General features: G+C 43.0%; 1 protein-coding gene across 1 annotated transcript; it reads right to left on the bottom strand.

Annotated features, from left to right (window-relative positions):
• Positions 1-27,626: 27,626 nt before the first annotated feature.
• On the bottom strand, positions 27,627-60,458 carry LOC311241572 (uncharacterized protein). The gene is made up of 9 exons (XM_084330431.1): positions 60,383-60,458; positions 58,358-58,560; positions 57,480-57,584; positions 57,237-57,332; positions 57,026-57,136; positions 50,190-50,310; positions 49,952-50,056; positions 36,300-36,533; positions 27,627-28,825 (listed from the first exon to the last, which is right to left on the bottom strand). The coding sequence occupies exons 1-9, from the start codon at positions 60,390-60,392 to the stop codon at positions 27,960-27,962; spliced, it is 1,851 nt and encodes a 616-aa protein (XP_084186557.1). The 5' UTR covers positions 60,393-60,458; the 3' UTR covers positions 27,627-27,959.
• Between the last annotated feature and the right edge of the window lie 11,631 nt (positions 60,459-72,089).

Raw genomic sequence — 72,089 nt, forward strand, 5'->3', positions numbered from 1 at the left:
AGGTTATCTTTGATGTACCAAACCCAAGTCACAGATGATTGAGAGATTGGATATAGCAAGGCTATGGAAAGAGATATAGTAGGAACTGATTAATGAATGTGGGGGGAGAGAGAGAGAGAGAGAAATTAGTATCACTCTTTCTATTCCTGGCCAGTGCACATTGGTGTCTGTTGGACGTGTTCCCCGACTCCTAAGCCCAGTGTGCAGCAGCTGAACGCCAAACAGAACAGTGTTTTTTGACCAGTAGTAAAACAAAATGATCAACAATCCATCAGGATAAGTGGAAGGTGGAGATTTGGAAAAAACCTAAACTTAGAAAATATATTGCAATTAAAAATGAGTATTTTACAGAACCTTATGTAATGTTAAACTTAAAGAGAATACGGAGGTCTCTGTGTGCCCAGTTGAGGTCTGGCACTCTGCCATTGGCTGTGGAAGTGGGTAGATTCCAAGGTAAACCTGAGGAGGAGCGGTTGTGTGTTCTATGTGATCTGGGAGTGGTGGAGGATGAATATCATTTTGTTTTTTATTGCCCTTTGTACACCGCTTTGAGGAGGGCTTTATTTGAGAAAATTAAAATAGTAAATCCGGATTTGTTTTGGCAGTCTGAGTGTTGAGTTGTTTTTTTGTGGAGGACATCTTCAGTTTTGCAGGATTTTTGGAGAAAGCATGGCACTTGAGACAAAACACACTATATCCTATATAATTGTATTTGAATTCCTCTTGTTTCTTTGTTTATTTACATTGTATTTTCTTATTCTTGTGGCCATCTTGGTCTATATGTCATTTGTCAAGTAATTAGTCAAGTATATTATTATATACTTATTGTTATGTGTCTTGTAAGCCAATATGGGCTGGGCATACACCTGTATGTAAGACACAAAAAAAAAACATCAAACATCAAAACATCAGTAACAGCATCTCCTGTGTCTATGTGATCGTGGGGGTCGCGGCCAATCAGAGGAACCCGGAAACCGAACTCTGTTGCGGAAAGTATACGCGCGACCCGGACCCAGCAGCACACAGCTGACAGCAGGGCAGGTGACACTAGAATGAGACTCAGAGAGATGCTCTGCCCGTCATGCAGCATGTCCACCTGGACACCTAGCCTCCCTACTGAAATAACACGGCCTGTTAAGACCTCTACAGATGACCACCACCACCAGCAGCATCTCTTTGCTCTGGCCGCAAGAGAGGTCCTCTGTATTTAAGCATTACATCACGCGCAGGAGTGGTTTGTGAAAAATAAACCATGCCTAGGGGTGGTCGTTAGACCCCCCTAGGCATGGTTTATTTTTCACAAATCATGACTGCAAGTGGTGTAATGCTTTTATACAACTGCCACATTCATCAAACCTTATTGCTATACAATAAACACACATTAATCGAAGATTTATTGAAAAAAACATCCGCCACAAAAAGTAGTTCCCACAACAACAAAAAAGAGAAGTTGCCTCCATGTGGAAGCAGCTCGGAAGTGCATCCAACCAACTAACACATCCAACTGTCTTTCAACTAAGACATCCAACCAACTAACACATCCAACTGTCTTTCAACTAAGACATCCAACCAACTAACACATCCAACTGTCTTTCAACTAAGACATCCAACCAACTAACACATCCAACTGTCTTGCAACTAAGACATCCAACCAACTAACACATCCAACTGTCTTTCAACTAAGACATCCAACCAACTAACACATCCAACTTTTCTTTAGTTTTTAATTATGAAGTTAGCGGTTGTTATTGGAATGATTGATTGATTGATTGAAAATTGTATTACCAGATGCAGAATGGGTACAATACAGTACGGCTCAATACACACAATTGTTAAGGGGATGCAGACCTACTTTCTATAGAACTTCATTCTTAGATGCTTCTATAGAAAGTAGGTAAAACAAATTAAAAAGTTTTCTTTGCCCTATAGGGAAAAAAAGTTTTCTTCGCCCTATTTTTTTATTTATTTTTTTAAACCTACTTTAGAGGGCCTAAACTTAACCAGTTGGAAACCAGGCATACAGTAATAAAATTAGCAATCAATCAGTCAATCAATTCAATAGGCCATGCTCACTTAAAACAGCGCAGCACCCAGCTGCTTCTATGTCTCTCAGTCTGACTCTCCTCCGCCGTTGCAGACAGGAGTGTGTGTGTGTGTGCAAATTTAAATTGCAAATAATCAATCAATCAATCCGCGATTTTTCTTTTGTTCCACAATGACTCATGACCGATAGATTACACAATCCAACATTGTGTAAGAGACTAAGACATTCGCCGTGACAGAATCGGTTTTTATTTAGTCGTTATGACGCTATCAACATATCCATTTGTAAAGATTATTGTCCGCCATCTTGTTTTTTTTTTAAACTCGCACGCGGAGTGATAGTGATTCGGTTGTGGGCGGGTCCTGGGACCGGGAGCGTGGAATTGTGAAGAATACATACGTGTAAATTGACTGTTTCAGCCAATCAGAATCGAGAAATTTGCATGCCGTTGTATAATCCTGTTTAAACACTTGATAATAAACGTACCCATTACATGGGCCTTGATGGACATCCGACCCTTAATGATTAGTTTAGTTTAGTTACGTTTATTTAGGATCCCCATTAGTTGTTACCACAGTAACAACTACTCTATCTGGGGTCCTCTCAAAATAACATAACACATTCAAACATAAAATCATTGTGCAATCAGAATAAAACAACACTTCCATGCACATTGTACAAGCAACAACACCAAAACAAAGAATAATAATGACAGTAAAGATAGTAATTTGTCTGTCTACATGAATGAAGCTCCACAGAAGTGGAGAGGTCACAGAGGTCCCAACTCTCCCCTACCACCACACAAATGCCATAATTTGGATAAAAAAAATATAAAGAAAATTATAACATAAAATGATTTCTTTCTGTAAAATCGCTGTTCTCAATTTCTTTTTCAAATTTGTCTTACTGGTAATATGTGTTAGATGTAATGGCAGTTTGTTCCAGTTTGACATAGCATTACAGTTTTCTTTAAGGAATTCGTTTTGGGTAGTGGAAGCGTGAATCTTTCCATAGCTGCATGTCTGGTATTATAAACATGTTGATCTTTTGTATATCATCTGTCATAAACATAGGCACTCTCAAGGTACAGATATTTCTACCAAAGAGGATGATGCTACACCCTCAACCATGACAGCCTGGCATGCAATGATGACGAGAAACACGTCGTTCATTTTGAAAGATGTACATATAGGTTCCGCGATGTCACAGTGTTAGTGGAAAGCTGCATACCTGTTTTGATCCTGTGATAATCCGCAGGCAAAGCAGAGGATAGACTCACAGCCCTGGCAGCTCTTGGGGCCACCAGCTAAAAATAAACAGCAAACACACAGAATGAACAAGCATAAAAGTCTACGCTTACACCCAGGGGGTGGGTTCACTTCTAGAACTACCATCCAGCTGAGAGGACGGACAGGGCAGTCAGAGCTGCTCCGGTCTGGGGTTGACTTCATTGTTTCGTCTTATCAGGTCGGGGCCCACATGTGGGCCCTCTTGAGGACGATTTGCCCACCGGCACTTTGGCGACCTCTAGTGGCTCGGTTGTGCATATTCTTTTAATACAATATCGAATTAAAGCCCCATTTGTTGCCTGTCGATAGCCCTTTCAGGTGACAAAAGCCGTCCATCGGTTCTTGAGTTACATGCCAATATGTGAGTCGTCAAACAGCAACCTCCAGGCAAAAGAGCCCCCACTTGGTTAGGGGCCAAGTGGCAGGGTATGTAGCATCGGCATTGTCAATACCCGAGGTCACATCAAAGGGGTTGAAGTTGGCCATGCTGTTTGGGGGCCATTAAGGGCCACGTAATACATTCATAGTGTGTAATTCCATAGTAAGTACTGTATGTATAGGCATGTTAGACTTTCTTTTGGCAACGGGAGTGGGTTTCTTCATTGAGCGCTTATCCTTATTATTAGAGCACAAGTACCTTGTGTTTTATTATACAATTACAGTGTTTGTTTTGGTCTGATGTGTGGGAGTTTAGTAACTTATTAAACTGTGAATTTCTCCAGACCTCTCTTGGCAGAGCCGAAGGCCAGCAGTAGCAACCCCTCCCCATATACCCACTCAACTCCAAACCACACATCAGACCAAAACAAAACATGTAAACAATGTGTAATATCAAGCAGGGCTCTTTTGCCTGCAGGCCACTGTTTGACGACATTACAGATTGTACCTTTAAAGTAGATGGCAGGTTTCATATTCTATCCCGTCTCTGGCATGGATTGGATATAGGAGAGAGGATGATGATAATCCCCTCCTCTCAGCTGTCTCTCCATTCATCCTTCTCTTCCTCCATCTGTTTACTGCAGGTGATGAAAGATACACACACACACATTTAAATGATTTAATAAAGTCCACATAAATACAAGTAATAAACACTAATAATAGTTAGTCTAGCCTGACTAACCACATTGTTGCATACAAACAAGATACTCACACACAAACACACAGAGACAAAGAAACACAGGCAGGTGGACACAGACTTGTTTAGTATACTTGTGGGGACATTGTATTGAATTACACAAATCCCCTTCTAGCCCCTTACCCTGACCTTGACCATACATGCTAATGTATTCCCAAAGCAAATCATTACCATGATGACCATAACCATACATGCTATATGCCCAAAGCTAATCCTTCCCCTGAAATTACATCACTCTCTCCTAAAGCTAGAGATCAGAGAGAGAACCCTCCAACATGGTGATGGGTTATAAGATATGAGGCTGCTCGATAGACAATGAATGGGGCTCTGGCTTTATGAGGTCCAAAGTTATGGAAAAAATAGTCTACGAACAGGTCGAAAAGTACCTTGTGGAAAAAAAGCGAATCTACGAATTCCAATCTGGCTTCAGAACATCCCACTCCACTGACACATGCCTTCTCTATTTGAACGACCACATCAAACAAGAGGTGGATGCAGGCAAATACTGCGGCATGGTCATGCTGGACCTCCAAAAGGCTTTTGACACTGTCAATCACTCCATTCTGATTGACAAGCTAAAAGCAATTGGTTTTGATAGTTCATCAGTGATGCAATCCTACCTGGAGGGGAGAGAACAGATGGTGGAGGTAAACGGTACACTGTCCCCCCCCCTCCGAGTGAGCTGTGGTGTTCCACAAGGAAGCATACTAGGACCGTTACTGTTCCTAATTTATGCAAATGACATGTCATCAGCTTGTGACTGCAACTTGTTCCTGTTCGCGGACGACTCAGCCCTGCTGGTCTCTGATAGTGACATGTTGCAGGTTGAAAAAGCCCTCAGCTCTGAACTCGGCAGAATCTGCACCTGGCTCGCTGATAACAAACTATCATTACACCTGGGTAAAACAGAGTCCATTTTCTTTGGATCAAATAACAAACTCAGCAAGGCCAACGGGTTCTCTGTTACAGTGGGTGACAATATTGTCACAAGGAAAGATGAAATTACCTACCTGGGTTCCATCCTAGAGGCAAATCTTTCCTGTGACAAAATGGCAACCAATGTAATCAAAAAAGTCAACCAACTAACAAGATTCTTGTACCGGATCTCCTCTCTGGTAAACAAGAATACCCTGAAGACTCTAACAGGAGCACTCATACAAGGGTACTACAACCAGGGCTGGACTGGGACCAAAAATCGGCCCTGGCATTTTTGGCCCAGACGGGTCCACCATAATTGGTTGGACACCACCCGACAGTACACCATCCTTGCGGTCCCCTTAAATATGTGTTCCTACTGTACTATTCCCCCAAACCACTACAAAGCTGGGTAGTATTAAGTGCCATGGACAAGTGGACCAGTGCAAGTGGACCAGTGTACACACTCCCTCTTGGCTGAATCTTGTTTTGGGTGGTGATGTAAAAACACCTGCATCATAGCAGGCTCAGGATGGGCAAAGTAGTCTATAACCTGTTCCTCCCTGTCTCTCTCCTCCACAACCTGGCTTGACTAGACATAAGGAGAGAGAGATGATTACAATTAACTGGTACATTCAGTTCCAGAGTTGTTGGAATTCCCTGACAAAGATGTGCAAAAAGCTGTACAATTTAAACAATACCATACTGGTAATGAGCAAATAGTTGTTTATGAATGAATGCATGGAGCTGTTCCATCTTATTTCTATGATACTAGTAACTACTCAGTTCATACAGATTTCAAGTATTCAAATATCAATGATGAATATTGCATAAGGTTTACACAGTTAATAGATCACCTTCTTGTTTTATATTCATGTTCAGAGAGGAGTAATAGTTAGATCTTTGTATGTGATTTATATGGCAATTAAATCAATGGTGTGCTTGTTTGTTTGGGGAGTTTGACCTACAGTTAATGTGCCTACCACGTGAAGGTGTGTAACGGAGGTACCGCAGTCTAGCCACAGTCACGTGGTACAAGTAGTTCGGTGGCTGTGGATGTTAAGCGGTACTGCAAGTAAACTCACTCCCCAGAGGCATCCAAACTGAGCGCTTAGGGGGGATATCCTTTCTTGGCGCAGCGGCTTGTGATGTCGGCCCCGGTGCGGGAGACCGGGGTTCAACTCCCACTCAGGGCAATCCCTTAACAGGGGTCGAATCGGAATTTGAAACACAACGCAGAGCAATACGAGACCGGTTACAGTGGTGCCTATAGACCCGGATGCCCTGGGTGGAGTGAGTTTAGGGGGGTGAGTGTAACGGAGGTACCGCAGTCTATCCACAGTCACGTGGTACAAGTAGTTCGGTGGCTGTGGATGTTAAGCGGTACTGCAAGTAAACTCACTCCCCAGAGGCATCCAAACTGAGCGCTTAGGGGGGGATATCCTTTCTTGGTGCAGCGGTTTGTGATGTCGGCCCCGGTGCGGGAGACCGGGGTTCAACTCCCACTCAGGGCAATCCCTTAACAGGGGTCGAATCGGAATTTGAAACACAACGCAGAGCAATACGAGACCGGTTACAGGTGCATGATCAATGGACAGCACAAAAACAATTTGTGTAGGTGGAGACTAGAGCTACCACAGATAGTAATAAGTTATGAGTAAGTAATCCATACCATATATATCCTAATAGTTACCTTATTACCATACTTGGCTGAAAATAAACTTTGCTGCCTGTTGTGAATGGGTTTTTCCCTGTAGGCTAATACATAAGTAGGCATACATTTTTGCAGTTGAGTAGGCTATATGTGCTGTGTTTTTATGTCTTCCATCGAGGACCACCTTGGAAATAAGTGTTTTAATTAATGCTTTTAGGTGATATCCTCACGAATACAAATTGGTCAAGATAATTTGTTTTTATGATGTGTTTTCAATTTCCAAATACAAATCTAATCAAATCAAAAAAGCAGTTTTTGCAGTTGAGCTACAGGTGTTGTATATTATACAGCCTTTTCATGCATCTTTATCAAGGGAACCCTTATCCTAATGATTTTTTAAATAATATTATGATGATACGCTATGGACCTAGTAGTTGGGTCATCTATGGCACTTCGTTTCTCAATGGATTTGTCATCTAGGAGGGTTAATAAACAAATTTAGCCGGGGTGTATTTAAAAAAAAGGCAGGGGAAATTTGTGAGAGACCAAAATCCAAAATGGCTGCCGTGGAAATGAACTTTTTAATGGTTTGACCTACAATGATCCACAATACATGGTACCAGCCCCCTCTCAGTCATGTACCAGCCCCCTCTCAGGCTACGTTTAGACGGAGAGAGTCTGAACAGAAACCGCAAAAGTCGTCTTACGGTTTCACTTTTAATTTTGCGTTTAGATTATCGTTTTGGGATGGAATTCTCCGTGCAGACGAGGCTGTAACGACTCCAGACGACTGAGCCCCGCTGTCACACGATTGGCGCATATGTCACATGACGTGCTGTGAAGACCCGCCCTACTCTGCCTCTGATTCGCAGACTGTGGGTGGGGAATGTGATTGGACCAAAGCAGAGTCACTCACAGACAGTGGGTCCAGTCACACCGCGGGACCGATTCTTGTGTATTTAAAAGTACTGCCAATGTAGCCTTCAGGTGATTGCCATGGATAGAATCAGACATGCTTTGTTTACGCTTCTAGGCTACTGACGCATGCCTGTGATGTAAGCAGTACACGCGACGAGAGCCTTGACAACCCTTTCGTCATCGTTTTATGCGGTTTGACAGTTTAGATGAGAGCGCAAAGGTTTATCGTTTCTAGGAATTCCACCCTGGAAGGTAGTCTCACTTTTTTGCGGTTTCACCCCGTAAAAACGCTGTTTCCGTATAAACGAAAGGCACATCCGAATTTTTTTTTGTGCGGATTCACCTGCTAGCGTTTCCGTCTAAACGGGGCCTCAGTCATGTACCAACCAGCCGCCTCTCAGTCATGTACCAGCCAGCCCCATCTCAGTCATGTACCAGCCCCCTCTCAGTCATGTACCATCAGCCAGCCCCCTCTCAGTCATGTACCAGCCCCCTCTCAGTCATGTATACCAGCCCCCTCTCAGTCCTGTATACCAGCCCCCTCTCAGTCATGTACCAGCCCCCTCTCAGTCCTGTATACCAGCCCCATCTCAGTCATGTATACCAGCCCCCTCTCAGTCATGTACCAGCCAGTCCCCTCTCAGTCATGTACCAGCCAGCCCCCTCTCAGTCATGTACCAGCCAGCCCCCTCTCAGTCATGTACCAGCCTCCTCTCAGTCATGTATACCAGCCCCCTCTCAGTCATGTATACCAGCCCCCTCTCAGTCATGTACCAGCCTCCTCTCAGTCATCTACCAGCCCCCTCTCAGTCATGTACCACAGCCCCCTCTCAGTCATGTACCTTAGTAAGAGATGTGATTGGGCCAGCCCAGTGTCAGTCAGTACCAATGGGGCGCTGTCCCAGCCTAGTAGTGGGCCGGTCGTTGACCAAACTTTAAAAAAAAAGTCATGTACCAGCCCCCTCAGTCATGTACCAGCCAGCCGCCTCTCAGTCATGTACCAGCCAGCCCCCTCTCAGTCATGTACCACCAGCCAGCCCCCTCTCAGTCATGTACCAGCCCCCTCTCAGTCATGTATACCAGCCCCCTCTCAGTCCTGTATACCAGCCCCCTCTCAGTCCTGTATACCAGCCCCCTCTCAGTCATGTACCAGCCCCCTCTCAGTCCTGTATACCAGCCCCCTCTCAGTCATGTACCAGCCCCATCTCAGTCATGTATACCAGCCCCCTCTCAGTCATGTACCAGCCCCCTCTCAGTCATGTACCAGCCAGCCCCCTCTCAGTCATGTACCAGCCAGCCCGCTCTCAGTAATGTACCAGCCAGCCCCCTCTCAGTCATGTACCAGCCCCCTCTCAGTCATGTACCAGCCAGCCCCCTCTCAGTCATGTACCAGCCTCCTCTCAATCATGTATACCAGCCCCCTCTCAGTCATGTACCAGCCAGCCCCCTCTCAGTCATGTACCACAGCCCCCTCTCAGTCATGTGAGTCATTCCACCAATCCAGTCCGATTTGGACGTTGGGATTTTTTTTTTACCAAGAGGTATTACTTTTCTGAACACCCCTCAAGATGAATGACATATTTAACTTCCAGACAAATATATTTTCCCATCTCAGGCATGAAATCTCTATTATTTTTGGTCATTATTGTATGATATGGACACCATTATTCTTCAACCCCGTTATGGACACTCTGGAAGCTCTCTGAATAAGATTAAAACATGTATTTCAAGTCAAGTCAAGTCAAGAGTTTTAATTGTCACGGCATACAGGTATACAATGAAATGCGGGTGGTCTTGCCCGCGACGATGTGCAATACAGTGGTACAACATATAATAGAATCCAATAAAAATACAGTGGTACAACATATAATAGAATCCAATAAAAACAACAGTGCAATAACAGGTAACATGGTGTGACATCTCGGTATCTGTACATAGTATTTACAGAGCATATAGGACATGCTAGGTAGCTTTAGTAGTGCAATACACTGTTCCTGTTGTTATACTAATTTAAAGTGGCCTTTCCTCTTGGCCATAAGTGTGCATGTGTGCGGCATGAGTGTTAAAGTGGCTGCTAGTGTGTGAGCGTGCTCAGCGTGCGTGTCGTGTGTGTGCTTGTGTGTGCTTGTGTGTGGATAGTTCAGTTTCTGTGGCTCTCAATGTTCATTGTTCAAGGCTCTGATGGCCTGGGGGAAGAAGCTGAGCCTAAGCCTCTCCGTCCTAGTAGCTGGGGTTCGCAGGCGTCTGCCTGACCTCAGCAGCTGGAACAGGCTGTTATTGGGGTGGTGGGGGTCTTTCATTATTCTGCAGGCTCTGGATTTGCACCTCTTGTTGTATAGAACCTGCAGGGTAGGTAGCGCAATACCCGTGGTACGCTCGGCTGAGCGCACCACTCTCTGTAGGGCCTTCTTGTCCTGTGCCGTGCTGTTTCCATACCAGGCAGTGATGTTTCCGGTCAAGATGCTCTCTACAGCTCCTGAGTAGAAGGACTGGAGTATCTTCCCCGATACTCTGAACTTCCTTAACTGTCTCAGGTGGTAGAGGCGCTGCTTCGCTTTCTTTACTACTGTGTCTATGTGTGTTGACCATGTCAGATCCTCTGAGATGTGGACCCCCAGGTACTTGAAGCTGCTCACCCTGTCCACGGTAGCCCCGTTAATCATCAGTGGTGTGTGTGTCTCCTGCTGTCCTCTCCTATAATCCACGATCAGCTATTTGTGCTAAAGTCAACATTTCTTTAATAATTAGATGTCCTTCACACCATTTCTATAATTGCTCGTCTAAAAATTACGTAAAATCCTACACTTTTGCTATTCTGAACCCTGAAATTTGCCTTTTTTTGACAGCGGCTGCAAGCTTTTTCATCAGAAATGTGATTTGACCTCAGATTTTGAACTAAAATCGATATTCTTATGTTTGCTCTAAACGTTTCAGACAAAATTATTCAAAAGTTGAATTTGTTTTTCATAAACTTAAAGAAATAATTAATAAACATGTAGCTGTAACAGGGTTGAGTCTAGGGTAACATGTGAGCACACACACACAGCAACATGCACATTACAATTAATATGTATGTGGCATAAGCATGTTGAAAAAGCTCAATAATTAATTTAACTATTATTGTATAACTTCAAAATCAGTGTTAAAATCACAACCCTGTTACAATCTCACAACCCTGTTACATTCAAACATTACATTCAAACGTAACAGGGTTGAGTGTAACAGGGTTGTGATTTTTTGCACAAAATGGTTGCTACTCCACAGAGCACATGGCATGCATGATATTAAGAAAGCATCTAAAAATGTTTTATAACCAAGATCATATTCACAAGTAATAGTTTGCTATATTTTTTTCAAGTAACGGTGTTGAGTAATTATGCTTGACTACCATAATATTACATGATAAATTACTGAAAACATAGTACAATGAGGTAGCTACCTGCCTGTTTCTGGTGTTGTGTTCTCCAAAAGACTTCAAAGTTGTCACTTCCTGTTTCACATGCTTCTATGGATTGAACCATTATTTTTGTGGGAGGGAGAATGCTCAGTGTAACTGGGTTGAGGGTTACTGAGGGACAGACTGATATTTTAATAAATAATTATTCATTTATTTTGAAATAAATCATTACCAGCATTAACAGCACAGATGGATGTGTATGGAAAAAAGTATGGACTTTTTACAAATTTTCTTGGTCATATCCCAAATACATTTTCATGAAATGCCACAAGGGACATGTCAAAATACATGGTGTCAACTGAAATAACAACATAATGCATAATAAAAAAAATTACATTCATGCAATGTTTTTACACTTTATTAAAGAGGACATCTCAACTGAAATAAATAGCATTTTAAATCACATTTTGGTAACTGATTAGATAAAAGACACTTAAAAACATCAGAGGGACTCAAATCGGACCGGATTGGTGGAATGACTCATGTACCACAGCCCCATCTCAGTCATGTACCAGCCCCCCTCTCATTCATGTACCTGCACGACTGGCAGGGGGGTGCTTAGTAAGAGATGTGATTGGGCCAGCCCAGTGTCAGTCAGTACCAATGGGCCGCTGTCCCAGCCTAGTAGTGGGCCGGTCGTTGACCAAACTTTAAAAAAAAAAGTTTAAATATATATATATTTTTTTATATATATATATTTTTTTATCAAATCATAACGGCCCAAAGATGCGTCGGCCCACCGGGCAAATGCCCGGTATGCCAGATGGCCAGTCCAGGCCTGACTACAACTATGCTTGCACCTCATGTCATGTATGTCATAAATGTCTTGATTAATTGAAAATGGGGGACACTGATGTAAACAAGACGAAAGTATTTTTCTGGTCTGCATCCCCTTAACCATTGTTTGTATTGAGCCGTACTGTATTGTACCCATTCTGCAATCTGTTAATAACGTTTTCAATCAATCAAGGTCATAACATGTTTGTGTGAGCTCTTACACCCACAATTTGATTTATATCATAGCATGGTGAGAAGGTCTGAACCTAAATTAAAACCTAATTTGGGTGTAAGAGCTCACACAAACATGTATGGCCTCATTCACAGTCAGAGCCATGTTCCTTCTCCATTATACATGGAGCAGACCCAGATTTTACATCTCAGTTTGGAGGGTTCAGAGGGTTCTCTCTCTGATCTCTAGCTTCAGCCAGACCTTCAACACGTTGCCAGAACATAAATTAGAACTAGGTACAAGTCGCTGAGAGAATAGCTAGCTCCTCTTTTCCCACTGTGACAGAATCTGGGGTGTTTGTTGAGCTGTCACCAGATTAGAATGAATAAAATACATACGACACAAAGTAGAAACAAGTTTAACAGCTGTTTTATTGCTGTTTAGGGCAGTAGTGTCATTTCAGTAAATGCCAAGGTATGGCAAGGGAGGGGAGGGGGTAGGGTAGGGTGAATCCCCTTGGTGGATATTTTTTTGTCAAATCAGTTGTGCAATAGTCAATTTTGGTGAGTTGTTTCTATACAATTCACTTATGACATTTAGGTAACATTAATGAACAAAGGAGACAACTACAGTATGTAAGTAGTAAACCTATATATTTTTTTATTCCAGTCGATCATAATGATTATGATCATATTACGGAGCGCTCACTGCATTCAAGAGAGAGGGACTCATTAACACTTTGATTGCCAGCGTGGCGTGCACTATTTATCGTTGGATGCCACCACCCACTTCAATGATAGCGCTCTAAACGCATAATCTCTGTTTTAAATTATGGCTATGTGTCTAATCTGCCCGTTGTTTATCAATGACTTGTTTGCAGTCAACATTGTCGAGACGGATTGTTTTTTAATCGGTTCATTTCCGTTTTATAGCATTTTGAAAAGCCCTCGTTTTTCAGGAAAATATATAGATTCCGTGATAATCGCCCTTTACTGGAATATTCTGGCATACACAATAAACGTAATTTTTCGGCCTATTTATGAATCGTTTTCAAATAAACGCTAGATTATCGATAGTATGTGTACTTATGCACGCTAGAGAAGCGATCTGAAAAATATATTCTCTCATTTCCTGATCAGCGCGCACACACAGACACACATAGGGCACACGTTGATATATAGGTAAAAATAGATCCGATTACCCCAAGACTGGTAAAATAAATTGCTTACCTCATATCAGATATTCTCCAAAAAGATTATTCCAATTCCTGATCGCCATTCCAAATATCGATCGCGTTTAACGATTCAGCGCTGGGTACTGGAAATACATAATACACGCTGTTCTGAGGGTCGGCGATCAACTTGGATCTCTTCAGATGCCTCGCCGGAGAGTAACATGAGGAGGCTGGACCCCCATCAGTCTAAACCAGGGATCGGCAATAGGCGGCCCGCGGGCCGACATTGGCCCGCCAGCAATAATTTCTGGCCCGTCAGATTATTTTGAGAATGATAGTTATTTTACGCGCGGGAAATATTCACTCGGGACGCCAGGGTGTCTTTTATTGTGAAGCTGTATCTATCTACCGGTAGTCATCAAAAGCATGCCTGTCACTATAGCCAATTGAAATGCTAGAAATGGTCACGTGGACTGGGAGAACCAATGGAATAGTCCCACCGGGCCGCGTGTATATGTCCCTAACGCACTTTCACTTCCGCGTTCGAGATGCGAGCCATACTTAAAATACGGGTTTATCGCAACAGGTCTGTGATTCTTGCGTGCCGAGCCGACGTCCTCTCTGCATAATATGTGGCGACAACAACAATAGCGAGGCAATGATGACAACTGTGTTCAAGTTGGCAGATAAAGTAGCTGCATTCAACACCAATCTGGAATTGGAGGGCAGCGAGTGGATATTTTACATGTTTCATGTTTGGAGGACTGAACAACAAACAAGGTATGGAGTCGTGTTTTCATGCATTCTGAGCTGCTGTCCATCACCCGCCGCGGTGATCTGCAACAACTGATCTGCTGTTCATGAATGAATGAATGAAAACTGTATTTAACAGATTGCAGAATGGGTACAATACAGTACGGCGCAATACACACAATTGTTAAGGGGATGCAGACCAGAGAAAAACGTTTGTCTTTTTTCAATATCAGTATATTAAATTAGCCATTGTTTTTTATCCTGGCCCGCCAAGCAACGGCTTGGGGAAAATCTGGCCCGTGGCCAAACCTAATTGCAGACCCCTGGTCTAAACCAATGGGGTGCAGTTACACAGGGAGAGACGATAGGGGCGGTATTTTCCCAATTGAGCTCAGAGAGAGTCTGCAACACTAGCGTGAGGCTCGATTGATGAAATATGAATTCAAATCGCTAATAAAAAATAAAACGACAAACAAAAACGCTATTATGTCGTTGGTGGCACTCAACTGGCGGCATGAACTAACGACAAATCGCGTCCCTGGCACTCAAAGTGTTAAGGCCGATCCATACTTCATTCCGCTAGCCGCGTCCGCTCGTGCGCATTGGTGCGCGTGACGTCATTTGTGTAATTCTCGTCGGATCACGCACAACTGGCCGCATGCAGCCCACATTTCAGTCGTGTGGATATGCGTGCCGACTGCGCATGTGCCCAGCTGTCATATTACAAGCTGGGAAAGCAACATTGTCCGTGTACGTTTTGAATGAATGAATGAATGAAAACGTTATTTAACAGATTGCAGAATGGGTACAATACAGTACGGCTCAATACACACAATTGTTAAGGAGATGCAGACCAGAGAAAGACTTTCGTCTTGTTTACATCAGGGTCCCCCATTTTCAATTCATAGTGACATTTATGACATACACAACATACAGGTATAGTACTGTTACATACGATATGCAAATATACATTACTGTTACCCAGAGATCTTTCTTTCCATCTATTATAAGGAATAAAACATCTGGGAAACCCACAGCACAGAGCCCCTGATAGTTTGGTCTAGTAATTCAGTATGGCTCTGGTCATAATACTGTGATGTGAATGGGCCGAAGTAATGACGTCAGGAGCAGGGACTCAAGTGGCTTCATTATTGAACTCAGGTGTTGCTGATTGTGTGCGGGGATGAGACGCTGAGACTATTGATAAGCCAGTGGGACTCAGATATCGGGGTTGGAGCACGCAAACAGTAACCAGACTCTGTTAGGGCCCGGGGGGTGGGGTCGATCGTGGAGAGTTATCCACCGGCGATGAAGATAAGTTAGCCAGCCGTGGGTCATTCCAGTATTCGAGGACAATTAGGCATCAATACTTTTGAAAAATGGACCCTTTATTTGATAATTTTCTGTTATGTATTTCATAAAAACAGGTATTAAACCATCAAATAATTGGATTCGTCCAGCTCAGGCATCAAAGGTACACTTTTTATGATATGTTTTATTTGTTGTGTGCTATGTTTGCCGCAACCCTGTTACAAATACTCAGGAAGCTGAAAAAAGTACATTTTAAAATATTTTCAATAAATCCTTTACAATTAAGTAAAGAAAGTCACATGCTTACTGAATACTGATTTAAATTCAGATAAGACTTCACTTATATTAATTTAAGCAACTTTGAAATCGATCTTGCCCAACTTTTCAATAGTCACATCTTTCTTTTTACTAATTTCAGTATTTCATTTCAAATATTTGTTCAAATACATTATGCATTTAATCATGCAAACTATTACATTTACAATAGGTTAAACCACTGTGAGCTGAGAAAATCATGTACGATTATTTGAATAAAAATGATATGGTAACAGCCTTCAAATTAGAGTAACAGGGTTGCGCTAAGTAACAGTTACTTTACTTTTGATTGTAGATCATGACATATGTGACAAATACATACTCAGGACCACAGGAATGTTGTTTAATAATATTATTTTATTTTGGGACTCAAAAGGATGAGTAGGAATGATACAAAATAAACGAAAATAAATAAATGTCAACAAAACCCCAAACTGGATCAGAATAGGCCAACAACCTGGCATTCTTGCTGCATTCCTCACCTGAATAAGCATATCAACAACAGTAATGAACTGATATATTGGGAATGATACAAAATAAACATGTCAACAAAACCACAAACTGGATCAGAACAGGCCAACAATCTGGCATTCTTGCTGCATTCCTCACCTGAATGAGCATATCAAAAATAGTAATGAACTGATCAATCTTTTAGAAAGCTGATTTTATGTTCAGATTTCATTTTTCGTGGGTGGCCAGAGTATCCCATACCTCTCTTGCTATAGCCATGTGGCGCAAGGTAACGTTCTCTGGGGGAGGAATGAGGGTCAACATATCCTCTAAGGGATACCAGTGGAGATCATCCCTCAATGGCCAGAAAAAACGGTTTGCCCCCACTCTATGCATACATTTCACCTGGCAGTGGGTCTCATTCATGATCCCAGGGTAGATGGTGTGGTCGTACAGCAGGGCACACCATTTCCCCACAACGCCTGGACTGAGCCACTGCACTTCTTCACATACACGTGTGCTGTGTATGGGTTCTTCTGTGTGGTCATCTGTGGGATTAAAGCTGAAGCTCTTGGTTTTTTGGCAATCACACTCCAGATTCCCTGTTGCAGAACATATGCAGCTGACATCGTGGTAGAGCATTTTCCCAGGTGAAAGAGTGACCACCTGGTGGAGCCTCATAGTGGACGGTACGGCTGGAAGGTCAGCTGGCATTACTCGGAGCTTGGTACAGGGACAGTGCCGTAGGGATATCAACTCCTTGGGCGACAAGCCTGTCGGCCCTCCTCTTCAATGTGACACCCACACCATCTGGGGCACCTTTTCCATGGCTGGCTTCAAAGTAGTTCCATGATCCTCTTGTAAACCCCCTTTTGAAGATTTCAGTACAAAACAGGTACAAAATTTCACGCTGTTTGTACTGTGTGCAGGGTCCGTCGCTAAGAAAATGGATGGTTTTCACATCTGGGAGTTTCTCTCTGATTTCCCTCAGGATGGGCTGCAGGTGTTGCCATATGGCAGGTGGTCCCTTCAGTCTGGATGCTGATACAGTGCAGAAGGAGGTAGGGGCAGATGCCTCCCCCACATAGTAAACTCCAGTGTGCAAAGTGGCCTGTTGGTGTGATGCACCAAAATGGACAGCCTGTACTTCAGTGCTGTACTTGCAGCTGTAGTTCTCTGATAAGTCGATATGGACTGCACATTCATTTGCAGGGAGATTCAGCTTCAAGGCCCGTGAGAAAGCATATTGCTGCCTGATGTTGTAGAGATGGCGCCTGAACTTCTGGAGCTAAATCTGAAAAGTTTCCACCAGCTCTTCTTGGGAGCATTCAAATTATTTTTTCAATGTGACCTTTGAGGCTGCTCCAGGATAATTTGTGTGCTCTTTGTCCACAGTGGCCCACTGAAGGTAGGAGACACGATCGGTGGCTCTGTAGTGGCTTGTGAGTGTATAGGTATTGTTGCTGCAGTTCTCACATTCCCCATACATACATTGCTTGCTTGTGGTGTCACACATGATGGCTTGTGTCAGGCTCTCCAAATTGGATGTGTCAATGATGTGCATCTGGTGAAGCCTTTTGGCAATAAAGCCTAGATTTTCATTTTGTTTGCACATGAAGGTTTCACAATCTGCCAATGTTGGATGCACAATCCAGTAGGGGCGAAGTGTGCAGAACAGTGAGTATGATAGATGGAGGTTGGTGTGCTCAGCCAGGAACTTCAAATGGAGGTGGTTCTTCATTGAATCCATCAGTAACCTTTTATTTTTTTCTTTTGTCAGCGTTTGCTTTTTCCCAGTTGTGATCCTGCTGACATTGTCACGTGAAAAGAACTATCTCACCGTTGACCTCAGTGTAGCAGCTAAACCCTTGTGTTTCTTCCTCTGGTACTTGCAGACATTTTCATTTGCCAGTTTTGTCCACCTTCTCCTTGAAAAACCATAAACCTCCTGTGCCAATCTCTGCAGCCTGTACTTCTTCAGGACTTTGTTGGTGACTATTCCTGCAATGACCTGTTTGTCACTCTCTCTCTTTGAATGTGGATACTTCTCACGTACTTCCTCAGCTACAGCTGTGTGGAACAACAGGGTTCTCCTTAGGGTTGTGCCCGAGATGTGTCGAATCAACTTGTTGACTTTACATCTTGGAGATGGATTGTTCTGTTTCAAACGTTGGAGTCGCTTTCTGTATTTTGCTGCCCTCTGTTCAGCTTTCCTCAACGTATCCTGTACTTTCTGGAACTCCCTGTTTATGTTTTGTAAAAGATTTAATGAAATTTTTTTTCACTATGTCACTGTCCATTCTACAGATAACGTTAATTCACCTTTCTGTACTTAAATATATATCCTCAATGACCTAAACTTATGTCCTGACCTTGAAGTCCCAGGTTGAGAGCTGACTGGGGATTCTGGCCTGACTGGAACGTCTGGACTGACTGGGGCATCAGGGCTGACTGGAGGGGTGTTCAATCCTTCAAGTACACTTTTCCTGGCATCACTCCTCTTATGAGCCTTCTTCCATTTTTTACGCTGGGCACGCTGCTCTCTCATACTGCAGTCTTTTAGCCTTTTCTTCTTCCCTGTTTCTACATATTTTCTCCACTTATCTTTCTCTTTTTCTAAGTACTGCTGTCTCCTCTGTTCATCAGTATCACGCCTGGCGCGGTAGCGCCTCTGCTTTTCAGCAGTGCTCAATGGTGTGGAAGAACTCTGTAGAAATCAATTACATTTCAAACAAAATGTCTATTAACCTTTGATAAAATAATGATTTGGGTAACACCTTACATTAAGTCTACATTCACTACTATTAGGCACTAATAACATAGTTGTTACTGGTACACGTAAGTACAGTTAGTTACAGATGGAACAAGACATCTAATAATTACAAAGAAATTTGTGTAATTACACATGTTCATGTTCTACTTCTGTAAAGACATACTGCTGAACTGAAGGAGATGCAACCCTGTTACTGTAGTGCAACCCTGTTACTCTAATTATAGTAACAGGGTTGCAAGTAACAGGGTTGCAAACCAATGCTAATGTTAGCTTTTACCTCGGGAAAAGATGCTAGCTGAGGAATGTAAGTTACTGTCAATGTCAAGGGTAAACATATTTATATGAATAAAGAAAGACAAATTTGAAATAAATGTGTCTTATTGTGATAATATGAGTAACAGGGTTGCGTTAGCTAGAGTGACACAGTCAATCAAGGCTGAAAAGATTAGAAAACTATAAAAAGTAGAAGAGAGGACTTACCTTTGGTCTAGCCATTTTGTTAGCAGATGGCTTGATGATGTCATTTCCTGTGTCATGTGACTCACTGTTTTTATTTTTTTCCTCTATCAGGTGAAATAGGTTTCGGTAACAGGGTTGCACACATGTTGTGGGACACAACTTCAGTTCATAATTACTATTATTTAAAATATGTTGATGAGTAAACAAATTGTTTTTATAATTACAAAAGACATATATCAACAATCTAATACCAAAAAAGTATATTTAAAACATATATTTAAATGTTATATTGGACATGTAAGTTGGTCATCAAGAAGGTGGGACAAGAGAAAAGTGCCATTTTAGGGGGTGTTCAAGAGCTATTTGGTATTTTAAATAATATTTTCGAACCACTTTTTCCACAACCATATTTACATTTTGTCTCAGGACAAGTACAAGTTACATAACAAGTGCATGTTTTAGTATTTTGTGCATGGATTGTTTGGAATTTCATGGGTGGGACTGAAAATGTCCTCCAATTCTGGAATGTCCCCGTCCACAGGTACCAGTAGCGGGAGGAGGGGAGGCTTACCCTCCTGGAGACAGATAGGGACGGGACATAGAGGGTACTGAGTTACATCGCTCCCAAAGACCTTATACTTGGAACGTCCTCGCGGACACCTGGTACGATTACCAGGTTACAAATCAAACTACAGCCTGGAGGACCACCGTGTGCCGGAACATTCGCCCGGAGAGTTGGACGGGGTCCAAGCTTCGACCCTCGGGGGGGTCGCGCCGTGCGGCGAGTTAAGTCCACTGTTACCCACATTTGCACTTATATAGGATGTTGTATTATGCTCTATTTTTATAAACTGTATAGGCCTACTGTGTAAATTGGTATATTGTATTGTATATGGTATTATTAGGGTATCCTATAGTTATGCTCTCTGTATTCTACCGTGCCTCTTAATTTTATCTGCATATAGGCTATTTCTTCCTATCCCCTATTTATGCCCTATTTATTATATAGCCAAGCCGGTAGGATATTGAGTATGACCGATTGAGGAGGGACATGGGAAGACGAGAGGGGGGATTAATTATTGCCGGAAGAGTGTTCCTTAATTAACTATATGGTTCGATGCGTTTTGCAAATGCCTCATCGAGAGGGTGTCTGAAATGCGTGGTTCATTAAGCCTTTTGTTCCAAGGGCTGTGCCTCTTACAGAGGGTGTTTAATGTGTGGGATTAAACACACCGTGGTGTGTGCAATTGCTGTGCCTCTTACCGAGGGTGTTTAATGCGTGGGATTAGACACACCGTGGTGTGCAGTTGCAGTGCCTCATATAAGAGGGTGTTTAATAGGTGGGATTAGACACACCGTGTTTTGTAATTGCAGTGCCTCATATAAGAGGGTGTTGTATAAATAGGAGCCCTACGGTACCCAATTGGTCCTCTTAATTAATAGATCCCGTGTCCTCGGTATAATCGCTTAGTATAGATACTTGAATGAAATAAAGTTGTTACTCCTTGTACCCCGGTTGTGAAGTTGGTTATTTCAGGGCATTAGGACAAATAGCAGTTTCCCTGCTAAATAGCAGTTTCTCCTGCTACTGGTATAACTCACGTATTTATTACAATACACTCTTTAAGTGTCATGGCAAGTGAAAGGATAATGAATTGGGCTGCAATTCGTTTTTTAAATCTCCCTTGACATGTTGTACCATGTGTGAAGATAAAACAGCATCAAATGATGGTTGACGATCAAACTATGGTTGTTGTGAGGAAGAGCAAATCTAATCTGCCATCTAGCGGATTAACTACCAAACTGCAACACAAACTATCATTTGTGGGCTGTTGGTTCCATTTGGATTTAGTCAATCCAGGGATAGGATCCAGTTTGGCATCAATGGCTACTTATAGCACATTAGGGAAGGGAGTCTAACTATCTCAAGGTCGAGCATCGCAACTCATATAATTATTTGTTTTCATCGATATATTTTTTGTGGGTAGATCCTGGGTAATTATCTAGTTATAGATAAGTAACTGCTTGGTAAAATAAATTACAATACATTTTTAGTAAATGTTTATAATTAACATACAGACCCGGAGCTCCTCAGAATAGTGAATGGCAGTAAGGAGAGAGAGAGACAGAGAGAGCAGCTTTGAACAAGGTTTAGTATAGTCTTTGCTGCAACACAAAAAAGGCCTTTCATCATCCCATGACACCAACAAACTTATTCAAATACAGTATATTTTTTCATCCATCATCCCATGACAACATGTTCAGCCAAATACAGTATATTTTTCTCAGATGGTGGTGTTTTTGGCCAAACAGCTAGACTAGCTGATCCGTATCCGCTTCCATTAATTTGTGCTAAGCTATGCTATCTTACAGCCAAGAGGAACAGATTCAAGACAATGTCATCTACCACACCTACCAAGCTTGTGGCATCAAACCATAAAGTGATCCAGTACCAAGGCCACAAGTGGGTTCATCTTTCAGATCTTTGTCAAATCACAAAAACTCAAGTCACAAATAAGCATCTCTGACCGAATGACCTATCCCTTGACTCTGATGCCATACTCCATCTCAACAATCGATAGTTTTATTTCCGCAAAAACCAACAAAGCAAACGGAATGAACTACATGATCAAAGATGCTGAGAATGCCCAACTTCCTTCCCCAAGCCAATGTGCTCTCATTCAAGATGGAAGCTCCTCATTCTACATGCGTGATGTGCCACGAACAATGAGGAATATCAGAGCGCACCTTCAAAATTCTACCAGCTGCAGCTGAAACAGTATTCAGTACAGACACTTACCTTGACCGTCTTCATTCACCAAAATCAGCTGAGAGGGATCACAGAGGTTGTGGTGAATGTTTTATGGTGAAGGCCGGGGCTAAATGTTCATCGGCCCACTGATTGGAATGGTTCTCACAAATGATAAAAACAAGAAGGCCCTCATTCATTTACTTCTGGATCACTGGAGCTCTGACGATATGATGAAAGACATCCTCCGAAGGCCTGTTATTTTCGTAGAGGCTGGTCAAGCATGCAATGCTGGAGTGATGTCTAAAGAGCTTCTACAGTACCTGAGATCTGTTCAAAACATGAAGAAACGGATGTGAGGGTAATCATTTACATGCAGTATATCCAAACCAAAAGGCCTCACATCACAACAGTCAGAGTCAGAGCAAAATACTGACATTTTCTTCATCCTCCTGTATTATGCCAAGTCATCAACTGTCAACATCCTCTTTGACATGGGAGATATACTTATCAACATCAACCAGCTGGCTGAAGATTACTCAGAGGAACACATTTCAGCTCTCCTGGCCTTGCACACATTCATTGGTGCTGACTGCACATCAGCATTCAAAGGCAAAGGGAAGGTGCGACCGATGAAGCTTCTGAATCAGAAAAGTTTATCCAGATCTTTGCTGAAGTGGGGAACTCTTGGGAGCTTGATGAGTGGATTCTCAGTGGCGTTGAAGAGTTCACCTGTCGCCTCTATGGTTTCAGTCATCGAATCAAGAAGGTTGATGAGGCAAGAGAGATTAAAGTCAAGATGTGTGGCTCAAGGGCGGCTGATTGGCGCAGTAGGCAAGGCGCTCGCCACTAACGCAGGATACGCTGGGTTCGAGCCCAGCTCTCGGCGTTGCTACCGGCTGGCCGGTCGTTCATACTAACACAATTGGCAAGTGTTAGAGGGTGGGAAAGCCGGGGGGTGGGGATTGGACGTTGTGGATAGCGACTCCTACAGGTCGGTTTGGTGACGCCGGTGCGGCGGAAGCAGGAAGTAGCGGGGGCAGTGTGAGCCTCCCATGCGTTACTCCTCGCCACAGAGTTCGAGCTGCTGCGGTGAAAAGATGCGACAGGCTGCCTCCTCGTGTACCGGAGGGGACACGTGATGCAAGGCTTCTGTCCTCACTACAACCGACCAGTGGGAGGCATAGTCTAGCAACGTTCAAGACAGGGGAGGGAAGAATTGGAAATACGAAATTGGGATGGGAGAAAAATAGAAAAATGGGGAGAAAAAGTGGATAAAAAAAATAAAGATGTGTGGCTCAAGCCTTGAGCTTCGACAGGGTATCTCCGTTGACCTCTCCACCTTCCCACCTTGCAAGAGGGTCCTCTTACAGCACATGAGAAGAGTGAACTTCCAGGCATGTGTCTGGAAGAGGGCCCATGAGCACTACCCGGAGATCCCATCCCCTCTCGACCATGGATTTCACATTAACACGGAGACTGGTAAGCTAGAACCACTGTGGTGTGAGGGTGACGTCATCCCCAAAGCCCTTGTCGATGTCTTGTCAGAAGAAGAAACAGATGAAGATGACTTAGCAGATGAAATCCATACAAATATGGATGATGAGGAGGAGGAGGAGGAGAAAGAGGAGGAAAATGATGATTATAATTAAAATTATCATCATAGTTTTATAGTCAGCAAATGGATCACAGCAAATAGAGTAAGGGGTCTAAAGGGGGTCTAAGAAACAAAGAAATGTATTCTATTTTTAGTTTGAGCTGTATTTTATTTTCTCCATTTGGCTGTATAGAATATCTATCTACAGTTTAGTCATGTTGATTCTATTTACTCCTTGATAACAGACTGCACACTAGAGTCATTTTGTTCATTGTGTTGCCTGGACTTTGTTCTTCAATACATTTCATATTTGGTTACCAGGTTTTCTGTGTCTGAATCCTCCTTTGCTCAATCTCCACCAGGGGGCGTAACATTGTTCACTTTTCATGTAATTAACTCCAGATAGTATAGCATTAGATTACTTAAATCTCAACTCTTGTTTAATATATCTTTTAGATATAAAAAATAAGGGCGAAAGAAAAGAGAATAAATATGTTCTATTTTCTCGATTTGAGGTACAATGGAGAACCTTGGTCATAGCAGGTGTAATATTCTAGATATAAAGGTAATCTTGGACTTAAATTGAAGCTTATACATGTGGGAAGTTTTTATATCCATGTGAGGCAGCAACATGTATAATAAAATACTTGAAAATTATCACTTTTGATGACAATTTGTCAGGCGGGCAGACGTTTTTTTTGTCTTTTGGGGTATTCTGAGGGTGATATTTGACAATAGAAAGGAGTATTATTCTGATACTATGTGTCAGGATACACCATGCAAAGTTTCAGACTTATTTGACCATTTATGCAGTTGCAGTACCCTCATATTTGCAATTACATAATTTCGCCAGAAGCTTTTCCCAAAAAGAGGGTTTTTTGGCCCCTGAGGCCGAACGGGCTGATTTGGGGGTGGTCATTATCAACTCGTGATGGCCCAAGGTATGGGATAACTGGAAATAATAATGAAAAAAAGGTAGCAAAAAACATCCTGAGGGGTGGACCTGTCCTCTTTTAAAGGAAGCAGTGGTCTGAAGTAGTCATATATTTACTGTTAGGATCTCTGTTTAACAGTAGTACTGTATATTTGCATATCTTGTATGTCACAAATGTAACAGTACTGCATATCTGTATGTCATGATTAGTTTAGATTAGATTAGATCTTTTATATCTGTATATTGTGTATGTCATAAATGTCATTATGAATTGGAAATGGGGGGGCCTGATGTAAACAAGACAAAAGTATTTCTCTGGTCTGCATCCCCTTAACAATTGTGTGTATTGAGCTGTGCTGTATTGTACCCATTCTGCAATCTGTTAATAAAATTCGTGTTTTAAATCTCCCTTGACATGTTGTACCATGTGTGAAGATAAAACAGCATCAAATGATGGTTGACGATTAATGATGGTTGTTGTGAGGAAAAGCAAATCTGCCATCTAGTGGATTAACTACCAAACTGCAACACAAACTATCATTTGTGGGCTGTTGGTTCCATTTGGATTTTGTGGATCCAGGGATAGGATCCAGTTTGGCATCAATGCAGTGGCGTCGCGTGGGTAAAATAACAGGGGAAGCCAAAAAAAATTAATAAAAAAAACATTTAAATATTTTTATTAATTTTTTATTTTTTAATTTTTTTTAAGTCAAGCAGTCACCATGTACACTACAGTATGGCTCGGCGGCCAGTCAAACTTTCTTTTTATTTATTTAACAGATTGCAGAATGGGTACAATACAGTACGGCTCAATACACACAATTGTATAAGGGGATGCAGACCAGAGAAAGACGTTTGTCTTGTTTACATCAGGGTCCCCCATTTTCAATTCATAGTGACATTTATGACATACAAGACATCATGACATTTATGGCATAGGGACATACATGACATACAGGTATTTAGTATGGTTACATTTGTGACATATACGATATTCAAATATACTGTACTGTTACCCATAGATCCTGACAGAGTATATGATGGGGAGGAGACTGTACATTAGGAGGGGGTGGGTGGGTGGGAGAGAAATATACATACGGCCGGGAGAGAATATGACGTCTAGAGTCTCTAGACAAACAAGACAAACGTATTTCTCTGGTCTGCATCACCTTAACAATGGTGTGTATTGAGCCATACTGTATTGTACCCATTCTGCAATCTGTTAAATAAAGTTTTCATTCATTCACGTGTCTGTTGCGCGGCGCGCCCAGCCATCAGAGCGCTCCTACTGTAAAATGAGGAAGCAGTCATTTCAGCCTCAGTTTTACTCGTTTATAAAAATGATTTAAAATGTTTATTAGCAACGCCGAGCTTAATTCAAACCCCGCCGCATCTGTGTGTGAAACCCTAATGGAACGCTGGGTACCTTTGACATTTATATCCGATATATTTTGGACCCACCGCTAGCTTTTAAGCAGTGCTTGATGGTGCACATTAACCTGGATACTACGAGGAATAGGTGACTGCGTATTCCAGCCCCTGGCTTGCATTGCAGTCATGAAATAATAATAATAATAATACTTCGTTTTATATAGCGCCTTTCAGAGGACCCAAGGTCGCTTTACATAAGGGGGGGGGGAGATAACAAATTAACAAACAGTGGACAGACACAACATACATATAAAGTGAGAAAGTTAGGGTATGAAAGGGTCTACAAGCTTGCCTGATAACGTTAGTTAGTCCTTAGTCAGGCTGCTCAGTGCTTACCTGGTCAATAATGTGGTCCTCCTCTTGACAGAGATTTGTTAAATCATAATATCCACAGTCAGTGGTGTGCTCTGCTTCGAACGTGCCTGCTGTTAATAACATTTTCAATCAATCCCGCGAGGGGATGACGTACTTCAGACGTGTTCTGACCTGCCCCGCCTCCAGGGGGGAAAATGTGAAATGTGTTTTCCTCACAGCCCCGTTTTAAACTTTTAGGGTGTGGCAGTCAGCTCGAATCTGATTGGCTAGGATCGGATTTGGACAATCCATCCAATCCAATGAATCACATGCTGGAAGCCTGGAGAAAGAGACCTACCCCCTGCCTCTTCTCCTGCTGCAGTGAGCATAGTGAGTCTGACAGTGTGTTAGAGGGAGTGAGAAGGAGAAGAGGGAGACATTAAAAAAAAAAATTATAACACAGATGCACAAATGAAAAAGAATGTAAACTATATTAAAAAAAGATTATATATTTTTTTTTCATATTTGATATGAATTCATATTTTAATAGGGAGGCATGGCTTCCGTTGGCTTCCATAAGGATTCGCCACTGCATCAATGGCTACTTATAGCACATTAGGGAAGGGAGTCCCATCATTTTACAACTATCTCAAGGTCGAGCATCGCAACTCATATAATTATTTGTTTTCATCTATATATTTTTTGTGGGTAGATCCTGGGCAATTATCTAGTTATAGATAAGTAACTGCTTGGTAAAATAAATGACAATACATTTTTAGTAAATGTTTATAATTAACATACAGACCCGGAGCTCCTCAGAATAGTGAATGGCACTAAGGAGAGAGAGAGAACAGCTTTGAACAAGGTTTAGTATGGTCTTTGCTGCAACACAAAAAAGGCCTTTCATCATCCCATGACACCAACAAACTTATTCAAATACAGTATATTTTTTCATCCATCATCCCATGACAACATGTTCAGCCAAATACAGTATATTTTTCTCAGAGGGTGGTGTTTTTGGCCAAACAGCTAGACTAGCTGATCCGTATCCGCTTCCATTAATTTGTGCTAAGCTATGCTATCTTAAGGCCAGATAGCTTTCTACTGAACACACAGAGAGGAAATCGGTATCCATCTTCTTTGTCTAACTCTGGAGAAGACTGTAAGCGCATTTCCCATAATGTTGGCGTGTTCTTTTAAATAATTTCTTTTTTCAATGATGGATATTGAAATTCAACAACTAAGATATTGAATAATGGACACTCAAACTTAACAGTTGAGATATGAATCATAATTTAGTTGAATGTGCGGTGCCACAATTACGGCTGATTATCTGTGACTGACTACATTATTGCTGGTTATCTGTGACTGCGAAGATGGACTCTCATGTTGCTATTTTGAGAAAATCTCTTGTCACACTTAGGACACTGGAAGGGTTTCTCTCCCGTGTGAGTTTTACTGTGTTTTCTCACCCCACTCTGAGTATGGAAGTATTTCTCACAGTCAGGACAGGGGTAAGGACGCTCTCCTGTGTGGAATCGCTGATGAGTTTTCAGTCTCTGCAATGTAATATAATCCTTTCCACAAACATCACAATGATAAGGCCGCTCCCCCGTGTGCTGGCGCGAGTGAACCAACAAGGCCCCGGACTCACAGAAGGTCTTCCCACAGTCACTACACAGATATGGCCGCTCTCCTTTATGCATCCTGAGGTGTGTTGTTAATAAGTGCATTTGTGTAAATTTCCTTTCACATAATGTACAGGCATACGGGCGCTCCCCAGTGTGAGTACGTACATGTTCTTTTAAAGTGTCTTTAGTCCTAAAGGCTCTGTTACAATAGGAGCAGATATGAGGCTTATGGTCAGTATGAATCTGGAGATGATTCGCCAGAGTATACTTCGTTTTGAATCTGTTCTCACACTGGTGGCACTTGAACAGCTTCACCGAGCTGTGAACAGTTTCTTGATGTCGTTTCATATCAGAACGGTGTCGGAAACTCTTCCCACACTGAGGACAGGAGTGTTTCTTGGTTATCTTGGTAGAACAGCTGTTGAGTCTACAGGATGGGAGGAGGTCTTCAGCTCCATCTCTTGTAGAGCCCTGGATCCTTTCAGTCCCTGGATTTCTGTCCTTTCTCCTGAGGTGGCATTTCACCCTCCTCTCATTATTGACTGGGACCTCCGAGCAGTTGTTCTCCGGGACGAGCAGGTCCACTGGAACTTCTGGTACCAGACAAGGGAAGAGAAACAGGGTTACAGGCAGAGAAAGGAGGCAGAATGGCTGCACGTCAGAGGTGTATGTTTGTGTAGTGTAGAAGTGTATTCCTATTAGGGCTGACCCCTATTAGTCGACTAATCGGTCGAAAGGAGCCGTAGTCGACTGCCAACCTCTTAGTCAAAAATAAAAATATTTATAAAAAAAAATATATATTTTTTTTAATCGTTCTTTCCAAAAGAAAAGAGGCCTTAACGCTAATGGCACGCATACCAGAGGATAACTGCCTAAGAAAACAGGCACAGAGGCACTGAAAGAGGATTTTACCCATCTAATGAACACACTAGACAAATATCAAGATGTATCCATCAGTGGACCAATTGCATGCTTTTGCAAAGGACAAGAAGCCTCCAGTCGACTCCTTCAGACATTAAGCATCCAAAAAAATAATAATAATAATATTATACTTATACTACACACGGGTAGGTGACAGTTGCATTGGCAAAAAATAAATAAACTCCGATCGAGTTTTCCACCCGACAGCTGTGTGTATTTGCCATGTCTCGCCCCTTCATCAACGGAGGTCGACACACAGTATTCCAATACACATCTCACTACATCCTGCATGTACTGTATAATCGCGGGAGGGGGTCTGGTCTTTTGTGTGTAACCTGGACTAGCAATGGATAGGTTTGATGTCAGAAGCGGTGCCAGTTGGCCGTGATGAAATGGGCTCTGCAGAGTATTAAATCGCCTTTTTTAACTCAGAAGAAGCGCAGATTTTCCTTGCAGACAAAAACAACCCATTGGCAGAGAAATGTGCTGATAATGAGCTGGATTACGAAACTCCATTAGTGACACTCTAGGTTAATCAGCAGAGATTTTGGGGTAATTCTTCTTTCGTGTGACGAGCTACTGAAAGTCAAGTTCACTGGACAGGCCCTCGCAAAGTTCTGGATATCAGTCCGGAACGAGTACCCAGTGTTGTGTAATGGTACGCTGAGAAAGCTTGTCCCCTTCTCATCAACATACCTCTGTGAGGCCGGATTTTCAGAGTAGAAGCAGATCTCCGCCAAAGCGCACATGAGCGCATTTTCTTTTCATGTTCTGGCAACATATTTTGGCTAAATATGCCTAGTTTTTATTAATTAATTTCATTGATAACATAGTGCTGTCATTTAATTTTCTAATAAATATGCATGATCAAGTTCAACAATGTGTGCTTTTATTTTGATATTCCTTATTTCCACGTGTGTGTCTAATCTGCCCGTCGCTTATCAAAGACTAATTTTCATTGAGTCCAATCCAAAAGGGTGATTTACCATCTGGGAGACGATAGGGGGGGCGCTTTTTTCACATCTGAGCACCTGGGGTTACTGGATCTCCAACGGTAGGGACGCTTGATGCAATATGATTTCAGATTGCTAATAAAAAAAATATATATTCTCGTGAGTGGGCATTCAACCCGCGGGGGGTAAACACGAGAAAACTTGTGGATGGCATTCAAAGTGTTAAGTGTGGGGTCCCAACAAAAATCCTAAATAAAATGGGGTCGTGGTATAAAAAAGTTTGAGAACCCCTGCAATAGAGCATGCTGTTACTATTGCAATAGACGTGTCACAATAGAGCATGATGTTGTTACTATTGCAATAGATGTGTCACAATAAAGCATGATGTTGTTACTATTGCAATAGACGTGTCACAATAGAGCATGATGTTGTTACTATTGCAATAGACCTGTCACAATAAAACATGATGTTGTTATTATTGCTGGATGTGGCTTTTAGATAACATTTAAACAAGAAATAAGCCTGAATAAGAGCGATTACTTTTCTGACTTGTTCTCTTATAATTATTCAAGCCCTGCATGCATGGAAATACTGCCATTGCTGTAATTAAAGCACATTTCTATCTGTGTGTGATGACTGATTTAGTGCTGTTGCAGACAGTATGCCTACTTTGTCATTTATTTTTAATTGTGGGAGTTAGGGTGGGACTGGGAATCAGTTTCCTCATTCCTACGTACACAAACATTTAGTGATTCACCTCACTGTTTTATAAAAGATCCCAGGTCCAGAATGGTCTTTATTGCCAAGTAGTTTACACATACAAGGAATTGTATTTGGTTGTTTTTGGTGTGACATTAACGGACAGACAATTACTGTAGAATAAAATAAAAAGGTAGAATAAAATAATGGAATATAAGCTCAATTAAAATGAGGACATTTAAATGAGCAAATAAGACATTTCAATAAAAATAATTGATACAGTAGATAGATCAAGAATATTCTAAATTCAAATAATTTAGCAAATCATGCTTCTGAAGAAGAGGGATTGTGAAACAAAACTTGTTCTACCTCCTGAGAACCATCACATGTGGTATTCTGTATTATGTTGTATGTTATAGAATCCCATTAATCTGCGTTAATTCTTTGTTACTTTTTCTATAATGAATTAATCAAAATGTTGACAGCACTATATAAATCATGTTATTGTGTATTATTATAATGATTAAATGTGATATTATAATGATTAAATAAGGTACGGTGTATTATTATTATTAAATGTGTTATTCTGTATTATTAATATTATAATAAATGTATTATTCTGTATCATAATAAATGTGTTATTCTGTATTATAATCAAAATACATGTTATTAACCTCTTCACCTGCAATGAGTCTCCTGGCCATTTTAGTTTTAGTTTTTGAGAACTGCATACTTTTTTTGCAAACCAAAACAACATACTTTATACTTATAGCACATGCATGAGCCTGGTCTCTTTTGAAAGATGACATTCAGACATTTCTGATTCCAGAAAATAAATTCACTTTTAGTGCTAACGTAATAGAGTAACATAGGTCTGAACTTGAGTTGTAGAAAAACTTGTTACAAATCCATACGGACCTATAGCCTGAAGCCTTATGTAGTACATGTCCAAATTTCATAAAGATCCATTCAGAAATGAGTGATTAGGAGTGATTTTGGTCAACTGTGTACAAAAGAAAAACTCAGTTTTCTCATAGACTTCAATTCATTCGGCTGTTTTTCTCTTCCTGTTTTCGCTTGTTAGTTTTGTTTTTTAGATTCATTCAGATCGCAGGGATTAAAGCAAAAAAATAATCTCCTGACTGAACTTTTTTCAGGCCAAGTCATATTCTTATTTTAACGTGTTAGCATTTTAAGGGAGCCTACTTGTAGAGCCTACTGTCCTGACTGTGACTATAGACCCTACTGTTGTGGTTGTTGCGCCAGGCAGGGAGGCTGTGTGCTGGAGAGCGTGAATGCAAGTCTTGTGGCTAGCTTCTGATTGATGGCGAGCTAGCACCCTTTTCCCATTACTGCCACACTGTAATTTCCTGTGGCATACGTTGCAAAAACACACCTGGCTTTTTTAGTTTTTTGCACCATGAACTAAAAGGCTTGTTATCATACAAACAAGGGACTAAACACGTTTCGCAATTATGCCACAACAATGTGGAACGCCCTACCCACAGCCGTAAAAAAATGTGAATCCTATTCCATAAATAGGCCAAAAAATGACAACGTGTTTTGTGTATTCCAGTGTATTCCAGTAAAGGGAGTTTATCACAGAATCTAAATTTTTTTCTGAAACTTTCAAAGAACGAGCGTTTTTCAAAATGGTATAAAACGGAATTGAACCGATTAAAAAACAATCCGTTTCGACAATGTTGACCGCAAACAAGTCATTGATAAGCGAAGGCCATATTAGACACATAGCCATAATTTAAGATATAGTTTATGCGTTCGCAAATATGAGAGCTCTGTCATTGAAGTGGGTGGTGGCACGCAACGGGGTTCCGGGGCACGTGTATGCTTTCCGCAACGCAGTTCGGTTTCCGGGTTCCTCTGATTGGCCGCGACCCCCACGTGACCAGGGGAGGAAACTAACTTTTTGGCTTACCAGCCAACTGGCGAGTATCTGATTTTTTTTTACCAGCCAAACAGATTTTTTACCAGACAAAAAAAATCGCTAATTGTGATAATTACTTCTTTGTATGTCAAGCCGCGTCAATGTTGTGTATGCATCTGGGTAGGCACACTGTGCCTTTAAGACAGCACGGTGGTCTTACGACAGTGCTGTGAAGTACCGTCAAGTGTTGTGGTAACGTCAGTTGGGTTGGTGTGCTGTTGACGTTGTGCACAGTGCACTGGTTGAGCTAGCCCCTTTCGTGACTGCGATGTGCAAGCCAGGGGCTTTTGAGCATGAAATAAAATGTCTAACCTTACGTCGTAGTCCGGTGCTTTTTTGGAAACATTATAGTCATAACAGATATACACCTAGCTGGCTGCTTTGAGCACACGGGGCTAACGTTAGCTAAAACGCTAACTAGAAGCTAACCACTGTATACAGTTCCAGTAGACACCATTACACCTCTGTGATTTAAATGTGTCCTTAGTAACTTATACTCGATGGTTGTACTAGGGTTGGATGCAGTTCCCCGTTGGTCAGTCTGTCTGTTTTCCATATTCTGCTGTGTTTAACGTTATCTGTTTGCGAGTGCTCCTGATGGCTAGCCTAGTAGTACCGCGGGACTTTTATTATTATATGTCCGCGGGTTGGCCAGTACTGCGCAAACGTTTATTAAACATTATATGTCCGCGGGTGGTCTTGTGCAGTGCCCTCGTGGCACTGTCAACTAAAGCGAACACTCAGAAGACGTGCACCGTTTGCCAGTGCAGTGATTGCAGAATGTTTTATTTTTTTGTATACTCGCCAGACTGGCGAGTGGTCTTCATGAATCACTCGCCAAACGTAAAAAATACTCGCATTTGGCGAGTAAAGTGGCCTAATTTCCTCCCCTGCACGTGACCTCCGCTAGCACGCCCCCTTCCTGCCGCGCTGCGCTCGCCAAGCTCCTGCCGCGCCGCGCTCCCGCCTTCCTCAATGAAATGGAAATCGCTACTTTACATCAGGGTGAACGCTGGCTGTTGGTAACACCACCCACTTCAATGACAGGCTCTCATATTTGCGAATGCATAAACTATTAAAAAAATATACCGTTAACTGGAATATGTTGTTTCTTTACACATATGTTGGATTATGTAATTGTTTTGTCATGACAAACCAATAAAATTGCTACTTTACATCAGGCTGAACGCTGTTATGCTGCCACCACCCACTTCAATGACAGAGCTCGGCGCATTACATCAGGCTGAACGCTGTTATGCTGCCACCACCCACTTCAATGACAGAGCTCGGCGCATTACATCAGGCTGAACGCTGTTATGCTGCCACCACCCACTTTCTTGACTGGCGTTGCATAAGATTTACATTTAGTCAGCTAGCTGATAACTGCATAAGCAGCATATTAAGATGACTGCGTTTCTTGACTCAGAGTGGCAGCGCGACAATAGCGTTTCTTGACTCAGGCGTCTATGCCAAATACAGCTGATAACTGCATAAGCAGCATATTAAGATGACGCGACAATATTATTAAACAAGAGAGCTCTGTCATTGAAGTGGGTGGTGTTACCAACAGCGCGTTTCTTGACTCAGAGTGGCGCGTTTCTTGACTCAGGAAGCGAGCGTCAAAGCCGCTCTGCAACACAGCGGCGAGCTGTAGCGGCAGCGGCAGATAAGGGGGCGTGCTAGCGCGGGTCATGTGGGGGTCGCGGCCAATCAGAGGAACCCGGAAACCGAACTGCGTTGCGGAAAGCATACACGCTTCCGGGGCACCGCATGGCTGGCACTGAAAGTGTTAACAATTGTGTGTATTGAGCTGTACTGTATTGTACCCATTCTGCAATCTGTTAATAACATTTTCAATCAATCAATCAATCAATATTTAACAGATTGCAGAATGGGTACAATACAGTACGGCTCAATACACACAATTGTTAAGGGGATGCAGACCAGAGAAAGACATTTGTCTTGTTTACATCAGGGTCCCCCATTTAAAATTTATAGTGACATTTATGACATACACATCATACATGACATCATGACATACATTACATACTACAGGTATATAGTAATGTTACATTTGTGACATATACGATATGCAAATATACAGTACTGTTACCCATAGATCCTAACAGAGATTATATACATATGATGGGGAGGAGACTGTACATTAGGAGGGGGTGGGTGGGTGCGAGAAAAAATATACATACGATGGGTAGAAAATATATACATACGGTCTACAGATACACCTGTGTGATGTTGCTACGGAGTTAAGCTAATAAAGGATACTCACAACCACAGCAGAGGACTCACGTATTTGTACTGTGAAGTAACACGACAATGACAAATGTGTTGTTTCTGTTTCTCTTTTTGACATAGTTGCGGAACACGGAACAAGTTAACAACTCACCACTACAGCCCCCAGTAGCCTAGCCAGTCTCTTCAAACTTCCACTCGAAACTTTCTTTTGTTAGGTGGTCCCGCTCATCCTTTTCGTCTGAGAAAAGTGCGGTGAGTTTTCTTTTTAGCGGCTGGCTTACTCCTTCCATTTAATGTTAAGCTAACGTTAGCTAATCGGTATAGCAGGCGTGCGTAACGTTAGTGCAAGCAGGTGGTGGATGTGACGTCGGTAAACAAGGAGAGAATTGATGCGCGAGGGCTGCAAAAAAGGCGACTGTCGTAAGACCAAAACACACCACAACTTTAATAATTTTACATTACTATTTTGTTACCCGCCATGTGGCGGACAGACCTCTCAATTGTCACTACCAAACCTAAAACCTGCCCGCCATTGGCGCTTGCTTATGTTGTTCCCAGTCTACAAATCATATTATACCAGATAGCCAATTGACGGAAAATCTGTCGAATCAAATTGACGGAAATCCGTCTCAAGACGGAGCGATTTAATCCCCGAGATCGGATCTAGATTGACGGAACTACTGCGCCAAGAGTCGGGAGTGGTATTTTGCGCAATACCGTGTACTTTGCACAAGCCTCAAATACCGGCATGTAACTCGAGAACCGCTGAGCGAATTTTGTCGCTATCGACAGGCAACAAATAAGCCTTTAATTCGATATATATATTTTATTACAAAATATGCACACCCGAGCCACTAGGGGTCACCAAAGTGCCGGTGGGCAAATCGTCCTAAAAAGGGCCCACATGTAATATTATAATAAATTGTTATTCTGTATTATAATAATAAATGTATTATTATAATGATGACATAAGGTACTGTGTATTATGATAATGATTAAATGCGTTATTCTGTATTATAATAATAATAATAATAATAATACATGTGTTATTCTGTATTAATACATGTGTTATGTAATAATATTATAATAATACATGTTATTCTGTATCATATCAAATGTGTTATTCGTATTATCATTATGAATGTGTTATGCATTATTATAATGATTAAAGGTGGTGTTCTGTATTATTAATAATTAATCTGTTATGCGTTATTATAATAATAATAATAATAATAATAATAATAATAATAATAATAATAATAATAATAATAATAATAATAATAATGTTATTCTCACCAGTGTCAGTTTCTGGAGAAGACAGAGGTGCCCTCAGTGGAGACGGTTCTTCCTCCTGCTGTTGCTGGAAGTTTGATCCCACAGCCTCATTAGACCCTTCATCAGTCCCCTCCTCCTCTTCTTCATGAGTATCTCTCTCAGACGGCTTGTTTTCTTCCTGCCACGTCTTTCTCTCTTCCTTCTCTCTCCGTCTTTGCAATGATCCCTCAGACTTTTGATAGTTCTCCACTAGGACTGAGGGACAAAGAAAGAAATGTGATCACTTATCATTAGACACCACAAACAAACATGCATATATTCAAAATACCTGCTTACATTATCAATCAATATATATCAAAATATCTGGTAATCTGTTTAACCTCTTATAGACACACAAAAAAGTGTCTGGACATGCTTTTGTATATTTGTTAATCCTGAGTTAATTCTTGCAGTCAGCATCTAGTGTTTTACATCATGAGATGATTTTACCCTTTCTTTTTTATGTCGTTCAAAGACCATTATGCATCATCTTTGTGTGAGCAGACCATATTTTACTCAATTACTTAAAAGTTAACCAGGGACTATTTGTCTCAATTACTCCAATTAAGGTATATCCACGGGTTGTGAACCTTCATCAGAATTTTGGTGGAAATACGCCTCTTCCTCAATGAGTTACAACCATGTATTTACTGTAATAACTAATAATAATAATAATCATAAACAAATGCTAATTACATATATGGACTGGGGACTAGTATGAATTGGACATTGCAGGAAAAGTGAAAGGCTTGTGGTTTTATTTTTTAAATATGTTGATGTTAGAAGTCAAGTGAAATGGCCCTCCATGGCCACGCCCATTTGAGCAATATTCTGCCTCTATAGGGAGGTGTAGTCGGACGTCACTGGTTGTTCCACCCGTATAGGGATTTATCATTGGGAAAATGGATTATCGGCTATTGTAACAATTCTGTCGCATGTACATTGGCAAGCTTTCCATTTTTGCACAAAATAAGTTCCCGTCTACCACTAACATTATTGTTTAAGCATTTTTGGTTGAAATAAAGGTAGTTATAAGGTTTTTAATTTGTCGTAAAAAAAGAACTACATTTACCAGTAGGCAGTCTGTTGTTCACTAGGCAGCCTGTTCAGTGCTGTCGCCTAATCAACGTCACGGCCAGCTGATACCAAGCTAGCTAGCTAGCTAACGTTACCTCGCTAAACGTACTAGACGTTAGCATTATGTCTACTGTCGTGAACGATTTTAAATCGGGGCATGTAGAGGAGTTTCGGGAACGAGCTAAATGTGCAGGTCCTCTTCTCAGACCTGTGGGGCAAGCACTGCACACACGTCATGCCGGCTAGCAAGCTAGCTAGCTACACGTCACGGCCCGTTGATACCACGATAGCTAACCAACGTTAACGTTACAAACTCAAAAACATTATAACTACTACTACTGTCGTGTCCATAAGTTCCCTGGCAGAATACTTTGTTTGCACCTCGAGTGCATTGGATCGCTTTCGAGACGCAAGAATCAATATGATTTCGGCGTTTATTGCGTTATACAAACGGAAAATGGATCTAGCAGATCGACGTCAAATAATTGGAATTTATTTTCTCCAGACGCATCAGCCAGACATCTAACGTTATTTCCAGCTCGATTGTCCATTTATTTCATTGCAATCTGTCCGATCAACTGTCTTACTAAAGAAAGCCGTTAGTGACAATCAAGGAATCATAAACGACCCCCCCGCCCCCTTTCCTTCACGCATGATGGAGCATAATGTATAGCGTTCATATGCATTTGAAATTTTTAAGGCGAGACACCCCAGGTGAATAGGCAAATATACTTTTTTTTGTTGATTTTGAGATTGTTATATTTTGCTTCCTAAACATGTCTTCTATGAAACTAGTGACAATAAAACGTCAATAATACACATTTAGTTGTTTATTTTACTTCATTTAGCCTTATTGCATCCATAAATGTGCACATATTTAATGGGGAAGTGCCTAATTTGCATATATAAACATAAAATTCAGAAAACTTGCAATATATATTTTTCTTAGTTTATATGTACATAAAAGTTTCATAGTGATATCTATTCAAATATGTTTTGCCTATTAGGGGGTACTACACTGTACTACACTGTTTGTAGCCTGTGTGTAGTTCTGTTCAGTTCAATAACATCATTATTATTATTATTCAGTTATCAGGCATGTGTTTAGGTTGTCAATTACTAATGGTTTGATTAGGTATTGTGTTTGTAAATAGCTGTTTAAAAAAAGAAATGTATGGCATTTTACAACACCGAACTTTGAAGGCGTTTTCCCAAAAATGAGTTTTAATGAGTTTTTCCTCATACTCTGAGCCAGAAATCTCCACTTCAGTAGCACTCACATACACCAAACCTTCCAGTTCTATTCATATCTATGTTCTGTATCTATGATTTCATTCATTCATTCATTCTGAAGGTATTTACAGAAGGGTTTGTTGATATCGCATTCATACCCTGATTTATATCACATTTTATTCCTAAAAACATGGCGAAATATGGAATTTTACCATACAAATGGACTGAATGGAGTATTTTCTGATTTATGGAGTGATAAAAAGAGATATCCAAAATCCCCTCTGTAATAAACTTTGGCTCTAATATGTCAACAAAATGAAACTATAATTTTGAAAATGGCTTTATCCAATGTTCAGATTTCTGTCCCGGAATTATATGCAAATTAGTGCATATCGCTGCTGGCGGGACAAAACCTCCTAACTCCATATTATTTTTTTATTATTATTATAATTTTTTATCAACTCAGTAGATCATCCTCCATGTGTGTGGTTTTACAAAGTCTACACAATGGGAAAGCATTAAACCAATCATCTGTCTAAACCTCGTAACTCTATTCGCCCTCAAATCTGTGTTCGTTTTTTTCATCTGCTGAAAAGTTGGGTTTTTGGAGTTATGAGGTTTTGTCCCGCCAGCAGCGATATTTAAGTAGATCATGCCTCATTTGCATATTTAAACATACAAAGTTTCATTGTGATATCTATTAGTTCAATTGTTTACCCTATTCACCTGTAGTGTCTCGCCTTAAAGGAAAACTCCAACATTTTGGGAAATTTGCTTATTTAACATCTTCCCTGGAGTTAGACAAGAAGATACATACCTTTTTTGTCTCTGTGCATGCATTAGGCTTAGGGAACAGCCGCTCCGTTAGCGTAGCTTAGCTTCATCACTGGAAGTGGGTCAGACTTGTACCCTGACGTTCCCTAGTGCCCTACAGTCACGAAATGCACTCCAAATACAACTCCAAAACGTTCCTGTAAACATGTTGTGACCTGTGTATTTACCACGTGGAGAAATAAAAAATAATTGAACGACAATTACGTTTTCTAAGCAAATATACTCGGAACTATTTTTTGCCTAACCACTCCTCTCTGGGCGCAGTGATTTCAGTGCTACTTTCTAACGTGACACATTAACACATTCCCTGCCACGCAATTTAAGCATCTTATACCACTCTCTGCCAGCACTGTAAGCCTATGGAGATATATGCAGGGCTATAACTTTTTAAATTGTATTGCTAAATTGACATTACTATGGCCCATTCAACATCAATTATCTATCGTTCAGGATGTAAGAACGTTTTACTTTTTCATTCATAGATTCATACGAAAATACCGTCTAGAATATAAATATGTTTTTATCGTTTTCTGCAGTAATTCCTAGAACGTGAGATATAGGCATAAACGCATATATAAATTATCAAATGCCGTTTGTTGGCGATACACGCTATATTAAAAATTTCAACTGTACATGATCCTAAACGTTATGACTGATCATGCGCGGGTGAACGGGGGGGGGGGGGGGGGGGGGGGGCGTTTATAATTCCGTGATCGTCAGTAAATGCTTTATGTAGTATGGGTGATATATTGATCAGAGCAGTTTGCATGGATAATAATAAACAAACGCACTGAAAATGACGTCAGTGTCCTCTTACCGTTCGACGATGAGACTGGATGAAAAAGATCCCACTTATTTGACGGCGATCTCCTAAATCCATTTCCGGTTTGTATAATCATAATAAACGGCCAAATCGTAACAATTATTGCGTTATGGCAGCGATCGCTACACACGGACGTGTGTATACAGTCCTGCAACAATATGCGAGTGCCGGACGCATTTCCCAGACGCATCGAGATCGACTCGTCCATTTCCGGTTTGGCAACTCACCGATCATCCACCAGGCGGCAGTATTGAAGCGTTGCAGAGTTGTGCATGCTCCCACTGCATCAGACCAGGCTCCGTGAGGGAATTATGAATAACATGGCGAAAAAATGAAATATGATCTCAATAACGTTGTACGCCGTGGATTGGCAGAATTTGCATGAACTTGAAACACGTCGTAAGCCGTTTCCGGCGTGGGATGTGTTAACACATTGAGTGCCACGGACGTGTTTTGTCGTTAGTTCATGCAGACCTTTGAGTGCCCCCGACGCTATATAGCGTTTGTTTGTCGTTTTTCTTTTTATTGGCGATTTGAATTCATATTTCATCAATCGAGCCTCGGGTTAGTGCTGCAGAGTCTCTCTGAGCTCAATTGGGAAGATACCGCCCCCTATCGTCTCTCCCTGTGTAACTGCACCCCATTACTTTACACCAGGGGTCTCAAACTCAATTTACCTGGGGGCCGCTGGAGGTAGAGTCTGGGTGAGGCTGGGCCGCATCAAATATTATATATATATGATTTAAAAAAAATTGCAAAATCAACTCTGCCTCTCTTTGTTAACTACAACAAGCAATGCCGTTTGTTATTTAAGATGAGGTCGGACTCGGCACTGACAGATTTGTGTTCATTGTGCTGCTTTTATAAAGCCTCAAATGACGGCTTACAATATTTTATAGTTTTTTGTCTAAGATTTAAAAAGGTTTAAACTTCACAGCACTGACAAAGTTGAACAAAGTGCTGTACAAGTCCCACAACATTAAAAAAATATATATATTAAAAGCAATTTTTTTTTTTTTTTTTTTTTTACTTTGATGTCAAGTAGGGGGCCGCAAAATATCATCCAGCGGGCCGCAATTGGCCCGCGAGTTTGAGACCCCTGCTTTACACTGACGAAGGAGGGGTGGCCAGTTTCCTCATTTTACTTTTCCCTCAAGCCAACTGAAGAATCCATTGTGCTCGCCGGCCCGGAAAACGCGTGGATTATGTATTTACAGCACCCAACACTAATCAATAAGCGTGATCGATATTTGGAATGGCGATCAGGAATTGGAATAATCTTTTTGGATAACATCTGATCTCAGGTAAGGAATTTATTTTACCAGTCTTAGGATAATCAGAGCTATTTTCACCTATATATAAGCGTTTACCCTATGCGTGTGTGTGCGTGTGTGTGTGTGTGTGATCGCTGATGAGGAAATGAGTTAATCGATTTTTCAGCCCGCCTCTATAGCGTGCATAAGTACACATATACTATCGATAATCTAGCGTTTATTTAAAAACAATTCTATATATTTTCCTTGAAAACAAGGGCTTTTCAAAATGCTATAAAACGGAAATGACCCGATTAAAAAACAATCCGTTTCGACAATGTTGACTGCAAACAAGTCAAGATAAGCGACAGGCAGATTAGACACATAGCCATAATTTAAAAGAGATTATGCGTTCACAACGCTATCATTGAAGTGGGTGGTGGCATTTAACCATGCTTAACCATGTTAATGGCCGGCACTGAAAGTGTTAATGATGGAACATAATACCTATTATATAGATTTGATTTGGGAATAGTAGCGTGTCCAGGCAAGAAATGGCAACGGTTATAGTAGGATTCACGTATGAGGCTATAACACAGCCTTTCGGGAATTACCCCAGACTACTCTAAAACCATACTTATATTCACCACGGTATAACACGGGAACGTATTGAGGGATTTGGGGTGTTTTTTCAATGTATGTGATGTATAGTAGGGGTGCACCGATATATCGGTCGGGTATCGGTATCGGCCGATAAGTGCCTTGTTGACTGCTATCGGCCTATCGGCCGATAAGCTCAAATGTGCCGATAGCAGTCGCCGATAAATACCCATCAATTTGTGTAGCGTCAAAAGGCAAAAAAAAAAGTTCACTCGCGCGATCTACCTGCACAACGCCCGCCGTCCCCCACACACACACACAATCTACTGCATCAAAGTAACTACTTATGATTAACAAGGCATTCGTTTTGTGGCATTAGCGTTATATAGTTAGTGTTACACGGACAATAACATCAGCATATTATTATTACCCATAGCAGCAAGGCATTACTCCGAGTCCGTTCATTAGCTCGGTTCCATTCCGTTGCTCATTCCGTACCCAACTACACATTCTGCAATCTGTTAATAAAGTTTTCAACCAGACAAATGTATAGAAAGGCTTTGTTTTATTATAACATTTGTTGCAGTAAAATCATTATGTCTCATTTGGTCATGCGTGGAGCGCCGGTCGGCGGGCCGGGCAGCTAACGTAGCTACGTTATTAGCTATTAGATGCAAGACTAACGTTACTGGTGAAAATGTGATTTGCGTTGGAATACTCCTTTGTCAACTTGCTGTACTTTGCTTGCAGGTCTGCAGTCATTATTGCTGCATTATGAATAGCCGCAACTTTAGCCAAGGTAACGTTATGGCTAAACCTTTAACAATAGTTAACGCTAGCTTTCGGTTAGCTGTTCAATGCTATTAATAACACAACTCCCCGTCAACACCCTCTCTCGGGAAGATGGCATTTAAGAAAGTATCTGCTGTTAAAATGAAGTGTTACACGTTCAATAACAAGCATATTATTTACCCGAAGATAGCAGTAAACAAGGCATTACTCCGTTAGTACGTTCATAGCTCGGTTCCATTCCGTTGCTCATTCCGTACCCAACTACACATTCTGCAATCTGTTAATAAAGTTTTCAACCAGACAAATGTATAGAAAGGCTTTGTTTTATTATAACATTTGTTGCAGTAAAATCATTATGTCTCATTTGGTCATGCGTGGAGCGCCGGTCGGCGGGCCGGGCAGCTAACGTAGCTAAGTGTGTTCTGCTCTCGCAAACAGAATGCCCGGAAGTAGAAACATTTATAAACGCTTGCTGATTGGTGGTAAGGACAGCAGGAGGTGGGTGCTAGCGGTCACCGGTGTGGCGTAATTGGCCGAATCGACTGTCAATCAAAATGGTTCCATTGCATTGGTTGAAAGCTCTGGTTGAGAGAATAGTATCCTGCTGCAGGCCGCAAGAATGGTTCCATTGCATTGGTTGAAAGCTCTGGTTGAGAAAATAGTATCCCTCTGCAGGCCGCAAGACGATACTGGGAGAGAGATAGTGATACCATAAACATATTTCTTGATGTTTCCTTTTTTTAAGTAAGTAAAGAGGCCTACAAATACAAACATACACATACAAATATACAGTAGTTTCATAAAAAAAAAAAAAAAAAATTAAAAAAAAAAAAAAACATTTTTTTTTTTACAAATACTTATATACAAATATACAAATATCGGTATCGGTATCGGTATCGGCCGATAGTGTTAGTTGAACAATCGGTATCGGTATCGGCGGCCAATTTTCATATCGGTGCATCCCTAATGTATAGATTGGGGGAAGATGGTAGCATCTAACGGTGCCAGGTCAGAGAGGGCAGAAATGTGTTTGGCTTAGCAGAGCACCACACTGCCAGCGAGAGAATGTTTGTTGACATTCCTTGTGAGAACATCTGAGATAAGAGCAAGTGTCTCCCAGAGGGAGGGAGAGAGGTTCATCTTAATGCAACAGTGAATGAAACGTTTAATGTGTGTAAAGGTTATTAACGCAGTTGTCATGACAACACGTCGCATGACAACCAGAAGGCGGGGCCGTCGTTGCGACGACGAACATCTATAAGTCGAACGGTGTTTCCGGGTGTGAGGCAGACTAGAATCTGACCAAGAGCGAGTAGGACTGAGATCACACAGACACTCTCTCCTCTCATTGAGAGAGGGGGGGGGGGGGGGGAGAATGCCACATCACCAGTAGCTTCGGCTACCACGAGGATGGTCTCGGCTAACGAACAGGCCTGACCACTATTGGACTGAATAACAACAGGACGATAGACGAACACAGCGAAAGATCATTAGAATAGACTCTCCAAGGACGATACAATTTGATAACATCTGATAACATCTGATTATGAGGTTCTGTTGATAGCAATAAAACAACGCTTTTCCTCATAAGGTATCTCACGGTGTCGGAGTGTCGAATTCTTACGGAAGTGGAGAATTATTATGGTTTATGGATTGCACTAACGGGGGAGATAAGGATCTTATCTGCCAGTATCGGAGACGTCAGGACCATTAAAATGACACAACGCAGAGGAATTGGATGGAGGGCCAAACAGACGAAGACGTGATACTGGCCAGTTTGATCAGGATCTTACAGTTGGTGCCGTGACCCGGATTTGCAAGAGATTAAAACAACGGGAGCAGTTGGTTGCCGAGAGATAAGAACAACGGAAAAAGACTTTTTCAATAATGGGGCGACAGTGGACAACAGTCGTCGTGTGTGGGAGAATCATGATCGAGCAAGGCCGGCCAGCCCTGGGAGAGAGCGTCGAGTCGAGCGGTCATGAGGCGGACCAGCGCTGTAGGAGAAACAGCGCTTAGGAGAAAGATGTGAGTTCACTGTGCACACACGGTTGTTTTGATCTTTTAAGCCAAATAAAAACGAACAGATGTGCATCCGTAAACGTAAACATTTCTAGTTCGACACAGAGAGAATGCCAGCTGTAATAATATGAGCAGAGAGCCATGGTGAAAATCGAGGGTGTTATCTACAGAGAATGAAAAGCAAACGAGGCAGGCTGCACAGTTTTGGTTTAAGGAGGGTAAATGCGAGATGAGGAAAGGGGGGGGGGGGGCGCTTGAATCAGATCGAAAAATTGTTGATGGCGGGACTGTTTTCATAACAGAAGGAAAGTCGAAAGGAGATTGTACCAGTGTGTATTATGTCCGATCAGGCAAGAGTATTAGTCTGAGAAAGCGTCCCCTGATAATGGATAGGAAAGAGAGGAAAAACAGCTGTGTTTTTAGGCCTTGGAAGGAAGGGCAGCGTTCGTTTGTTGAGAGAGTAGCCATTTGCACCGAGTCAAAATGGCCGCAGAGCCACGAGGGGTTTAGAATCAGGAAGTGACACGTCACCTACAATCCTCTAGACTGAGTTTTGGCCACCATCTAGGGGGGCAGTGGGATAATACAAGCAAATGGAGGAGGAGTAGGTCGCCACCTAGTGGCGGAGGGGTAGTGCTGGGGAGTTTCCATTACCCATAGGGGAATATTTAGAGTTTAATTCAATTAAGGAGTTTAATTGCGGAGGGGGGGGGTAGTGCTGGGGAGTTTCCATTACCCATAGGGGAATATTTAGAGTTTAAGTTAATTAAGGAGTTTAATTTTTTCAAAATTACCAACTGCTTGTGTGTATACACGGTGGTGTATGTGAGAACTTTGTAAAGGAACTCAAAGTGTGGTATAGAGCGACGGTGACAGCTCCAGGGCGACGGTAGACAGCCCCGTAGGGTATAGAGCGACGGTGACAGCTCCAGGGCGACGGTAGACAGCCCCGTAGAGTGACGGTGACCGCTCCAGGGCGACGGTAGACAGCCCCGTAGGGTATAGAGCGACGGTGACAGCTCCAGGGCAACGGTAGACAGCCCCGTAGGGTATAGAGCGACGGTGACAGCTCCAGGGCGACGGTAGACAGCCCCGTAGGGTATAGAGCGAGGGTGACAGCTCCAGGGCGACGGTAGACAGCCCCGTAGGGTATAGAGCGACGGACAGCTCTGTTGTATGTTAGATGATAGTACGAGTACGTATGTGAGTTAGGGGCAGGGAACCAACCTGCTCTGTTGTATGTTAGAGCGATGCTCGGTTGTATGTTATTATCATAATAATATCGATATACAGGTTAATTAAATAGTTTAATTATTGAATGGGTTAAATAAGAATTGCACAGAGAGATGAGATGCGGTTTAATTAAATAAGTTTAATTATGAAATAAGAGGGAGTTCGATCTCCAGTGGGGCCTTCTCACACCTAATAAATAGGCAGAGTCTTGAGGGGACACGTCACCAGAAAGAACTGGCGCGCGCTGGGGGTCACCCGTGGGACAAACGTAGAGCGCCGAGTGGGTATCGTTTAGCTGCTGGTGTCACGCCGGAAGACAACAAAACAGGGAACAGCCCTGTAGGATTAGATATGGGTGTTGAGAAGGTGGGGGACTAATAGAGAACAAATAGCGCCATGGGCTGTAGGACACTCACACCGTCCAACAGTCTGAAAGGGCTTGGCCATGGCAGGGGCTTGCAGAGGAAAAAAATATATAGAGAACGAGCTGCAGGCCCAAAGCCACGGTAGACTAATAGAAAACACAGGGTCGAGTGTACAGAAAAACTGCCGGCGTGGTGTTTCTGCTTTCAGAGTCTGGAGAGGGCCGACGGCGGTGGAGATGAGCCTCAACCAAGATGACCGACAGGGCGGAGATGACCGACGGGGCGGAGACGGCCGACGAGGCGGAGTCCAGCGGTCGCAGGCGGTGTTTGCCCAGGGGAGAACGAGGCGGACATCGGAGGGGGTTTCCCTGCGGAGACGCTGTTTAGAGAGCGTTTTGAAACAACAGAGCACGGGCGGTGAAGCATGGACAAGCAGGGACTTCCTTTCAGAGTCAATCAGGAGATCGAGAGACGAGATAACAGCGAGAAGTCCGGTGTTCATTGATTAGGAGTATGAGATATAAATGGAGGATTCATATAGAAGATATATATATAGAAGGTTGATAAGAGGGAAAACAGTAAAACAACAGGATAGAATTATTGGGAGCAGACAGAGGAGCTCCAATTGGTGATGAGTCGTTGGATGTTGTTGGTTTTGGTGGTCGGTTTCGGTTCCCTTTGTGCACAAAGGGGGGCGCAAACAGACATCAGGCAGCAAGATCACTGGGTTGACCGTGGGCCGTCTTCGTTTCTTGTGCACGAGAGATGGGGTTGGTTTGCTTCAACCACAGGCTATTTTTGGCATAATTAATTAAAAAACCAAATAATGATTTATGATTCTGAAGGTTGATTAAGAATCAAAGGGGGGAATGAGGGATTTGGGGTGTTTTTTCAATGTATGTGATGTATAGATTGGGGGAAGATGGTAGCATCTAACGGTGCCAGGTCAGAGAGGGAAGAAATGTGTTTGGCTTAGCAGAGCACCACACTGCCAGCGAGAGAATGTTTGTTGACATTCCTTGTGAGAACATCTGAGATAAGAGCAAGTGTCTCCCAGAGGGAGGGAGAGAGGTTCATCTTAATGCAACAGTGAATGAAACGTTTAATGTGTGTAAAGGTTATTAACGCAGTTGTCATGACAACACGTCGCATGACAACCAGAAGGCGGGGCCGTCGTTGCGACGACGAACATCTATAAGTCGAACGGTGTTTCCGGGTGTGAGGCAGACTAGAATCTGACCAAGAGCGAGTAGGACTGAGATCACACAGACACTCTCTCCTCTCATTGAGAGAGAGGGGGGGGGGGGGAGAATGCCACATCACCAGTAGCTTCGGCTACCACGAGGATGGTCTCGGCTAACGAACAGGCCTGACCACTATTGGACTGAATAACAACAGGACGATAGACGAACACACCGAAAGATCATTAGAATAGACTCTCCAAGGACGATACAATTTGATAACATCTGATAACATCTGATTATGAGGTTCTGTTGATAGCAATAAAACAACGCTTTTCCTCATAAGGTATCTCACGGTGTCGGAGTGTCGAATTCTTACGGAAGTGGAGAATTATTATGGTATATGGATTGCACTAACGGGGGAGATAAGGATCTTATCTGCCAGTATCGGAGACGTCGGGACCATTAAAATGACACAACGCAGAGGAATTGGATGGAGGGCCAAACAGACGAAGACGTGATACTGGCCAGTTTGATCAGGATCTTACAGTATGGATGAAAACATTTATTCTTTTTCACATACTGAACGATATATAGTTGATGTCAAATGGGCCATAGTATTGTATCCATAGCTATAATATAGAATACCGTTATAGCTCTACAAACAAGGTGATGCACTCCTATCTTTTAAAGCGTGGCATTGCTACGACGGGCCCCGTCTAATAGCTGGCAGTCAATGAGTTAAGTACTTTGATTACTTGCCTCAACCATTTTCATGAATTTCTGTATGACCACAGCCCCTACAGATAAGATAAGATACAGATACAGATAAGATAAGATACAGTATCCTTTCCTTTATTGATCCACTTAGGGAAATTCGGGTGTCATAGCAGCATGGGGGAGGGGATGTACAGGTATGAGCATGGCAATAGTAGAAATACTACTAGTAGAAATACTACTAAAAGAAACAGTGTAAACATTATAATTAACCCATTCTCTGCCACCACTTTGATCATCCTAAACCATCCTCTGCCAGCGCTATTTGTCTATGGAGATGTTCACCTTCTTTGCAGGGCTATAACTTTTTAAATTGTATTGCTAAATTGACATTACTATGGCCCATTCAACATCAATTATCTATCGTTCAGGATGTAGGAACGTTTTACTTTTTCATTCACACATTCATACTAAAATACCGTCTAGAGTATAAATATGTTTATCGTTTTCTGCAGTATTTCATAGAACGTGAGATATAGGCATAAATGCATATATTAGATTATCAAATGCAGTTTGATACCGATCCATGCTATATTAAAAATTTCAACTGTACATGGTCCTAAACGTCATGACTGATCATCTGCGGGTGAACGGAGGGGGGGGGGGTCGTTTATAATTCAATGACCGACGTTAAATGATTTATGTAGTATGGGTGATATATTGATCAGAGCAGTTTGTATCGAAAATGATAAAGAAAAACGCTGAAACTCACCCCAGTCTCCTCGTAGCGTTGGGCGATGAGAGTGGAGCAAACAGATCCCAATTATGGGATGTTGATCGATGCGATCCATTTCCGGTTTGTATATTACTAATACATGTCCAAATCATGTTGATTATTGAGTTATGGCAAAGATCCATATCGACGGTGTCTGTATTGAGCCCCAGGACGATAAATGAGTGGCCGGACGAAAATAGGGGACGGACCGAGCTCCAATGGGCACTTCCGGTTTGGCAACTCGCCGATCGGCCACCAAGTGGCGGTATTGAAGCGTTGCAGAGTTGTGATGGCTCAGACAGCATCAGCCAAGACTCCGTGGGTGAAATATGAATACCATGACGAAAATATGAAATATTGATCTCAAACACGCCTTACGGCGTGATTGGCAGACAACGCATGGCGGAGAAACCCGCCTTAACGCGTGATTGGCGGAGAATGGGTTAACTCAGAATATAAGAATATGAGCAAAGTTAACAGTTTAATCAAGGAGCAGATGAGGGTCTGTATGCCCTATCAGTTATATTATACGTTACAATAAATATGGGCAATAAATAATTAGAATCTGAATATATGCTATGAGTAAAAGTAAAGTAAACAGTTACACTGTGCAGTATACACTATGAATTTGTTATTAGTGTGTTTCATTTAAAATGTAATAGTTTGACAGCCCTGAAAAAAATAAAAGATCATTTGAGTCTAGACAATGACTAACTAACCATATTGTACCTCTTATATTCTCCATAGTGTGTTCATCTTGATCTTTACACATCTCTGAAGTCAGTTTAGATGCAAGTGTTGACAGGATGGTGTCTGACTGGAAGGAGAACTGATCTGATGAACAGAAATATGTGGTGTTAGTGACACAATTCTGTTTAAGATAACTAATAGTACTGGTGTTGCTTCTGAATGAAAGACAGTAAAGAATAATTTAACAGGAAAACTTAAATAAGAAAAAGGTTCTTACTTTTTGTCATCGTTTTATGCCGTCTGTGATGCTGCAGAAGCATCTTCAGATCTTCAGGGTCTGAGACAAACTGCTGACCTTCATCTGAGTCCAGGAGAACGGTGGAGGAACTGGACGCTATCTGAAAAAGATGGAATGATGTCATCACTGACTTAATCCTCTTTATTCTAAGTGAGATTTATGCAAAGGAACACATCAATAGAACAGACTAACAACATCTAATTTAGTAGAGTCTTAGATGAACATAGGTGTGTCAACTCTACAGATTGAAAATAGCAACACAATAACAGAGCTATGTCAAATGTTGAAGGTCTTTGATTGGAAGACCACAATGCAATCATTTCCAGTAGGGTTGTACATTACATGAATATATTAGAATGGTAATACTCTGCAGCCCGACTGCTAACTAAAACCAAAAAGAGAGAGCACATTAGTCCAGGCTGCTTTACACTGGCTTCCTATAACATTTATAATTTACTTCAAGGTCCTTCTCTTTACATACAAAGCCCTAAATTGACAGGGACCTAGCTACATTGCCAACCCTCTAATAAATTACATGCCAGCAAGAATGCTGCGATCATCAGCTGCTGGACTACTAGAGGCTCCCAGAAAGTCAAAAGAAGATCGGTGATGCAGCCTTTGTCAACTACGCACCAAAACTATGGAACAAACTGCCCAAAAACATCAGGGAAGCCAATTCGCTAAATACCTTCAAAAGACAGCTTAAACCTCTTAAAATCTCTTTGCTCAGGTATTTAAATGAAGCACTAGGGAGACTTGATATCTTGACACAAATTGTATTTTGCCTGCACTGCCTACTTTTATGCACTTCCTGTCAAATTCATGTGTCAGTTCTATGCCAATTTTATGCACTGTAATTTAGAACTGAACACCATTTCCACACTGCTCTATTGTAAATGAGGGCTATGTTATTGAACTATTTTATCACACTGCAGTACTGCATCATTTTACCAACTATTTTATTGTCTATTCCATTTTATAATTTTTTATTACTGGCTATTTTAAAACTGAATCAAACCGTAAACAGAGGCCTAATGGGATGTTAGATCCTAATATGAAAAACGATAGGTTATGTAGATAACCTAGTTATATTAGTATTGGCTGAGCGTCCCGCTCTGAGCCTTACGAGATACTCCTATCTCCTGTGATACTTAATGTATCTCCCACGAATAAAAACACATGCACCCCACCTGTATGGGGCCCCGCCCCTTATGGTGGCCCCACCCATATAACCATGACTCTGGTCATGAAACACCCTTCCTCGCCAAAACCCGTCCCAGGAAAAGATCCCTCAAGAGGGAACTCAGGGCCGCGCAGAGCGGGACGCTCAGGCAATACTAATATAACTAGGTTATCTACATAACCTATCGTTATATATCGTATTTGCATCGCGTCCCGCTCTGAGCTTTACGAGATTATTGGGAAGAGCGGGCGCGAGACCCGACAGATGTACCCCCTGAGGACCCGTAAGCCCACATCAAGGGGTGCGGGGAGCCCTGTCACCCCATCCTCCCTAATGAAGGGGGGGCGCAGTCAACTCCACCTGAATGCGAACAAGAGGGAAACTAGAACCCCTTGAACACACCGTACAGGCGGAACCACGTGTGACTCAGCACACTGTGGCCCATACCCATACACTCCTGCTACCCGACCAAAGGACGGGAAGCAGGAAAGGCCACAGACCCCAGAACCGCCTGGGAGACAGAACCCCCGGTCATGTCCATGAGGAAAAACCTTACAAAGGAGCCCGGGGAGGACCATGAAGCTGCAGCACAGATGGCCTTCACCGAGGCCCCACCCAGGAGAGCGGCAGAGGCAGCCACCCCACGAGTGGAGTGCGCCCTGACGCCCCCAGGGGGATCCTGCCCAGCCAACGTGTAGCAGCGGGTAACACCCTCGCACAACCAATGGGACAGGCGCTGCTCCGACAGTGCCTTACCAGCACGAGCCCCACCGTAACAGACAAAAAGCTGGACGGTAACCCCGAAATCCTGAGTACGGCTGAGGTAAATCCCCAAGCACGGACTGGACATGACAGGTGAAGGCCCGCATCTAACTCACTAGTGTGAGGAGGAGGACGAAACGCCTGAACCACAATATCCCGGGAGCGGAAGGAACTCCGGATATTCTTAGGCACGAAAGCAAGATCAGGTCGCAGAGTGACACCGCAATCGGTCCGAAAAGACAGGCACTCTGGACGTACCGAGAGAGCACAGAGCTCACCTACGCGTTTAGCGGAAGTGACAGCCAGAAGGAACGCGGTCCTGAAGGACAGCTGTCCCCACGGCGCCTGCTCGAGCGGCTCAAACGGGGGCCAAGGACAACCGACCGAGGACCAATTGAAGATCCCAAGTCGGAGCCAAGGAGCGTTGCACCGGCTTAACGCGTCGAGCGCCAAGCAGGAAACGCTTCACAAGAGGGTGGCTGAACAAGACATCCCCTCAAACCCCTCATGATAGGAGGATATAGCTGCTGCATATACCCTCACCGTCGAAGCCGACAGTCTATCAAGGAGAGACTGGAGGTAACCAAGGACAGCATCCAGGGGGCAGGAGACTGAGTCCCGGCCACCCGCCTTACACCACACTTGGAACATACGTCATCTGCCCGCGTAAGCGCGACAGTGGAGGGAGCATGCGCATTCCAGATGGTAACACCATCAGGATCAAGAACCTGCGCCCCTCAACGTACTTGTCCCAACAACTGACCTAACAGATGTATGGGGAAGAATCCCTGGCGGCACGGCATCGGTCCCAGACCTGCCTGGCCATGTCCAGACGCAATCCTCACCCGTCAGGATGAGGGCCGCCCCGCGACAGTACACCTGCACCCACATTCTCCCTGCCGGGGATGTGGGGAGCCCTCAGGCCGCGCAGATGGAGGACGCCCATAGCCAGCCGCCCGCCGCCTGGTGCAGACAGGGAGAGCGTACTCCTCCCTGTCTGTCGATACACGACACTGACGTCGTATCGTCCGTCCTGATCAACACCATTTGTGGACCAGAAGGACCGCTTTCAACACCAACACATTGAACGTAGCGCAGACCGGGCAGCATGGTTTGCCAGCTGCCCCCTACTGCGTTGGCCCGACGCATCACCAGCGAGGGAGGCGCCGGTGAAAACGCGACGTGAGACAGCGCCGTAACCGTCCTAGGACGGAACCTCCCGAGCGTGTTGACAACACGCTCTGAGATGGATGCCCATAGCCCTCCAACCGTTGACTGGGAAGAGGAATACTCTACATCCAGTCTACAGCAACCCCAGGCTGGTAGAGAGCTGCCTGGCATGAGACCTGACGATCCACCTTGACCGCGAAGGACCAGAACGTCATCAGGGCAGAACACTCCGTAACCCCGGACGACGCAGAGGCCCCAGTGCGGCCTCCACGCACTTGGTGAAGATGCGGGGAGCCAGAGAAAACCGAACGGCAGCCTCTGGTACTCATACGCTAACCCTGCAAAGGAAGCGTAGGTAAGCCCTAGGATGGAAGATCGGGGATGCGCATACGCATCCTACAGGTCTATGGAGGAGAACCAGACCCCCACCTGACAGTGTTCAACAGGTAGGAGACGATCCAAAAAATGCTGAACCTTCCCATGGGACAGATCCAGCCTGGGTCTTACACCCCTCCCTCCCGACTTCTCGGGCTGAGAACACCGGGAGGAGAACGCCACGACGATGGCTTGCTTCGTCCAGAGATTGGATCTCGTTGACCAGAGCTGTCCCTGCTGGAGACCCCGACAACAGGGTCTGTACCAAACCTGAAAACGGGTGGGGTTGTGTAAACACAAGTCCCCGCCTCACCGTTCTCTCCATCTACCTCGACATATGGTACTGCCGTAGTCATGTGACGACACTCCCAACGCACCCGCCGTCACGTGGCGCAGGTCCGCCAGGAACTGTAGATAGTTGGCCCGGTCCCCCCGCTGTGCGTAGACAACCCCGGAACCGTGCGAGGCGCGCGTTCCGTGTCGGAACACCTGACCCTGACACACCCACGAGGCAATCGCACCCAAGGGGGAACCCCGACAGAAAGGGCCGATCTGATACGGGGGGCTTCCGATGAAAAAAAGCCCCCCCACTGAACACCCCTCCAGAACATGCTGAAGGAGTTGTTCTGCAGCCGGACATGCAAGGTGTAAGGCCCCCATGGGTTCCTACACACCGTAGCCCTGCAGTGATATTACTACCACCCCAAACCATGTGAGCTGCGACCACTTGCCAATATTTCAGGAGTGGGAGGCACCAACATGATACCTGGCCTGGCGAAGGCGAGGCCGGGGAAGCCCGCACTGTGTGCCTCAAAAGGTTTCGAGCCCCCCTGCTGACAACACTTAAGTTGACAGACGTAACACCAGGCTCAACCAACACAGTTCAAGGTGTGGGAGCCGCTTGACAGCACAACATTCTCACGGACAGACCCAGGCTCAGCCATCAACTGGGTGTCAGCCCCTGTCCCCATGAGAAGCGAAAAAGGGTGGCCGCCCGCGCATCAACGAAGGCACGCGGCCCGCAGCCAAAGGAAACAATCAGAGCCCACTTCTTCCGCTGGTGTTGGGGAAGGGAGTGATCGGAGAGCGGGCTGCTCGCGGCAGGACGGTGACGGCTTGTTTGTTCAAGCCGAACCCATCCTACATGGCCGATCCCTCGGCCGCCAAGGCTGTCGGCCTTGTGGACACCTGTCGAATCAACGCCCAGGATACCTCTGGCGGGGGAAAAACATGGCCGCCTGTCGAGGGCCCCGTCATCGCCGCTGACGAGGCCGTGCTCTCTCTTCTTCTGGCTGCGCGGTGTGAGGCGGTGTAGGGCCTAGGACAATACCGCCCGCGCTCCAGCAGAAGACCAAAATCCCCTGCGGAGAGGGGAACCCTGAGCGGTTATAGCTTGCGGCTGGGTCAAAGCTAATAACGTCAACAACCTTGCGCGATGTGTCGACGTCGGCTGGCCCTCAAGGCCCCTCCACCAGACACCATTTTTTTAATAGAAAAAAAACACCAATTCGAACACAGTTCTAATCGTTGCCAATTCCATACCGTGGCGGTACAAGCCTTAACAGCCCACCAGCCACTCGCCAGGCCGACCCACCCATGGTGTCGGCCGGGCGGGGCATTGTTTCAATATATCAAAAACAAAGGACTGACGTTAACATGGAGCACCAGTGGTGATTGCAAACAGCACCCTCCACTGTGGTGTGCACCATGAAAGGGTTAAATGAATAAAAGAGCTAAACCACAAAAAACTGTAGAATGAGCAAACCCATACAAACAAAGTTTAAGGGGAGACGGACCAGACCCGTCTTCATTCAAAATATTCACAACAGAACACCAGCCCTAGTTTAGCCCATTTACCAAAAAAGGTAAACAAAGCCCCCCCCCCGCACTACTCCCCCAGTATACCGATTGACCGTCAGTATGAATGGTTTGAGAGGAGAGAAAGCTGTAGCAAGACAGACCTTCTCATAGCAGAGTGACAAAACGAAACAATAGCCCCCTACACAGGGGCGCCCCAGGAGGTGGGGGGCCTCGCATCTAAAAACGCACAGGGCCTCACATTTCTCCCAGGCGGCCCTGCCCTTATACTACTGCAGCCTAACGCCAGGCAATGTGGGACCCAAGACAACAATTGCCTGTGCACAGACACGCAACATGTTTATCATGTCGGCTGGACCCATAGCCCCACTACCCGACGCCAACCCAGATGGGAACACCGTTCAACAAACCCCGCCGGAACACAAGGTAAAATACCTGGCTAGGAACCTAGCCACGACCTACCCCGTTGTCAACCCATTTACCCGAAAAAGGTAAATAGAACTCAAAAAACCCCACAACAGCTACCGACTGACCTTCATTGATGAACCGGGCAAGAGGCGGGAGAGTGACAACATCTCACGGCGGAGACATTAAAACAGCATAGCAATTAGCAGTAGTAATAGCATGCGGCAGTAGCGATAGCATGTAGCATAGCTTTTGATGTTTTAGCAGCACACCCAAGACAGCTTGGAAACCGTTCCCTGCAGAGAACGTTCACCAAACCATCCTGCCCCCGGCGCCAACACACAACAAGGTTGTGTTAACAAAACAAACCAGCATTACTAACACTAATACCCATGCCTGAAGACACAGGGCCTACCTGAGTACAAGCTGGCCCGACAGCCAGCCTTGTACAGCTGAACCTCGATGTGCAGTCATCAAACGAGGAACATCAACACAGGCCCGTCGTGTCGCCGAAAACATGCGTCGAAGATGCCAGGGGCCAGCAACCTCCGGTAAGCTTCCAACATTATTAATCTTCCTTAATCTTTTCATTCCGCTAGTCTCGTATGGTGCACGCATCCAATACGCTGGGACGAAAACAGAGGAAGGGTGTTTCATGACCAGAGTCATGGTTATATGGGTGGGGCCACCATAAGGGGCGGGGCCCCATACAGGTGGGGTGCATGTGTTTTTATTCGTGGGAGATACATTAAGTATCACAGGAGATAGGAGTATCTCGTAAGGCTCAGAGCGGGACGCGATGCAAATACGATATATAACTGATTCTTTACCTTGCTGCTATCTTTTTTATGCTCATTTTATGTCTGTAACCAATGCTATTTTATATGTCTGCACTTTATGCTCATTTTATGCCTTTCTTCTTTTACTGCTGTGAAGCACTTTGAGCTGCAATTTCTGTATGAAAGGTGCTATACAAATAAAGTTATTTTTATTATTATTACATCTGTTGAAAACTCCAGCTGCCAACAGATGGCCTTCCAGACATACTTTATCAACTAGTGGAATGCACCTGACATGGTCTTTGGTTCCTGCAAAACGTTACCTGTGAAAAACTTGGCACTGACAGGAACTCCTCCAGTCTGGAGAGGAACTCCCACACCAGGATTTGTAATGTTGTGTCAAAACAGGCACCATACTGGACTGGGAATACATACTTCATAGAAATAAACAAATAAAAACACATTATTAGTTTGTGTTCACCTTTGCAATGAATCAAGTTAAAGGCTTGTGGGAATAATGTTGCAGCAACAAACCTTGAAAAAGTCATTCCTTTCAGATGGATTATCAAGCAAAGTTTGGACCAGTTCTACAAACACTTGCTTTGAAATCTCCACCTTTTCTTCTAGGTCCTGTCATGAAACAAACAACTCATTACATGAACACCAATATCTTATTTTGAGTGGTCCCTAGAGAAAAAACAAAGTTAATATTGATCGACAGAATGTATGAATGGCAGCAAGGCAGACAGACGCTGTAATCTACAGATGTTAAACTACCTCTTCTTGCATGCAGTTTGTTGTCCACTGGCGGAGAGTGTTTATGTTGTCCTGGATGGCCTGAGGGTCAAATGTCTCCACTCTCTGCAACAACTCCAGGGTGAGCTGAGGAACACACACCATTAGATGTTTGTTAGGGATGCACCAACATCAATACTGGCATCAGATATCAGACCAATTCCAGGCAAAAAAAGTGATCAGTGTTCAATACTGAGATCTATAATCTGATACAGAGATCAATAACCCAATGCGGAGAATGTAGTATCCCGACTTTGTTTTGTAGAGTAGCATAGTAGCATGAGACTTATGGTCTGCAGAACTAATGGCCTATTTTGGAATAACTTAATCTTATCCTACCCAGCCTGCCACCTACCCTGGTCCTGACCAACACTACCCTGGTCCTGACCAACACTACCCTGGTCCTGACCAACACTACCCTGGTACTGACCAACACTACCCTGGTCCTGACCAGACACTTTCAACGCCAACATGCTGTGTTATTTGGGGGCCCCTGCTGGTGGGGGGGCTTTCCATTTGAAACTGGTGAAACCACAACAACACTGTTATGATGGGTCCAATGGAAACTCAAATGCAAGCTAGCTAGACCATCACTTTATAGCTTGACTCTAAGGGAGGTCACCATCACTAACAAAGAACTTGGGGAAACTAACATAGTAGTTGTTGATCTTGATAAATCACACCACCTCCATCGTTTCATGGAAACTGAAGGAAACATTTAGAAACCTTTCCACCAATGGCACAGTTGTCAGGTGAAGAAAACGTCAACACATCTCTTTAACCTTGTAGGTCTAAACGTTCCCTCTGTTGTCTTACCCCGTTCCCGCTGTTGTCTTACCCCGTTCCCGATGTTGTCTTACCCGTGCTCTCAGTCCCAGGATGAGTTGAGCTCTCTGTCTGAAACTCAGAAGCTCTGGAACCATCTGTGTCACCAAACTGATGAACTCTGCCAGTTTTCCATACTGGTCTACACAGCGCTGCTGGGCCACCTGCCACATATATGCAGACATCAGGCGTACCGGTGCAACCAGGAGACGCATGGACGACAGCGGGAGATTAAGACCTGCAAATAAACAGAGACTGCAGTCAAAATCAACCCAAAGACAAATGATCAAACTGGGATAGTAGTCTGTTGTTCAGGCAAAACCCATTAATGAGGATGAGATTTGTAGTCCCACCATATACTGAGTTGATTCTGATTGGCTGGAGGGGTGATGGTTGAATTCAGATACATTCAGGGCTTTGATAGTATATGTAGTAGTACGTCCACTGTTCTAACTTAAAGGGATAGTCCACATTTAATAAATTAAAAAAAAAAAATTTAAATTTTAAAAAGCCCATCTGATTTGTCTCAAACTAGAGAGTGTTTTCAGTCCACCCAAAAACCACTTACACCACTGTTTTGGTTTTAGAAACTGGGAACAGACAATTGTATAATTCCACCACACATCATGGTAAGCACAGCAGCATACTATTCAAAACATAATCAACTTATTCTGGCCTGTGTCTCATCATCACCCATGTAAAATTTTAGCCCGTATCAAAAGGTTTAGACATGCTTCAAGCAATAACAACATCTCAGTATTGGCAACTATCATTATCAATCAATATGAAAAAGTATTTGTGACATGATATTTGGCCATGTTGCACCTATTAAAAATCTAAGAAATATATTCTCAGAGGGGACTGGGACATACAGGTACGTAACGGTTGTGAAACTTGTGACAACGTCACCTCAAACTTCGATGCCCCGAGTGGGAGTTGAACCCCGGTCTCCCACACCACGGGCATTACTTCTAAGTAATGGGTTTATGAGTCTTTTTTTTGAGGATGTGAGAGTGAGTTTAACCCATAGCACCGCTACTCATCCCCAGCCCTTCTTGACTGTGCTTCACGATAGTGACGATACCATCCGTTACACATATCCTATAGAAAATTGTGTCGTGGACTTTTTGATTTGGAGTCCTTAAAGGGGAACTACACCCAATTTCATAATTAATTCCTCTGGTCTAAGACGGTTAGACGGTACACAAATATTCGTGAAAATGAGCAACTCTCACAAAACTAGAGTGTTAAAACTCAAACTTGTGATCATCAAGTATAAAGTCTGAAGCTGCTCCATAGACAATGCATTGGGAAACATTTGACGAGACACCCTGGGGAATGTTCCGAGTTCATAGGTACATTTTCTGTTTCAGAACTGAGAACACTACTACATAATAAAAACTATTTGGATATAAAAAAAAGAATCAATCTCCTTCATTGTCAACGGAGCAGCTCAAGACATCATACGTTTGATTCTAACTTCTCTCTGGTGTCTGGCTTTGGGAGAGAGTAGCTCCTGTTAACGGATGTTGATTGACTGTCATGAATTTAAAAAATAAAAGTGGTGTTCCCCTTTAAGGTGAAACATAGATTATCTAGTTAATTATTATTATTAGTAATGTATATTACAGGCATTTCCATTGCAAACAAAATAATATTTTTAATATATATTATACCTTCCAACAGTGTTAGAAGTGTTAGTTTCAAAGTGTTCCACGGTTAGTTTCAGTAACGAAAACATAGATAGCCTACATGGAATTATGGACTTTCAATGTCTTCCATTGAATATTGGCAACTGTCACGATAGACCCACTGGTTTGAGTAATAATTCAGTTAGCACAAGAGCAGCAAGTTACCATCAAGACACATACATAATAATAAGACGTTTCCTGAAATCAGTCGTCCTAGAAAATAACGCTGCTCTGCCGTAAATATTGTAAACATTACTGATGAAGAGAGAACATTTATATGATGACTGGACACGTCAGTAGAATATTTGTAATAGTAATACAATGGCAAACCTAATTAATACTAATATTAGGCTAATTTATTCTACTCACCGCGTCTCATTGTGAAAGAAGAGCCAGCAGACGAACCGTCCCGTGCTGTGAGAACGTGTTTGTAGACGTGTGTTGATATCAGACAGCCAAGCTACTGCGTGGAATTAAGGACTGTGTTGCTGTTCATCTCTAAAGTCTATTTTACTAACGTTAACGAGTTCTTCTTCTTCTTCTTCTTCTTCTTCTTCTTCTTCTTCTTCTTCTTCTTCTTCTTCTTCTTCTTCTATATTTCCGGCGGACTACGCGTCTAGGCGTATTGCCGCCCTCCACAGGACAGAGGGAGCACTATAGATTCCCAGCCCTCCCTATATTCTGTTATACACCCCAGCGGCAAGCAGGAATTCACCCGAAAGTACCAGAAAATACCAGAAAATACCAGAAACTACCCCAAAATACCCCCAAAGTATACCCCAAAATACCAGAAACTACCCCAAAATACCCCAAAGTATACCCCAAAATACCAGAAACTACCCCAAAATACCCCAAAATACCAGAAACTACCCCAAAATACCCCAAAGTATACCCCAAAATACCAGAAACTACCCCAAAATACCCCAAAATTAGGGATGTCCCGATCCGATCACGTGATCGGAATCGGCGTCGATCACATGCTTTTCAGAGGATCGGGGATCAGGAAAAAATAATAATAAAAATCGGCAGTCAAAAAAAGAAAAATTTTATTCAACAAACATGACCATGTCCACGTCTTAAACTCATACGGAGGCCTTAGTTTTGGTTTTAAATTACATATAATATATCATCATTAATGTATTTATTGTCACACAGAGCAGAATAATTGTCCACAACAAACACATTCCCCTTTAATTTTCACCGTTGCAACAAACACATCCCTTTAATTTAGACGCTACACGCTACACGCTACACGCTCGACCACATCACAACAACAGTACAACACGTCGCTCCCGAAACACGGTTAATATCCACTGACTTGAGCAGCTAGACTTAATGTCAGAGGTTTGGAACTAAGCATTTTAAAATAGAAAGTCAAGCCAGTTGCAATGTTTGCAAGGAGGACAGGCTGGAGGCGAAGTTTTCAGACTAACTTTTCACCTGGAGGATAACGTTACGTGACTGAGGATTATCGTCGGCGTTTCAGACCAGAATGGACCATTACGTAAGTCGAACACTGAATGTATACTAATGTGCAAACATATATTGAAACTTTTAATATTTCTCATATGAAGCAGAAGCACATTTCTCAGGGTGAATGTAATAACAAAAGCCTCCGCTCTCGCGCCCCGGACTATAGGCAACAGATGGGCTTGTCTCGCTCTGCCAGTTTCTGACAAAAATGCGTCAAAATTGATTACTAATGTGAAAGATCGGATCGGAAACGATCGGATCGATAGATATTTAAAATCACATGATCGGGATCGGATCGGAAGCAAAAAAAGGCGATCGGGACATCCCTACCCAAAATACCAGAAAATACCAGAAAATACCAGAAACGACCCCAAAATACCCCAAAGTATACCCCAAAATACCAGAAACTACCCCAAAATACCCCAAAATACCAGAAAATACCAGAAACTACCCCAAAATACCCCAAAGTATACCCCAAAATACCGGAAACTACCCCAAAATACTCCAAAATACCCCAAAGTATACCCCAAAATACCAGAAAATACCCCAAAATACCCCAAAATACCAGAAAATACCAGAAACTACCCCAAAATACCCCAAAGTATACCCCAAAATACCAGAAACTACCCCAAATACCCCAAAATACAAGAAAATACCAGAAACTACCAGAAACTACCCCAAAATACCCCAAAGTATAACCCAAAATACCAGAAAATACCCCAAAATACCAGAAAATACCAGAAACTACCCCAAAATACCCCAAAGTATACCCCAAAATACCAGAAACTACCCAAAATACCAGAAAATACCAGAAACTACCCCAAAATACCCCAAAGTATACCCCAAAATACCAGAAACTACCCCAAAATACCAGAAAATACCAGAAACTACCCCAAAATACCCCAAAGTATACCCCAAAATACCAGAAATGACCCCAAAATACCCCAGTAAATACCAGAAACTACCCCAAAATACCCCAAAGTATACCCCAAAATACCAGAAACTACCCCAAAATACCCCAAAATACCAGAAAATACCAGAAAATACCAGAAACTACCCCAAAATACCCCAAAGTATACCCCAAAATACCAGAAACTACCCCAAAATACCCCCAAATACCAGAAAATACCAGAAACTACCCCAAAATACCCCAAAGTATACCCCAAAATACCAGAAACTACCCCAAAATACCCCAAAGTATACCCCAAAATACCAGAAACAGCCCCAAAATACCCCAAAATACCAGAAACTACCCCAAGATACCCCAAAGTATACCCCAAAATACCAGAAACTACCCCAAAATACCCCAAAATACCAGAAAATACCAGAAACGACCCCAAAATACCCCATAATACCAGAAAATACCAGAAACTACCAGAAACTACCCCAAAATACCCCCAAAGTATACCCCAAAATACCAGAAACTACCCCAAAATACCAGAAAATACCAGAAACTACCCCAAAATACCCCAAAGTATACCCCAAAATACCGGAAACTACCCCAAAATACCAGAAAATACCAGAAACTACCCCAAAATACCCCAAAGTATACCCCAGAATACCAGAAACTACCCCAAAATACCAGAAAATACCAGAAAATACCAGAAACTACCCCAAAGTATACCCCAAAATACCAGAAACTACCCCAAAATACCAGAAAATACCAGAAACTACCCCAAAATACCCCAAAGTATACCCCAAAATAACAGAAACTACCCCAAAATACCCTAAAATACCCCAAAGTATACCCCAAAGTACCAGAAAATACCAGAAAATACCCCAAAATACCCCAAAGTACCCCAAAATACCCCAAAGTATACCCCAAAGTACCAGAAAATACCAGAAAATACCCCAAAATACCCCAAAGTACCCAAAATAGTGTGTAATAGTGTAATAGTAGTAATAGTGTGTAATAGTGTAATAGTGTGTAATAGTGTAATAGTGTGATAGTGTGTAATAGTGTAATAGTGTGTAATAGTGTATAATAGTGTAATAGTGTGTAATAGAGTAATAGTGTAATAGTGTGTAATAGTGTAATAGTGTAATAGTGTGTACTAGTGTAATAGTGTGTAATAGTGTAATAGTGTAATAGTGTGTAATAGTGTAATAGTGTGTAATAGTGTGTAAAAGTGTAATAGTGTGCTAGTGTAATAGTGTAATAGTGTGTAATAGTGTAATAGTGTGTAATAGTGTGTAATAGTGTGTAAAAGTGTAATAGTGTGCTAGTGTAATAGTGTGTAATAGTGTGTAATAGTGTGTAATAGTGTGTAATAGTGTAATAGTGTGTAATAGTATAATAGTGTAATAGTGTGTAATAGTGTAATAGTGTAATAGTGTGTAATAGTTTAATAGTGTGTAATAGTGTAATAGTGTAATAGTGTGTAATAGTGTGATAGTGTAATAGTGTGTAATAGTGTGTAATAGTGTAATAGTGTAATAGTGTAATAGTGTGTAATAGTGTGTAATAGTGTAATAGTGTGCTAGTGTAATAGTGTAGTGTGTAATAGTGTAATAGTGTGATAGTAGTAATAGTGTGTAATAGTGTAATAGTAGTAATAGTGTGTAATAGTGTAATAGTGTGTAATAGTGTAATAGTGTGATAGTGTGTAATAATGTAATAGTGTGTAATAGTGTAATAGTGTGTAATAGTGTAATAGTGTGTAATAGTGTAATAGTGTAATAGTGTGTAATAGTGTAATGGTGTAATAGTGTGTAATAGTGTAATAGTGTGTAAAAGTGTAATGTGTGCTAGTGTAATAGTGTAATAGTGTGTAATAGTGTAATAGTGTGTAATAGTGTGTAATAGTGTGTAAAAGTGTAATAGTGTGCTAGTGTAATAGTGTGTAATAGTGTAATAGTGTGTAATAGTGTAATAGTGTAATAGTGTGTAATAGTGTAATAGTGTAATAGTGTGTAATAGTGTAATAGTGTGTAATAGTGTAATTTTGTGTAATAGTGTGTAATAGTGTAATAGTGTGTAATAGTGTAATAGTGTGTAATAGTGTAATAGTGTGTAATAGTGTAATAGTGTAATAGTGTAATAGTGTGTAATAGTGTAATAGTGTGTAATAGTGTGTAATAGTGTAATAGTGTGCTAGTGTAATAGTGTAATAGTGTGTAATAGTGTAATAGTGTGATAGTGTAATAGTGTGTAATAGTGTAATAGTGTGTAATAGTGTAATAGTGTGTAATAGTGTAATAGTGTAATAGTGTGTAATAGTGTAATAGTGTAATAGTGTGTAATAGTGTGCGTGTGTGTGTGTGCGTGTGTGTGTGCGTGTGTGTGTGTGTGTGTGTACGTGTGTGTGTGTGTGTCTGGGTCTCTAGCACTCAAGATGGATTCCAACTTGTATGGCATCTTGATGGAGGAGCTGTGGAACAAGGGAAACCAACCAGGGGGGGAGAGAGAGGGGGAGAGAGAGATAGAGAGAGAGAGAGAGAGAGAGAGAGAGAGAGAGAGAGGGGGGGGGGAGATGGAGAGAGAAGGGGGATAGAGGGAGATGGAGAGAGAGAGGGGGGGGGAGATGGAGAGAGAGAGAAGGGGGATAGAGGGAGATGGAGAGAGAGAAGGGGGATAGAGGGAGATGGAGAGAGAGAAGGGGGAGAGAGAGAACAGGGAGAGAGAGAGAGAAGAAGGGAGAGAGAGGGAGGGAGAGAGAAAGATGGATAGAGAGAGAGAGAGAGGGGGAGATGGAGAGAGAGAGAAGGGGGAGAGAGGGAGATGGAGAGAGAGAAGGGGGATAGAGGGAGATGGAGAGAGAGAAGGGGGAGAGAGAGGAAGAGAGAGAAGAAGGGAGAGAGAGGGAGGGAGGGAGAGAGAAAGATGGATAGAGAGAGAGAGAGAGGGAGAAGAGGGGGAGAAGGAGCTATTTATATAGCTCTTTTATCCAAAGCGCTTTACAATTTATGCCTCACATTCACTCACACACCGACGGCGGAGGCGACCATGCCAAGTGCCAATCTGCTCACCGGGAGGAGCAGGGCTTAAGTGTCTTGCTCAAGGACACTCGGACACGCCGCCGGGAGGAGCCGGAATCGAACCGGGAATCTTCTGATTAACCAGACGAGCGCTCGGCTCTACCTCCTGAGCCCTCTACATTTTTTATGTCTCACTCTTTGTCTCACTAAACCTTTACTGCGTTAATCCCTTCCTGGATGCAGCCAGAGTACAGAGTGCCTCAGTCACTAGAGCCATAATGTGGAGACACACACACACACACACACACACGCACATGCGCACACACACACACACACACGCACACACGCACACTATTACACACTATTACACTATTACACTATTACACACTATTACACTATTACACACTATTACACTATTACACTATTACACACTATTACACTATTACACTATTACACACTATTACACTATCACACTATTACACTATTACACACTATTACACTATTACACTATTACACACTATTACACACTATTACACTATTACACACTATTACACTATTACACTATTACACACTATTACACAAAATTACACTATTACACACTATTACACACTATTACACTATTACACACTATTACACTGTTGGGGAAAATGTGTATACGAGGGTGGAGGTAGGAAAGGGGTTAGTCTTGACTAGTTTAATATAGGTCAACTAGCAGGGCTCAAAGACACTAGGGCGACAGTCTGGCTGATGTTCTTAAAACAGCCTCAAGATAGCAGATGGACATTTCAGTACATCATATCGTGTGTTCTAATCTTGTGTCTTTTCTCTCTTACACACATACACAGCACACACACAGACACAGCACACACACACAGACACACACAGTTACACAGCACACACACAGACACACACAGTTACACAGCACACACACAGACACAGACACACACAGTCGCACAGACATACACACCGACACACACACACATTCCCTGTGTCACAATACACACATACAATACACACACGTCTGTACACAGACGCACACACACACAGACACACACACACATACACACACACACACACAAACACACACATCTCACTCTCTCTTCATGTTCTTAATGTTTTACATCATATCGTGTGTGGATATCATATCTTGCTTATCTCTCCTCATGTTCTCTCTCTCTCCGATGTTAAATCTACGTATCATCTTAATGTACGTCATGTCAGATCTGACATGATGTGATACGTCATCATATCTGTCATGGGGGCAGGACTGAGAGGGGATTTAGGGACAGGCAAAGGGTTCCAGGACGGAGTGTTTTTGTTCAAGCTGTGGCGATCATCTTTGACCCATAGCTCTTGCTGTTAAAGAACTTCTTTTCTTAAATAAATTACCTATTTGTTACAATTGGAAATATCGTCTCCTGCTGTGTCAAACAACCTTTCCACAACATTTGGTGACCCTTGACCTGTAGACCGCCCTGCCGGGCCCCCTCACACGGCCAGCTCCGGACCTCTCCCGTAGAAATTCTGACGGTTGTCGACAAAAAAAGGTAAGCGTTGAGCTTGTTATATAAATATCCGTCAGAATTTCTGCGGGAGTGAAAAGTTGAGCTGACTGTGTTGACGAGGTCTGGGAAGGACGGCTAAAACGAACACGGTGAGGTGTTTTTACACTGGGGCGACTCCTTTTTTAACAAGTGACGGCCACTAATCAATTTTAAATTGCATGTTTTTCGACCTCTGGTCAAATTTTTCTCTCCATCTCCCTTTTTCCTGATTTCTTTACACGACACTCTCCACATATACACATAACTGTGCCTTTCTGTCCTCTGTAGATAAGACTCTCAAGTTTTCAAAACAAAAACTGCTAAAGATAGCTCATTCTGGGCATTCTGCCAAGAGAGATAGCTCTCTCTCTCTCTCTCTCTCTCTCTCTCTCTCTCTCTCTCTCTCTCTCTCTCTCTCTCTCTCTCTCTCTCTCTCTCTCTCTCTCTCTCTCTCAATTCAATTCAGTTCAATTCGGGTAGGCTTTATTGGCATGAAATATCAACATACTTGTTGCCAGGTCAGGTCCAATATACAAACGGTGACATATATATTATTAAGCAGTAAAACATACCATAATATTAGCGATAAGTAAAACAATCAACAGAAACATATTAAATTGCAGGGTGGTCATTCGATCGGGTAGTCGTTTTGCAGATGTGGCCACCCAGATACGTATATTTACAGGGCTTGTTCTCTTGTTGTGTGACGGCCGTCTGCATGTTTTGCAGCTGGTGCTGGGCACTGACTTTTCTCCCCGCATATGTGTAGCAGCTTTTGGTTATCGGGGAGATGGATGAGCTGTGGATCAATTTTGTTTATTTTGTAGAAGAAAACTTCTCTTAGATCCTTGTATTTCTCACAGTATAGTAGGAAGTGAGGTTTTGTCTCAACATCCCCCTGATGACAAAGTGAACACAGCCTGGCCTCTCTGGGCAGCCAGTTCTGCCTGTGACGGCCTGTTTCTATGGCTAGACTATGTCCACTCAGTCTGTACCGTGTCAATGTCTTTCTTAATTTTATATCATTCACAGTGATCAGGTATTCTGCCACCGTGTACTCTCTGTTTAGTGTCAAATAGAATTCTAATTTACTTTGAGATTTGGTTGATTTGTTCCACTATTCTATACAGGTTTCTTTTTGTTTTGAGGTTATTTGGTTGGGCCAGATTTTTTGGTATCTGTCCTGAGACATTTGTGGGCAGAGATTTCTGACTAGCTGGCAGAGGGGACTCTTATCTGGGTTCATCTCTTGGCTCTGAAGGGTTTTGTAGTGGTAGGAGTGGGGGTCACTTGATTGAATGATTAGGGGGTATTGGCCGAGTTCTGCCCTGCATGCATTATTGGCAGTGTGTCTGTGGACCTTAAGTAGGTTTTTGCACAATTCTGCATGCAGTACTTCTAATGGGTGTTTTTCCCATTTTGGGAAATCTTGGTTAGTTAATGGACCCCACACTTCACTGCCATATAATATTATTTGATTTATTACGGAATTTAGAATTTTGAGCCAGGTCCTAATTAGGATGTCAATTGGAATTTTCCTTTTGATGGCATAAAAAGCCCTTCTTCCCTTCTCCTTCAATTCATTCACAGCCATATATCTCTCTCTCTCTCTCTCTCTCTCTCTCTCTCTCTCTCTCCTCTCTCTCTCTCTCTCTCTCTCTCTCTCTCTCTCTCTCTCTCTCTCTCTCTCTCTCCTGACACACACACACATTCCTGTGTCCCGGTGGACAGCGGGTTGTGTCACACACACACAAATACACACACACACACACACACACACACACAAACACACACCGACACACACACAGACTCACACACACACAGTCACACACATACACACACACCGAGTTGTAGTAGCGTTGTAGTAGTAGATCTAGGTTAACTGTTGTTCCTGGAGTGTAGTTGTAGAGAGAGTAGATCTAGGTTAACTGTTGTTCCTGGAGTGTAGTTGTAGAGAGAGTAGATCTAGGTTAACTGTTGTTCCTGGAGTGTAGTTGTAGAGAGAGTAGATCTAGGTTAACTGTTGTTCCTGGAGTGTAGTTGTAGAGAGAGTAGATCTAGGTTAACTGTTGTTCCTGGAGTGTAGTTGTAGAGAGAGTAGATCTAGGTTAACTGTTGTTCCTGGAGTGTAGTTGTAGAGAGAGTAGATCTAGGTTAACTGTTGTTCCTGGAGTGTAGTTGTAGAGAGAGTAGATCTAGGTTAACTGTTGTTCCTGGAGTGTAGTTGTAGAGAGAGTAGATCTAGGTTAACCGTTGTTCCTGGAGTGGTAGTTGTAGAGTAGATCTAGGTTAACCGTTGTTCCTGGAGTGGTAGTTGTAGAGTAGATCTAGGTTAACTGTTGTTCCTGGAGGGGTAGTTGTAGAGGAGTGGTAGTTGTAGAGTAGTAGTAGCTGAAGTACAACCACACACACACACACACAACACAATAAACACATATACACACTAAACAACGATGCATACAGCAGAGGACATACTGTTGGACACCAACCCGTTGATAAAGAACCTAATTCTCAAGGTTGGTCTCCGTTGGCAGAGGCGTACAAAGGCCGGGGACACAAAATGGCCTTCCGGAGGTACTTTTGATCTCGACATATGCGAAGAGATGAATGTAATGATTCGTAACCACAAGCCAGGCGACAGCAGCAAAAAGAGGTTGAAAAAGAGGACAGAAGAGTTGGGGGTAATGAAGCTCTACGCCCAGAAGGGGAGAGCATACAGGCAGGAAGCTTTAGCGCTAAATCAGAGAGAGACGGATATAGGGAAACCAACATCCCCACCTTATGTCACGCAATTGCCGGTGAACATGTGCTATGTGAACAAAATACTGAAGGAGTGGAGAGGTGAGCTAGGACACAACCCAGAAATTGACCCGTTGCAGAGAGCGATGTTTAGAGAAAGTGTGATGAGAGGGCTTCCAGAGGTGGTTAAGAATAGACTGGAAGACGTGGTGGGGTTAATGGACATGACTTATCCTTTGTTCTGTGCACATGTAACACATAGTGTGGAGAAGCAAAGGGCTCAGGAGCAGAAAGTCAGGGATCAGGATAGAAATGACTCAAGGAAGTTAACTCAGCAACAACTGCAGCCCCAAAGGAGGTTGCAGGCAGTAATGGTGTCATCTGCTACCTCTCCACCCATGCAGGACCAGGGACCCCCGCCTGCACCTCAGGTAGTGAGAAGCTATGGCTATAGTTCACAGAACCAGGCGTCCAGGCGGCAGGCAGGGAATGGGCAATCAGGCCCACGGTTTACACAGGGACCGGGGAACGAACAACAGTTTCCCCGTTTCCACTGTTGGAACTGCGGCATGCAGGGACACAGGGAAATGAGATGTAGGCAACCATACCGTCCCGGCTCGGAGTATGGAAGACCCGTGCGCCAGGGGGAGTCACAAGGGCCCCACGACCAGGGGGAGACAGGAGGGCCCCGAAACCAGGGGGGTAATCACTAGGGGTGCCCAGAGAATGCGACGGGGGGAAATCAAATGATTGTGGTTTCCAAGGGAGCTGAGCAAGAACCTATTCTGCAGGTCCTAGTGGAGGGCAAATTAACAGAGATGATGGCAGACACTGGAGCAGGTTTTTCCTGCATAAAGCAAAAATACGCCGCTCACTTACCCCAGTCTGGACAGTATGTTCGGACGGTCGGATTCTTGGGGAAAAACAACCGATAGCATATTACTCTAGAGCTCTTTCGCCGGTAGAGCAGGGTCTGCCACCTTGTTATCAGGCCCTGGCCGCAGCACATTTGATGTATGAGAAGGCAACGGCCGTGACAATGGGATATGACATTTGCATTTGGACACATCACAAATTGGCAAACTTGATTGAAAGAGGCAAATTTGTTCTGACCAGCCAACGGCAACAGGCTTACATGAGGCTCCTGCAGTACTCGGACGTTACGATAAAAACATGCCACGGCAGTAACCCGGCGGATCTGGTACCACTCCCGAGCGAGGGCCAACCGCATGAGTGTGAGGTGGAGGTACAGGCTTTCGTGAAACTCCGTCCTGATTTGGGAGTCGACCCGCTCGCGATAGCAGAACTCTCACTTTTTGTGGATGGGTCCTGCTATCGGGAGGGGGAAAATTTAAGGTCAGGATACGCCGTCGTACAGTGCAAACCTAACGGAGAAACACTAACAAGAAAGGCCGAACAATGCATGCAACCATGTTCGGCCCAGCTTGCAGAACTAATAGCACTAACAGAAGCATGCATAATAGCTAAAGATCGCACGGTTAACATCTTTACAGACTCTGCGTATGCGCATGGCGTATGCCACCTATTCGCGGCCATTTGGAAGGCAAGAGGCTTTAAGAAATCGGACGGCTCACCGATCCTTCACCACAAGCAGGTTGTGGCGCTTATTCAGGCTGTAAAGTTGCCCAAAAGCATTGCTATCGTAAAGTGCCAGGCACACAGAAAAGACCTGTCCTTTGTGACGACGGGAAACAACGCGGCGGACGAGGCCGCGAAGGCGGCGGCTGCGGTGCCGTCCACGGCTGTTCTGATGTTTGCGGCCGAACTGACGACTGAGGTAACTGAGGATAATTTGAGTGATCTTCAGGACTCAGCCACGCAGGCCGAGAAACAGTCGTGGACGGAGAGGGGGGCTGTAAGGGGGGCAGATGGTCTGTGGAGGAGTCATAACGGTTTGATAGTCGCCTCCATCGATCTTCTGTCCTTAGTGATACCTGAGGCTCATGGTGTTGATCACTGTGGAAGAGCAGAGACCCTGAAACGAATCACGAAAATGGGATTTTGGTCCCCAAAGCTTCAGGCACAAATTGACGTTACACTAGCCAGGTGTTTAACATGCTTACAGGGCAATGTGCGCAAAGGAGTACCGACAGTGGCGGCTTACACACCCCTCCCTGAGGGACCATTCAGACATCTGATTATGGACTATACAGACATGATAACGCCAGTGCAGGGCAAACGATACCTCCTGGTAGTAGAGGACTGCTTTAGTCGCTGGATTGAGGCCATTCCATCTAAACACAAGAACGCGGACACAGTGATCAAGTTCCTGTGTCGCGAGGTCATTCCGAGATTTGGAATTCCCACGATATTACAAAGCGATAATGGCCGCGAGTTCATCGACAAGGTGGTTAAAGGGCTGATGCAGAAATTAGGTATAA

This window comes from Notolepis coatsorum (genome assembly GCF_963971535.1).
Source record: "Notolepis coatsorum genome assembly, chromosome: 15".
In the NCBI taxonomy this organism is placed as follows: Eukaryota; Metazoa; Chordata; class Actinopteri; order Aulopiformes; family Paralepididae; genus Notolepis; species Notolepis coatsorum.

Excerpts from the sequence above, each read along its gene's own strand:
- LOC311241572 (XM_084330431.1), bottom strand. Across the intron at positions 57,333-57,479 it reads CAAACTGCATGCAAGAAGAG|GACCTAGAAGAAAAGGTGGA; the intron begins GTAGTTTAACAT and ends GTTTCATGACAG. Across the intron at positions 50,057-50,189 it reads GCATAAAACGATGACAAAAA|ATCAGTTCTCCTTCCAGTCA; the intron begins GTAAGAACCTTT and ends TCTGTTCATCAG.